Source organism: Leptonychotes weddellii, chromosome 9, assembly GCF_054177405.1.
Source record: "Leptonychotes weddellii isolate Sample4059 chromosome 9, ASM5417740v2, whole genome shotgun sequence".
NCBI classification, from domain to species: Eukaryota; Metazoa; Chordata; class Mammalia; order Carnivora; family Phocidae; genus Leptonychotes; species Leptonychotes weddellii.
Window position 1 is genome coordinate 82,242,907 of NC_138377.1, and position 71,472 is coordinate 82,314,378.

At 42.4% G+C, this 71,472-nt stretch overlaps 2 protein-coding genes and 1 long non-coding RNA gene across 7 annotated transcripts in view; 2 read left to right on the plus strand and 1 right to left on the minus strand.

Moving 5' to 3' along the window:
• Positions 1-1,583: 1,583 nt before the first annotated feature.
• On the minus strand, positions 1,584-4,910 carry LOC145723286 (uncharacterized). Its single transcript, XR_014148215.1, has 2 exons — positions 4,732-4,910; positions 1,584-2,213 (listed from the first exon to the last, which is right to left on the minus strand). It is a non-coding gene; the product is annotated as an uncharacterized LOC145723286 (long non-coding RNA).
• Positions 4,911-4,991: 81 nt separating this feature from the next.
• On the plus strand, positions 4,992-53,288 carry TMOD2 (tropomodulin 2). 4 transcript variants are annotated; one of them, XM_081831096.1, is made up of 10 exons: positions 4,992-5,130; positions 18,538-18,732; positions 20,220-20,376; positions 25,008-25,130; positions 28,588-28,674; positions 33,253-33,383; positions 35,453-35,560; positions 44,790-44,933; positions 50,301-50,441; positions 52,369-53,288. In XM_081831096.1, the coding sequence occupies exons 2-10, from the start codon at positions 18,607-18,609 to the stop codon at positions 52,405-52,407; spliced, it is 1,056 nt and encodes a 351-aa protein (XP_081687222.1). In that variant the 5' UTR covers positions 4,992-5,130; positions 18,538-18,606; the 3' UTR covers positions 52,408-53,288. The 4 variants fall into 4 exon arrangements, with proteins under 4 accessions (XP_081687222.1, XP_081687223.1, XP_081687224.1 ...); XM_081831097.1 differs by lacking the exon at positions 44,790-44,933; XM_081831098.1 differs by lacking the exons at positions 50,301-50,441; positions 52,369-53,288 and adding an exon at positions 46,012-48,551.
• Positions 53,289-68,872: 15,584 nt separating this feature from the next.
• The window catches only part of LOC102747567 (tropomodulin-3), a 65,780-nt gene continuing 63,180 nt past the window's right edge, over positions 68,873-71,472 (plus strand). Inside the window, exon 1 of one of the 2 annotated variants that reach the window (XM_081831083.1) lies at positions 68,873-69,063. The gene's annotated coding sequence lies outside the window, so the exon portion shown is untranslated. The remainder of the gene's footprint in view (positions 69,064-71,472) is intronic. The other variant, XM_081831084.1, reaches the window with a different exon arrangement.

A 71,472-nucleotide genomic window follows, 5' to 3' on the forward strand; every position in this document is an offset into this window, starting at 1 on the left:
ATTTTGAAAATGTTCTAAAGTTAGATTGAGTGAGAGTTATGTAACTCTGTGAATGTACTAAAAACCATTTAATTGTATACTTTAAAAAGAGTGAACTTATGAAATATTAAATATATCTCAATGAAGCTGTTTTGAAACATGTACAGAGAATGGTTTAATAATGGTCCAACACCCGGCTTCCACCATTATCAACTCGTGACCAATCTTCTTTCATCTATACCCCGATGCTGCCACTCTACTACCACTCTCACACTGGCTTATCTTTAAAAGCAAACCCCAGGGGCGCCTGGGTGGCTCAGTTGGTTAAGCGACTGCCTTTGGCTCAGGTCATGATCCCAGGGTCCTGGGATCGAGCCCCACATCAGGCTCTCTGCTCAGCAGGAAGCCTGCTTCTCCCCCTCCCACTCCCCCTGCTTGTGTTCCTGCTCTCGCTGTCTCTGTCTCTGTCAAATAAATAAATAAAATCTTTAAAAAAAAATAAAATAAAAATAAAAGCAAACCCCAAATATTATTTCTTCTTCAAATATTCAGTGCATTTTCAGTAATATTTAATAGTATCTTTCTAAAAGATAAGGACTCTTTTAAAAATATATGGTACCATTATCACATCTAAAAACTTTAAAATAATATCTTAATATAATCAAATATCCTATGCTCTCATGTTGCCCCTCAATTGTCTCATAAATATGATTTTTTTAACAGCTGTTTTGTTCAAATAAAGATGTGCTACATATTGCATTTCATTATTTGTCTCTTATGTTTCTGTGTGTCTGTAAGCTCTCCCCCTCTTTTAATTTTATTACAATTTATTGGAGAAATAGGTTGTTTTTTTTTTTTTTTAAAGATTTTATTTATTTATTTGAGACAGAGAGAATGAGAGAGAGAGAGAGCACATGAGAGGGGGGAGGGTCAGAGGGAGAAGCAGACTCCCTGCCGAGCAGGGAGCCCGATGCGGGACTCCATCCAGGGACTCCAGGATCATGACCTGAGCCGAAGGCAGTCGCTTAACCAACTGAGCCACCCAGGCGCCCGAGAAATAGGTTGTTGTATAGAGTTTCCCACATTCTGGATTTTGCTGATTGCATTACTATGATGTCATTTAACATGATCACTATTAGATAGTGATTCACTTTTAGATGCTTTTGCCAAGCACATTATAAATGTGACTTAATTCATAGTTCAGCAATGTAGTTGCCACGCCCTAGTGCTTACTAGGCATCAGATCCTTTGTAGCATACTTGACACAACTTATCCCATTTAATTTGTATAACCACCCCATGTGGTAAGTATTATTATCCCCTGCCTGGAGATAAAGAAAATGAGGCTTAGAGAGGTTCAAACAAATTGGTCACAGTTAACGCCTGAGGCAGTAAATATCTGGGTTCAAACCCAGGTCTGTCCGACGTTACAACCCATACTTCTATGCATTACATGATAATATCCCCAACTTTTGCCTGTGGCTGTGGTTGTTGTTTGTTTTTATAAACTGAGTAGTTCTTTAGTCCATCCAAAGAACTTACTTTTACATTTCATCTGTAACACTTAGGATGCTTTCAGCTTCAAGTAACAGAAAATGTCTCCAATTGACTCAGCAATAAGGATATTTATTATCTCATATAACACGAAATCCAGGGGCGCCTGGGTGGCTCATTGGGTTAAGCGTCTGCCTTCAGCTCAGGTCTTGATCCCAGGATCCTGGGATTGAGCCCCGCATTGGGCTCCCTGCTCAGAGGGGAGTCTGCTTCTCTCTCTCCCTCTGCCCCTCCCCCCTACATGTTCTCTCTCTCTCTAATAAATAAAATCTTAAAAAAAAAGAAAAGAAATCCAGAAGTGGGATGGCAGCAGGTCTGATTGATTTGCTGACTTAACAACATCACAGACTCAGGGTCATTCCATCTCTTTACTCTGCCATCATTGATGTGTTGGCTTTGTCCTAAGGGTCAAGTTTCAGGTAACACAGCCAGATGCAACAACATCCAGTGGAGATGGTGGAATGTTTCCCTGTATGTCTCTGTTTAAGAGCAAGAAAATTTTTCCCAGAAGGCTTTCAGCAGAACTCTCCTCAGGTTTCACTGACAGAACTGGGTCGCGTGCCCACCCCTAACTGCTCACTGGCCAGTCAAGAGGCTCTTATTCCCCTTGCCCATGATAGTTTTTGGAGTGTATCTCTGAGACGGTAATAGGGTCACCTCCCCTGGTGGGTGAACAGGATTCTGTAAAGAAGAAGGAAGAGTGGTGAATGGATGTTGAGTAAGCAAGCAACAGTATCTGCTCCATGTTCTTAATGAGCTATGCTACACATTCCATTGTGAATAATGCAAATACTTCCTTATAAGTGCCACACAAAATTTTTCACTTTCTATCAAGTGACATTTACTGTTGACCTATCAGCTTCCTTGCCTGCACAAAGACAGTAGATAAGATTATAGGTAAGGTCCCTTCCAGCTCGAGCTGTTTCAAATGTACATTTTCATTTTCGAAAAAGCAAGTTGATAAATTAAACCTACAAGATATGATCCAGGAATTATGATGGGTTTCAGCTGACAAGTCCTAGGCATGGCTGACATCCTTCTCGCCCTTAAAAAGTTTTAGACATGGGTATTAGATTTAAAGAACCAAACAAGCTGGAACTGATCATATCTTTCCATTAAGTTTTAACTATTAAAAATAGAAAGGTCAAATGTTCTACCTTCCTGCCTCTTTCATTAACATCTACTAGCTTCTAGCCCTCATGGTACAGACAGAGGTTGATTAGAAGTTCTTTTTCATAACTTCCTTTCGTTTGGTGTCAGCATCCTCCTGGGGCTCATACATGGCTCTGTGACTGTCACAGAGCTCTCGTAACTTTGCTTTCGCTGCCAACTATGACTTTAACTTAAGAAATCATTTCTATGCTTGCTACCTTTCACAGACTTCATCCGAAGTAATTCTCCATTCATTTCATCACACACAGGCATTTTCCTTGTGGGGAACCACAAGAAAACCAAAGAGAAAGATGGTACACCACTGAGTATTGTTGCTATATCAAACCTTTGCTACTCTTTCTTTCAATCTGAATAAAATTGTTTTATTACTTTAAGCTTAGGCCTACCATCAGCTTTCTCTGGGAAAACTGCTGGCTTGATTTGTAAGCAGTCCTGTTCTTATTTAACAGAGGCTATGATTGGTGATAAATTTATGCACAACACAAAAAAGTCAAAGATATCATGTCTCCCAGGACATTTGGAATAACAAATGACAAGAAAACTTGGGAGCGTGATTTAAGCAGGTTTGGTCACACCTCCATTTCATTTCACTATTTCCAGATCAGATGTGTCATCCTGGTGAAGAGGCCCAGGATACAATCCATTACCACCGTTGAAAGTGGAAAGCACCTCCTGTGTGCCATTGTTCATCCGGCTAGTTCCAAGAGCCTTAGAGAATTAACTGTTTTCTGATTCAACCTACCTTCTGGGGAAGGCATGGCCCTGTTTTGAAATGTACAAAGGAAAGAGTGCTGAGAGTGCCTCTTTGGGGAAGGCCAAGAATGCACAGGGTGGAAGGAGAGAAGATAGGCTTAATTATCAACTAGATGACCCTGAGTAAGTCATATCACCTCTCTGTGCCTCTTAGAAATTTGGGGAAAATCCTTACTCTGTATCTCACAGATTGTTGCCAAAATCAAATGAGAACATGGATAGGAAAGTATTTTCACAAATGCAAAATTGTGTTATTATTTTCAAATATGGAATTTCCTCTGTTTTGTTTTTTTTTTTTTTTTGCCACATGATACCTGCCTAGGTCATGCCAGACTATGATGCTGTTTCACCTCCATTCACCCTTTGACTACTTCAGGCAGATTACACCAGCAATGTTTTATCCGTCCCTTTGGTTTATTTTCCTTCCATCACATCCCTAAGATGCAAATCTCACCATAAGGTGAAATACTGCATGGTGGCTACTTACAAAAGTCAACATACTTAAACTGTCCAGATAAATGCTATACAAGAGTTGCACTAGAATAATGCAAAAGAGGTTCAAAAAGGAGTGAGAGCACATCTAATTAGAGAAAGCTTCTGGAAGATAATCCCATTATGCCACGTATTTTAGGAATTTCGGTCTTAGTCCAATGTCACCCCACCCCGCTTTCTTGCCTCAGAGACAAGAGCGTATTTTCTCTATCTTTGTAGCTCCCAAGAACCTGGCAGAACATTTCAGTACGTTCCGGGATGAAGTGAACTGGCTAAACGGCTGACAATAACAAGCGAGGTGGGTTTTAACATTTATCTACCCAGCCCAATGAAGCTCACCTGTTTTTAACTTAGTATTATAGGTAGGGCTTCCCAGGCAAGAAGTGTGCCCAGGAACACCCCGTAACTTCCAAGGAAGGAACTTTATTGCGGATGTGTTAAGTGCCCAACACAGGTGCTTTCATATATGCACCATTTAATATGGGTTTAGTCCTCACAATGTATCTTCAGGCTTTAAGTCTATTTTACAGATGAGGATGCTAAGACTCGAGAGAAGCTGCGTTGTCCAGTCTAACATCTAGTAAAAGCCACTGCGTGTGCACGAGCTCTTCAATACCCTAACCCCCAAACGTTAAATCAGCCTCGCTCAACCCCACCTGCTTACCTCCCTCCTTTCAGGTATCTACTCTAGCTACTACTCCTTCCCCCGTCCCCGCCCCAGGCCCCAGTAAAGCCAGTAAAAACTAGGTCTTAAGGCTTCCGCGTAAAGATGTTCACTCACCCAACTGCTCCTCACAGGCTTGAAAAGCCTTTGCCACCCATCCTATCCGTAGCCCCGAGCTTCTCAAAAGAGCCTGCACAGCCTTTTCCCAAGGCTGAGGTCCTCGTCGCCTGCAGAGCGGTGACGGGGTCGGGACGTAGAGTCCGGGAGAGGACACCTGTAGGGGAGGACACCGCAGGGGGTCCGCCTCCGTGCGGCCGCGGCGCGTCGCCGCGAACTACGCTTCCCAGGCTGCTCCGCTGCCGCCGCGCGCCTCGGCGCCGCGCCCGGCCAGGAGCCGCCTGTTGATCGCCGCGCTCGCCCCGACCACGGCGCCGCCCCTGCTCGGCGGTCCCCGCTACCTCCGGGCAGACGGACAGACTGCCCGCACCGCCGGCTCCGGGATGGGCGCACGGACGGGTGAGCGCGCGGGGGCGGGGGGGGGGCGGCCGGGGCGAGGCGCGGTGTGCAGACCTCCGCCCGCGAGGCGGGGGCGGCGGCTCCCTCCCAGCGGGCTGGAGGATGCTCCGCGCCGTCCGCGCTCGGCCGGGCGAGTGCCCAGAGCCAGGGCCGCCTGTAGCCTCCGCGGCCGGGCGGGCTGTGCGGGGCGGCGCGGGCAGGAGGCCCCTGCGAGGGTGTGGGTCCCACGCTCCGCACTGCGGCTCCGCAGCCTCGGCAGCCCGCCGGGCCGCTGCAGTGAGGGCGCGGTCTCCTGCCTTCCTCGCGCTGCGGGGCTGGGTTTTTCCACGCTGGGCTTTGTTCCCCACTTTCCCCTCTCCTGTGAACGTTAGACAAGCTCCTGGAGCCCGGTGCCTCTCACTGCATCGTTAAAGCGGGCGACGGGGAAGGATGCATTCCGGCTGGCGTCTTAAGATCCCTGGAGCTGTCACCCGCAGGGCGTTTCAGCCTCTGGAAAAGCGGCATTGAGGGAGCGGCCTGATGCAGGTCCTCGAGACCTTTATTTTTTTTCCTGGTTAAGGTCATGGTAGCATGTGCTCCCTGAGTCTTCCTAAATTTTCCCTGTTGATCCGCAGAAATGAAGATGGATTTTAAAAATAATAATATTAATAAAAGGCTCCTAATGGGAATTTTTACTTAAACCGTTCCAAGGTGGGAAGGTGATGCAGGCAAAATGCAAATTAGCAATGAAGGAGGTCGTGAATGCTACGGCTTTATCTTGACCATTAAACAGCCGAATCACAAGGCACTTGAGAAGGGAAGGAAAAGAACATCAGAGGAGGTATTTTTCAAATCAGGTTTCTGTCCTAGCTCTACCATTAAGGAGCTGAGGGACTCTGAGCAAGCCCTTTCACCTCTCTGTCTATCCGTGTAAAATGGGGCGTTTGGGCTACATGATTTCTAAACCTCTGTTCTTCCAAGATTCTCATATCAGGGGACTGAAGATATGAGGTTGCTTATGTTCAACACCACTACAAAAAGCCTGATTGTGACAGAACGAGTGGCTTTACCCTAGTGAGGAGGAAAGATTTTTCAGGGCTTAGGCAATCTGATTAAAAAAAAAAAAAAAAAAGCAACTGATTTTCTCTATCTACTTTCTTCAGTCTAACCCAATAAATATGTATTATAGCCATTTTAATTTTTACAGAACTGTAAATTGGTAGGCAACATGTGTTTGTTTTTGTTTTTAATTTGCTGAAGGTGAAGTCGTGAGATGGGCAGGTAGATGGAGAAGCAAATGGCTCCTGGGGTCTAGACTAAAGTGGTCAGATGTGGTCAGCAAGGACATGGGGGAAAGCCCCAGCAAGAAGTAACCAGAGAGCATATGCACTGAGGAAAGAGAGGATGGGTACTGATGGGTCATTGTTTGAATAATACACAATGAAAGGAATACAAGAACCAGAAAACCAGTGCTATGCAAACCCTAACATAACTGATTCAGGCAAGGACTCATCCATGGGTTCAAAACCTTTGAGTGAGAGGTTGTTGGAGAATAGGATTATCTCACCATGGATTACCTCGAGAAAATATGTCCTTACAATGGAAACAGGAGGAGGTCATCACCTCTGCCTAGTGATCAAGCTTACCAGCATCTAGTAGGAGTCTCCTGTTGGGATGCAATAAGATCATGACTTCGCCTATGCAGTGTTCCTGCCAAAAAGACTGGAAGGTCGAGTTTGGGAGTGTGGAGTTTTGTAGATTAAAATACTCAAGTGATGTAACAACCATTTCAGATGTATGAACTTTGGATCCTAGATCAGAAAAAAAAAAAAAAAAAGCTCTAAAAGGTGATTTGGAGACAATTGGAAAAATTTTAACATGGACTGCATATTACATAATATGATGGAATTACTTTTCATTTTCTTACGCACAGTAGTGGTACTGTGGTTATATAGGACACTGTGGTTCTTCGTGTGAGGTGCAGGTATTAGAGGAAATGTGTCGTGATATTTGCAACTTTCAGGTAGTTCAGGGGCAACAAGTCTAAGGGTGGGGGAGCAAGCTCAGGAATATGGCAAAATGACAGTGAATCTAAGACAATGGTACGCAGGTGGTTGTTGTACTGTTCTTTTATCTTTTCTGTAAGTGTGGACTTTTTAAATTAAAGTGGGAGAGAGCAATGAAATTAGAGAGTACATAAAGAGAACTAGGTGGTTAGTGACACACAGCTGCAGTGAATCTGTGGCTTTGAGTTTCCAGGATTTAAGTCCTATTGGAGGTGTAAGTGGGCTCAGGGCAAGTTCCCTTTCTTGGTTTGTTTTGGCTACTATCAATCATTTATTCTTTTTTTTTTTTTAAGATTTTATTTACTTATCCGACAGAGAGAAAGAGAGCATAAGCAGGGGAAGTGGCAGGCAGAGGGAGAGGGAGAAGCCGGCTCCCCACTGAGCAGGGAGCCCCACGTGGGGCTCGATCCCAGGACCCTGGGATCATGACCTGAGCCAAAGGCGATGCTCAACCGACTGAGCTACCCAGACACCCCACAATCATTTATTCTTAAGATACTGCATCCCCTGGGGTGCCTGGCTGGTTCAGTGGATAGAGCATGCATCTCTTGATCTCAGGGTTGTGAGTTCGAGCCCCATATTAGGTGTGGAACCTACTTTAAACAAAAGAAAGGGAGAAAAAAAGATACTGCATCCCCTAATTCCAACCTCAAAGCATTAATAATTCCCAGACCTTTGAAATGCCAGTTCTACTCAAGAATCATCCTGAAAACACTGTCCCTTTCCTCTCTACATTCAAGATTTATGTCCGTATAGAAGGAAGTTCCTGGTAGTAGATCTTTATATTTTGAGTTAGGGGAGTGTTGGGGGAAAGAACAGATCCAGCCTTTTGACAGAACAGAAGGTGTAGGGTTTCCTCTCATTCTCTTTATTTGTAAATCACATACAACCAAATGGTTTCTTATAGACTATAAGTGGTTCGAAGAGGTTCGTAGAAGGCATGTGCAGAGGAAAACAAAATCAACTCTTAAGATACAGCACAATTTTATACAGAGCCTTTTGCTGCAAAGAGACTTTTGCTATGGGGCGCCTGGGTGGCTCAGTTGTTAAGCGTCCGCCTTCGGCTGTGTTCCCTCTCTCGCTGTGTCTCTCTCTGTCAAATAAATAAATAAAATCCTTAAAAAAAAAAGAGAGACTTTTGCTATACCTGGAATATACATGCTTTTATGTTTTGCCTCCTGTTTCGGCATCAGTGCTATCCATCTCTTTAAGTATGTTGCCAGGTTTCCCCTACTGACCTCTGGATAGAGTGGTAACGAGAAGGTCAGTTCTAGGACCGTGGGTAATAGGAGCTCATGAAACAGGGCACAAGGCCAGCTGTGCCAAGCCTGGAGATGAGTAAGGAGCAAATCTGAGGTACCAGCCCTACAAGGCCTCTCATCAGAGCAGTTGGAGGGGTCTAGAGTCTAGTAAGCTGGGCTGCTGTTCAGCCAGTATGTGCAGGGACAGCCATCCCTGTTGTTTAGAGCTGACAGCCATTCTGACAGGGCAGTGCCCATTCCATACCATTCGCTAAGTCTTGTGCACATCATCTTGATAAGCAGTCGTGAGTCAAGGTGCGCATAGTACCGGTACAGTACAACAAAACGTTGGTCAAAACCTGGCTGGAGTACAGAGACCAGAGTAAGAGATAAGATAGGTGAGTCAAAGACTACATAAGCAGGCAGGAGCCAGGAAGGCACGGGAATCAAAAGACAGAAAGTAGAGAACACAGAGTGTGCTAGTCAGGAAGTGAGAAGCCATCAATTCCTGAAAGCAAGGTGAACTAACAGACACAGATACCCACGTGCAAGGCAAGGAGCTGGAAGTCGGGAAATAGGAACTCCTCGGAAAACAGAGAATAGGGCCAGACAAAGGGATAAGGCAGCAGCAGGAAGTAGGATCTGCCAAGAGAATTAGAAACCAGGTAGCAGTCTGGGCAGAGTCTAAGACTTCCATGCTAATGAGCTTCTGCCTCAGCCAGGAAGTGCTTGGCTGCTTCCTACCAGGTGGAAACCTATCTCCTCCTTTGGCCAGCCTCTACATGGTGGCTCGCTACACCTGGTAACGCTGACCCAGGGCTCTTAGAAGATGCTGCCTCTCTATATTCAACAGATCCTGACAAGGATAACAGAGGGAACAGATACCCCAAATAAAAGACTATTCCCAGACCAAGGACAAAAGAGAAATGGCTTTGACTGAGGGCGTGTATGTGTGTGTACTAGGCACAATGCCTAGTACACACATTATCACGTTAAGCATCCCCTCCACCTTCTGAGATAAATACTGTTCTTTGCCTGTTTTACAGAGGAGAGCACAGAGGCTTGGAGAGGTTTCACTTGCACACAGACCTGTAACGATCACACCCAGTGCTGGTTGACTCCAAGGCCCCTGCTTTAAGTCTTCTGAACCTGGAGTGGGGGTGGTTCACTGGTGGGCACATTGTTTTAAAAGGAGACTGTTTTCAAGCAAAATTTGAGCTATGGCAACTTTTGTGTGGCAAGTTTGGGAAGTTAAGACCACACAGTCTCAAGATACAAACTCTTCAGGGCACCTGGGTGGCGCAGTCGTTAAGTGTCTGCCTTCTGCTCAGGTCATGATCCCAGGGTCCTGGGATCGAGCCCTGCATCGGGCTCCCTGGTCTGTGGGAAGCCTGCTTCTCCCTCTCCCACTCCCCCTGCTTGTCTTCCCTCTCTCGCTATGTCTCTCTCTGTCAAATAAATAAATAAAATCTTAAAAAAAAAAAAAAAAGATACAAACTCTTCATTCTGGTAAGATCTGTTCCTCATTTCCCTTTCAGCTTGTTCCCTTCAATTGCCCTGTCATACTTTTTGCCTGAAATTCCTCCTTATCCCGCCCCATTCTCTGTCCTTCATCCCCTGCAAGTATTCCCTGAATATGACAGGAGCCATTTGGTTGTTAAAAAAAAGAGAGAGAGAGAGAAACAGACATGACTGGACCATCTTCAAATAGCTAGATTTTGGGGCATGTGGGTGGCTCAGTCAGTTAAGCGTCTGCCTTTAGCTCAGGTCATGATCCCAGAGTCTTGGGATGGAGCCCCATGTCTGGCTCCCCGCCAAGTGGGGAGTCTTCTCCCTCTGCCCCTTCCCCTGCTTGTGCTCCTGCACTCTCTCTCTCTCTCAAATAAAATCTTTTAAAAAAACCCCAAATAGCTAGATTTCAAAACACAGGCTATGTGTTTTGTACATGTTTTTGTATTTGCCTACAGCTAGAAAGGAATTAAATATATAGGAACAACTCATGTCTTGTTGGAGGATATGATGATAATGTTGATTTTGTTCTAATTTACTAATTTTAGAAAATGTAGATTTGACCCTTATGCAGTTTGGTTCACTGATTATTTAAGAACTATTATGAAATATTGAAGATTTATAATAGAGAATAATAACTTCTCATTTCCCTACCCCTACTTCGGAATAAATCATCACCACTGTAGTTGAAGCCCGAGCCCCCCTTCTCCAGGCAACCCCCTCCCCCGCCCAGTGTGATGTATGTCCTTTCCATGTGTAGTCCTATGTAACTTTCCTAGAAATGTATGTCCTCCGACATGACTTATGGTACTGTTTTGCCAGTTTAAAAAACTTTTCACTAGGTTTTTAAGGGTATTTTTTGTTTATTCTTTTGCAAAAATTAGTCTCTGGTTTGGACAGGGCTTAATAAATAGGACTGCTTGTTTGGCTTTGGTTCCAAGTCTTTGTGTGTAGGCAGGGCCAAAGGCTGTGCACTTGGTGTGGTATCTGATTTTCCTCTTTCATACTGCAGTTATATGAATAAGGAAGTGGAAAGAGAAGCAAAGAAAGCTATACCCCTTGTTTTCCTTCCTAGAGCCTGTGTCTTTGGGTAACAGAAGAGTTAATGGGCGGCCCAAGCATTCTTCCTTCAGCTCTAGTCCTAACTCCTGTTTTCCATCTTCCTAACTGACTTGGTGTACATTCCCACCTGGACTCCGGAAAGCCTTGCTGGGCACTTGCTTCATCCCAGCATGTATGTCAGTATCTTGTTGCATGTTGAGTGCTTGCCATGGGACAGACACTCTGCTGGAGGTGAGGCTGCTGCAGTGCTTTGTGCAGACTTTCCACTGTGGCATCTCTAACAGGAGGAGAGAACAGATGTGAACCTTTGTGGGGCCCAGGCGGGGGCTAAAACAGGCCAGCCAGCCATGAGCCAGAAATCTGCAATTTGACCTTAAAAACCCGGTGAATGCTGCATTCTTCTCCACAGTATATCTGTATTTTGTATTAAACAATTGTAACTGGCTCTCCCCCAAATCTTAAGTCAAAGTTGTGCTCCAGGAGGATGCACTATTTTTTTTCTTCTCTGACTTTGACACCCCCTCATTTATGCAACATATGCAATTTGTCTTAACAGGTACTGTTACATAGTATTAACATGTTATTGTAACTACTTGCCGTGCTAAACTGTAAGTTTGGTTGGGGCACAGGATACCATTTGTTTTGTTCACTGCTGTTGTCCCAGCAGTATCTGGAAACGATAGGCTTTCAGTAGATACTTGTTGAATGAATATACAAACCTGAGCTTGAGAAGCCTAAGACTATAAAGAATTACCATGTTGTCCCTGTCTTCTGGGAGTTTGTGGTATAGTTGAAGAGAAAACCATATATGTAACGAACATGAAAAGATAACAAGAAAGCAAGAGATGAACACCAAATTGGTGACAGACAGTGTGAATTTAGGAAGAGGAGCAATTTCTGTGGTCTTAGGTGGCCTCAGAAAGTTCTATGACACAGAGTAGAGGCACTGCATATAATGGAATGAACTCTGGACCAGTGGGTAACTTCACCTCTGTGCTCATTTTCTTCATTTGCATTTGTTGGATGCCTACTTTGGGTCAAGACTTATGTTGGGGCACCTGGGTGGCTCTGTTGGTTAAGTGTCTGCCTTCGGCCCAGGTCATGATCCCGGGGTCCTGGGATGGAGCCCTGGATTGGGCTCCCTGCTCAGTGCGGAGTTGCTTCTCCCTCTTACCTTTACATAAAATTAAAAAAAAAAAAAAGACTGTGTCCTTACAGAGATTAGTGAGGAAGACAGAGATAAAACAAGCAATGGTAATAAAGTCAAGAGCTGTGATCAAGGGTTATGCCATGGGGGAGGGAAGTGACCCAGACCTTGTCTCTGTGTCTGAACAAGGCCTCCCTGAGGAATTGAAGCTTACATGAGACCAGAAGATGAATTAAGACAGCATCCAACTGAGGAGGGTGGGGGTAACTAGTGCTCTGAGCAGAGTGAGCAGCATAAGGCACCATCCAGGAATTGGAAGTGGTCCAGGAGGCTGGAGCCAGGAGGAGATAGAGAGTGTGGTGCAGGATGAGGTTGATGAGGATGACAGGGGCCATACTGTGAATTTGATCCTTCTCCTCAAGGCAATTGGAAGCCGCTGGAGGACTTTAAGTTTGTTTAAAAAAGGGCAAACTTGTTTAAAAAAGATCACTTTGGGGGCGCCTGGGTGGCTCAGTCGTTAAGCGTCTGCCTTCGGCTCAGGTCATGGTCCCAGGGTCCTGGGATCGAGCCCCACGTCGGGCTCCCTGCTCGGCAGGAAGCCTGCTTCTCCCTTTCCCACTCCCTCTGCTTGTGTTCCCTCTCTCGCTGTGTCTCTCTCTGTCAAATAAATAAAATCTTAAAAAAAAAAAATCATTTTGACCATTTGTGTGGAGAATGGATGGAGAGTGGGTAAGGCTGGATGTGGCAATACAGACAAGTCCAGTAGGTGGATTCTAACACGTTTAGGTAAGGACAGGATTTGGTGATTGATGGGGAGGGGGCGGGGAAGACAAGGAAAAGAAGGTGTCAAGGATGGCTCCCTGGTTTCTTGGCACCAACTGGAAATTCTAGAGTAGAGGAAGCCGTTTGGTAGGACAAATGATGAGAGTCCTCAGAGGTGCTGGAGGCAGCCAAGTAAAGATGTTGGTTTGGCAGTTAGAAATATTTGGATCTAGCCCTCAGGAACAAAGTCTAGGACAAAGATAGGGATTTAGGGGTCTTTAACATATGGATTATAGTTAAAACTCTGGAGACAGTGAGTTCCCCAGGGAGAATGATAGTGTGAGAAGAGAAATGCTAAAACAGGACTATTGAGGATGCCAGCATTTAAAGTGGAGGAAGAGGAATTGCCAAGGTAGAGTGAGCAGGGAAGTGAGAGAAAAACCATCTGTGCTGCTGGACTGCATGATCTCTAAGGCCTCAGTCAGCTCTGACATTCTGTGGTCCTGAAGAGCTGGGATTTGAGCCAGGTCTCAAAAGCAGAGCCCGTGGATAGGCCATGAGAATAGAGAAGGGCATTCCAAGGAATATTACCATCTCAGCCAAAGTCCCAACAAGAAACAGAGGACACACTCAAACTGGATCATTTGAAACAGTTTTAATAAAGAGGCTATTTACAAAGAGGTAGGGTGGGTTTAGGGAATCCAGTAAGGCAGAAATCTGGCGCTAGCCACAACAGAGACCCTTCACCACCCCCAGGCCTGAAGTCCGCTGAAGGGGAGAGCAGCTGAATATAAAGAGCTGCCTGAGAGGAGACGTGGCCTTCTGGACCAACCTCCGTCTCTCCCTGCCCTCCAGCTTCTTGCCAGGGCCTGCTGCTGGCCAAACGTAAGCCCAAGAACAAGAGAGCCCATGGATGCAGTATAAATACATTATATTCCTGGGGCACAGAGCAAGGTGGAGAGTGGATGTAGAAGGGCAAACAGAAGATATCCATAACAATTATCTCGAAAAATGGAAATATATGGGTAAGAGGGTGTATTCATTTCCTATTGCTGCTGTCACAAATTCAGTGGCTTAAGACAACAAGGATTTATTATGTTACAGTTTTGGAGGTTAAAAATCCAAGACTGGTTTCACTGGGCTAACGTCATGGTGTCAGCAGGTCTGCACTCCTTTCTGAAAGCTCTAGAAGAGAATCCATTTCCCTTTCTTTCCCAGCTTCTGGAGGCCGGCCACATTTCTTGGCTCTCAGCCCCTTCATCCGTCTTCAAAGCCAGCAATCACATCACTCCGACCCTCTGCTTCTGTCATCACATCTCCTCTGGCTCTCCTGCCTTCCTCTTCCTGCTTTTAAGAGCCCTTGTGATTCTGTTGGACCCACCCAGATAATCCAGGATAATCTCCCTATTTTAAGATCCTTGATTTAACCCACCTGGTCCCTTTTGCCATGTAAAGTAACACATTCCCAGGTCCTAGAGGATTCGCATTTGGACATCTGTAGGGCGGTCATTATTCTACCTATCACGGAGAGCCAGTAAGCCTTTTTGGCTGGAGTAGAGTAACTCCCTGGGAAAGTAATGAAGACAGAAAGCAGAAAGTGCAAACTGACGCCAAATTATGGGAGTTTTGGATGCTAGACTGTCTGAATTTCATTCTGTAGACAAGAGGGAGCTATCGGAAGTCCTTACCCAGAGAAGTGGCTTTTTAGCAGTGTAAAGAGAGATGACCCGATTGTGGTGTTCTAGTGGCTTACGGGGAAGAACAGAAACCTTTCAAGATGCCATTATGGTAGTTTGGGCCCAAAGGACAAAGATGCAAAACAAGAGAGACAGGAAGAAGGGGTGGTGTGAAAAGTTCTGTGCAGGGCGCCTGGGTGGCTCAGTCAGTTCAGCTGCTGCCTTCAGCTCAGGTCATGATCCCAGCGTCCTGGGATCGAGTCCCGCATTGGGCTCCCTGCTCAGCGGGGAGTCTGCTTCTTTCTCTCTCTGTGTCAAATAAATAAATAAAATCTTGAAAAAATGAAAACAAAAACAAACAAAAAGTTCTGTGCAGTCAGAATCTACAGGAGATGCTAACCAAGTGGCCATGGAAAGAAGGGGGAGAATTGAAGGGTGGTCCAAGTTTTTAAAGTGTATGACTGGTAGGTTAATGGTATGATCTAGAAAATCAGGAGAGCAAGTCAGTTTCATAGAAAGATGTGAAATTAGGAGTATAGTTGTAGAATCCTGGACTAGAAATACAAATAGAATCTTACCAGGTCTAAGATATCACCAATTTAAAACACATCAACGTTTTATGTACCACTAAGGAAAAAAATGCTACCAGCTAAAATATGATGCTTGCTTCCTTAAAAATATAATTTTCACTTTATTGAAAGAACAGTTTTAGACTTACATGTAGACTTTTTTGAAATCTTTTAACATACATACAAAAATTGCATATATTTAAAGTGTACAGTTTGCTAAATTTTAACATAAGCATGCACCTGTGAAACCACCACATCAAGGTAGTGAATAAACATATATATAACTCAGAATTTTCCTTATGTCCCTTCATGATCCCTTCCTCTGCCCCTCCCTACCTCTCTCTCTTCCATCCCCAAGCAACTACAAATTTGCTTTCTGTCATATAAATTACAGTCTCTAGCATTTGAGATAAATGGAGTCATACCCTATGCATTCTTTTGGGTCTGGCTTCTTTCATTCGATATAATTATTTTGATGTGCATCCATGTTGTGCGTTTCAATAGTTCATTCCTTTTTACTTCTGAATAGATTTCATAGTGTGGATATGCCATGATTTGTTTTTCCATTCACCCACCAATGATCATTCAGTTTATTTACAGTTTTTGGCTTTTTGAAATAAAGCTGCTATGAATAGATTTTTTAAATTATAGATCACCCTGGGCATGCAATTGAATTGATTAATATTCTTAAAAGTTCTTCACATTTCGAGTGTAACTTTTTGAATCACTTTGTTTATTAACATATAATGTACTATTTGTTTCAGGGGTTCAGGTCTGTGATTCTACAGTCTTACACAATTCACAGCGCTCACCATAGCACATACCCTCCGCAACGTCTATCACCCAGCCACCCCATCACTCCCACCCCCCTCCACTCCAGCAACCCTCAGTTTGTTTCCTGAGATTAAGAGTCTCATGGTTTGTCTCCCTCTCTGGTTTCGTCTTGTTTCATTTTTCCCTCGCTTCCCCTATGATCATCTGCCTTGTTTCTCAAATTCCTCATATCAGCGAGATCATATGATACTTGTCTTTCTCTGATTGACTTATTTCTCTTAGCATAATACCCTCTAGTTCCATCCATGTCATTGCAAATGGCAAGATTTCATTTTGTGATGGCTGCATAATATTCCATTGTATATATACCTTTGATTCACAATCATGAATGTCTGTTTTTTTCCACCCAGTATCTCCTCTGTGCCATCAAGAGTGGTAATTTTTTTAAAAACCTGTAAAAGAACTATAAGCCATTACTGCTGGGCACTTAAGCCCACTCTGTAATTATGTGGAACTAACTTAACCTGCATCTTCCTTTGAGAGTGTCGCTAAACATGCCTGAGTTGCCACCTGTCTCACTCCCCATTAGGTTTTAAAAGTCCACTATTTTTACAAGTCCCTGGGATTTTTTTTTCTCCCAAATCCCTGACACCCATTCTTCTAGTTTTGAAGCTGGTGCTTTTGATTTTATGCATTCATAGGCAATGTCGAGTACATCTTGACTGCCGCTGGGCCCATAGTAATCGTAGGATCATCAATTGTAAAACACATCTGCATTTCAAAATGTTAAATGTGGGAAACTGTGTAACTTCAAGTCCATTAAGAAGGATGGTTCAACCAGTTCATTTGATGGTTAAGGGCTTGGCAGATTTAGTTCTGTGCCCAGTGTCACATAATTAGTGGTAGCTGGGGCCAAAACAAAATTTCTATGATCTAATTGGTCTCTGACTTTAGTGGGATGGTTTTTGGGGGAGGGTTCTGTTTATTTATTAATTTTACTGTACTATAGCAATGGGAGCTTAAAAGAAGGCTGGCCAATGGAAAAAACAGTCACGTTTTACATAGAAAAGACACCCAAACAGAAAACCACAAATTTGAATGTGGTGAACTAGTAAGAGAGAGAAAAAACATTCCAGTAACCCTTCAGTGGCTCACCTTCAACTGGTTTCTTCCTATGCCAACCCATTCTTCATTCTTACCTTTTGAATTACTTTATGGAAAAAAATGGGCTTCTCAGATGATTCCTCTGGTTTTAAACATTTGTGGCAGCTCCCCATGTCCAACAGAATGGAGCCCAGGGTCCTTGGCAGGGCTTATAGGGAAGGCCCTTCACACATGTCCCTTTCTGGTCTTTAGCTCTTTCCTCTCTCTGTAGCACACCAACCGTTCAGTAAATTCAATAAAATCCCATCGTCCACCTTCTTACCTTTGTGCCTTTGTTTATGCTGTTCCTTTTCTCTGGAATAACCCTTCCCCACCCTCGTCCGCCTATGGTCTCTTCCTTCAAGGCTCAAAGGCAACCTCTTTTTCACAGTTTCCCTTCAATCCCCCCACCTTTACCCAATGATTACTTCCTCATGTGTTTTTAAACCTATTTTATACTTTACTTCTGTTCTAACACTTATCAAGTATTTGTGTGTCTCACTGAGCTGTGATCTTCTTGAAGAAGGGGTCAATCTTGTTTATCTTTAGATTCCTGCTTTCTAGATGTGTGCCTGGCAAATAGTAGGTATACAGCAAATATTAATTGCCTTGAAAGATCTGATTGAGTTTAATACCGCCTAGGGAGAAACACAATCAGCTAAGTACCTTGCTATTTCCTAAATGCAATATTATCTTTCTAGAAGAGAGATGGAAAATCCTCTGCAAGAAAGATGGGATTGAGTAAGAATGACATTCTGGGTGGAAGTTTAGCAGTGAGGGGGTATAAAAGAAGGGGTTGAAAGGAGAATGGACTAGAGGTTTAACGAACTAGGGAGCGTGACTAAGGACACAAAAGAAATGGGAATAGAAAGAGCAGGAGATGAGGGAAGAAAAAAAGAGAGAATAGAAGCGTGGAGAGAGTATGTAGTCAGGATTTTAGAATCTTACTGAGATTAATTGCAGGGAGTCACTGCACAATGCTTTCTCACATGGACGTTCCAAACTCTCTTTCCTGAATGAACCCCATTTTGTATTCTTCACATCACTCTCTCCCTGAAAAGACACAAGTGTGCTTCTTACGACTGCCTTACAATTTGTTCATTGTTTTCCACTGTTTTCTATGGAAAGCTGGAGGAGGCAGAGTAGTGTGGGGGAAAGGCACCCACCACGCTGGGAATCAGGAGGCCTGGCACGTCCCAGCTCTGGAGCCTCGAGCAAGCAACTTAGCCACCTTCACCTCAGAGTCTTTATCTGTCAAGTGGGATATTAGTATCTGTCCAGGCTTCCTTTCTGGGTTGTTTGTAAAGATCTAAATTAGTGAAAGAAGCTGTGAGGTTGCTCTGCAAATGGAAGTGATATTACTGATTCGTGGAATTATTCGTCCAATAAAGACTCCATGGGCAGATGGCACAGCCCTTGTCTCCTGTGAATAAGTCCTGTTTGCAGAATAAGATAACAGTGTTTCTTTCTTATTGGTAGTATTCTGAAGTCTCAGGAAGCTGCCCTGTTTAAATGTTCGTGACCCATGAGAAGGGCATATAAGAAGCCATGGCACTCCCCTTTCAAAAAGAGCTGGAGAAATACAAGAACATTGATGAGGATGAGCTTCTTGGCAAACTCTCAGAAGAGGAACTGAAACAGTTGGAAAATGTTCTTGATGACCTAGATCCCAAGGTTGGTGACCTGGGACTGAAACATGGTGGTCAATGGTAGTAGGGGATAAATGGTGTGGCTTGGTCCTTAAACAATAGTGTAGAAATCCCTTGCCTCCAAATACAAATTCTGCGTTCTTCCCCTGATTGGTTCCGGTCTGACAGATTCATAAAGAACCTCAGTAGCCACATGTACAATATGATAGGACAAATGTATTTCTCAAAAACCAATTTAATGTAAATGGTAAAAAATATTTTCCATTGCTTGAGAAAGGGCTAGTCGGACTTAAGGAAGAAGAAAGGAAAGAGGAAAAGGGAACAAATCTTAACCAAATTTCTTCTGTGAGGCCATACACTCTACTGGGCATGGAAGCCCTTGGGGTAGATTATATTGCACTCATTTCATAATTAAGGGGGACAGACGAAGAGAAGTAATTTACAGAAGATCCCATACTAGTAAACATCAGAGATGATATTTACACCAGGCCTTTAACCCCACAAACAGATCTTTTTTACACCTCATTTTTTTAAAAAAGCATGAATGACTTGAAGTTTTTGGTGATCTCACAACAATGGATGGATTTGAATTATAACAATAATATTATGTAAATTTAAGTGGAGATTCTACTATTTTTATGAGCTCTTGAAAAGCAAAGTAGTTTGTTACAGTGTTTGTTTAGCAAGCACTTTCTTTAGTGCTGATGGTGTTTTTTTAAAATTAGAATCAGAGGCATCCAAAATAGTGATTTTACTATAAAGAAAAATGTCACTAAAAATTATTTATATGATATTCTGATATGCCAGACACTTTGGATATTGTATTTATTTTTAAAAATATTTTTATCTTTGACGGACATTGGGGAGGGTATGTGTTGTAATGAACACTGGGTATTATATAAGACTGCCAAATCACAGACCTCCACCCCTGAAACAAATAATTAAATTAAAAATAAATAAAATAACCCAAAACACAGCCTTAAAAAAATGTTTTTATTTTTGAACCTTAAGGAAGGAATCACTCAGCTTAGTCAAGCAGGTATCAGCATCTCCCCTAATATTTACTTATGTGCTGGGATGTTTTCCCAGGAAAGAGGCTAGAAATAAGAGTATAGCCATGTTGGCTCCTTGTTAGTCTCTGTATGCCTGCCTGGAAGCACCTCAGGTACAGACCTGGCCAAACCCAAGTGTGATCTATGAGGAAGGAGGCCGTGAAGGGTGCCTGGCCTTTTGCTACCACATTCTAGAATGCAGCTGCAGAAGACTCAGAGGCGGCTCTAGCCAGCTGTGTGGGCCTGTGCGCATTAGCAGAAACATCTCAGCACAGAATGGGCCAGGGTAGGGCCTCAGAGATGCGCCAGAGTCCCCAGCCCTCAGTGTACACCTGCATCTCTGCACAGGTATCCTTCTCCCTGCTTCCCCCATAGACAGCTGGGCTGGGACGGGGGGCCAAGTGACAGAGTATCAGTAGGGCAAACACCTTCCTTCCTGCTCACACCTCTGTCTCATCAGAGTGCACTGCTACCAGCTGGATTCCGACAGAAAGACCAGACCCAGAAAGCAGCCACTGGCCCGTTCGATCGCGAGCACCTCCTCATGTACCTGGAGAAGGAAGCTTTGGAACAGAAGGACAGGGAAGACTTTGTGCCCTTCACTGGAGAAAAGAAAGGTAAGGGCCCCAGGTGCCACATCCTGGGACAAAGGTACTCCTCATATCTTGTCATGGGGGGTCCAGCAAGGGAACTGACCTGGAAGTGGGAAAGAAGCCCAAGAACTGGATTCATAATTAAAAAGAATCGTGGCTGGTAGAGACATGCCAGTATACTTTTGTCCAAACCTATAGAATGCGCACCACCAAGAGTGGATCCTAATATAAACTATGGACTTTGGATAATAATGATAGCAGTGTAGGCTCATCAGTTGTAACAAACGTCCCACTCAGCTGCACAGTGTCATTGGGGGAGAGCTTGTAAGCGTGGGACAAGGAGTATATGGGAACTCTCTGTACTGTCCTCTACGAACCTAAAACTGCTCCAAAAAAATACAGTTTACTAGTTACAAAAAAAATTATGGCAGAATATGTAAGCTAATTAAATTAATACTTAGAGTGTAAAGGTACTCAGATTAGTTCTGTGAAAAATATCTTAAGCCCCAAAGAAAAAGCTTTGGCAGCATGAGGTAGTATTGTGCCCGAAAGAAGGTCCTATAGGCGTTGGTGCGTTTCTCTTAGCCCAGGGCTTTACTGACCACAGACATCCCCTCAAGGCCTTTCTGTTCCATGTCTAGGATAGCTGTGGCACCAGACCCCTAACCTAAGATGCTACCGTTAGAGAATGGTGCAGTCAACCATTCCCTCACCCAGCATTTACCAAGCACCCCCTTTGTGCACAGCTATGTGCCAGGTGTTGGCACCACAGTGAATAGGACCCTACCTTGCCCTCAAGGAGCTTGTGGTCTAGTGAGAGAAGCACTGTGATAGTCCTGGTGAGGCTCTGAGGAACAAAGGGATGTTCCTCCATGCCAGGACTGAGCTCAGAACCAAGACCAGGAAAACCCTCCTCCTTAGCTTCCAACCCTAGGCTCCCCTTTGGAGGAAAAGTGGGTACCAACAGCCTGTGTGGTTTCCTCAACTACAGACAGGGACTTGGGCCCACAGACACTAATGGAATCATCCATAAGCTCATGGCAACTACAGTCTTTTTAAAATGCAGATCAGATCATGTCACTTCCCTGCTGAAAGTCTCAAATCCTCACTGTGGTCCTCAGGGCCCTGGGAGAGCTCACCCTGCCCACCTCTCTGATCACCTCTCCCCTTTCCTTGCCGAGCCTCGGCCCCACCCTCTGCATTCAGTTCCCCAAACCTGCCGAGTTCTTCTCCCATCCCAGGGTCTTCTCATGATCTCTCCCCTCCAACCCACATCCCCATTTTTCACATTCTAAAAGTCCCAGCTGAAACGTCAGGGCCTTGGGCTTTCCCTGACCCTTCTGTCTAAAATAGACCCCTTCTCTCTGCCATGACACTCATGTATTGCCTTCATAGCACTGTGTTCATCATTTTGTTTATTTACTTTGGGTTTTGTGTGTTTTGTGTGTTTCCCACCTGTGCGCGCTGGCACAGGGGAGCACTTTGATAAATACAGGTTCGGATGAATGCTGTCTGGGAGCTTCTGTACAGGGTCCTGGGGCAGCAGGAGCACCCCTCCTCAGGTGGCGTCAGTCAGAGCACTGCTGTCTTCTGTTACGTGACATCTGGCTGTCCTCTGAATCGTGCTCATTTGATGGATCGTGCTCATTTGATGGATCGTGCACCACTGATTGTGTCAATTTATTAAGAAAGTGAAGTTGGACAGTGACAAATTGGGCAAATAACTAAGGATTGCCATAGAAATACGGAGCTGTTTCTATGGCAGCCTGGCTGCTATTAGACTAAGTTCATTGTGCAAGAAAAATTATAATGTCAAATCTTCAATAAAATCCCAGTTAACATCCAATATTAGGGTAGTGCCAGAATAACAAGCAAAAAGCTGTTGTTTCTTCTTCTCAAAGTAGAGGTCTGAGGAGTAGCAGTGGTAAATTATCTCTCGATCCAGATTCATCTGCAGATGATTCACAGGGGAGTTAGGAATGCAGGGGCAGCCTGGGTCATAAATGGGGAGACAAAAGGGGCGCACCGTTGCCTGGTGTAGCTTAGGAGAAGGTTGGAAGGCAACACAGTTGGGCAAAATGAGCAGAGAGCAAGTTTTCCAAACAGAGCAGAGGGAACAGAGTAGAGTCTGCAGGGCCCCTGGAAGCACCAGCGGGTGATCTGGAAGCACCAGCGGATGATCTGGAAGCACCAGCAGATGATCTGGAAGCACCAGCGGATGATCTGGAAGCACCAGCGGATGATCTGGAAGCACCAGCGGATGATCTGGAAGCACCAGTAGATGATCTGGAAGCACCAGCGGATGATCTGGAAGCACCAGTGGATGATCTGGAAGCCTTGGAGGCTGCCGTAAAGGCCTCAGGCGAGAGGCTGTACAACTTCAGCTCTGAATGCCCTGGGCCCTGGGCCCTCGGGTTCCTGGGCCATGTTTCACTCTCTGCAGTAGTTTCATCCACTTAGAACTTGTTGTTTGGTTACCCACCCCACCACCACCAGGAATGGATGTGCAGCAGCAGTTGTCCTAAAGTTCGGCAGCTATGGGCCACCTGTGCACGTGGTATTGAGGGTAATCCTAGGCATTAGCAGGAAGGAGGAAAGGGGAGGCCTCTTTGACTCTGGAACCAAGATCATCTGAGCCACAAAGAAAAGGCTTCAGGCTGCAGAGACTATGAAAAATAAGTCTGGGATGAACCCTCATGTCTGAGATGTTATTGATTGGTTATTTTCTTTTTTCATTTTCTATCTTCTGGCCATTCTCCTTGTATTTTTCATTATGCTCCAGTGTATTTTGCTTCTTTCTGGGAAAGGTGGCAGTTTATGTGATGCAGAGGCAGGAAGCAGGGTGATGGTGAGTGATGGAGACCTTGTGGCCAGGATACCCCAGACTGACTACAAGCAGTGGTGTCTCCCTAGGGTGCCCAGCACTGCCTGGTCCCTGATTTCATGTCCAACCATTTGAAGATCTGGTAAACTATCAGAAGCTATCCCACAGCCCCTGCAACCAGGGACAGCCCTTGGAGAGGATTTATAAAGGAGAGTTACTGACTTTGGGTTTGACCCTTACCTTTCCAGTGGGAGTGGGGAAGGGCTAGCTAGCCAGAGAGACCTGGAAACAGTGTTGGTCTCCATTGGCTGAAGTGGGAGCCAGCTCTCTGTTCTACCCAAGATGACAAAGAGAAGGCGGTGGAAGGGTGAGTCTTTAGGGAACTCCAAAGATCAAATTGGAGGAGACCAATTTCAAAGATCATGCCAAGAAGTAAGAGCAGCTCCAGAAAAGAAACCAAGAGTCAAAAGCTGGAAGGAATTGAAAAAGAGTGTAAGTAGGTCTGGAGTATTGCTGTGGGAGCTCTGGAATGTCCTAGGTTTCCCCTTATGAGTCATTGCATGAGTGGGATGTGGGTGCGTTGAGCTGGCTGAAAGTTAGGAGCAGGTAATATGCCATCCTCCCAGCGATGTAATCTTCAGTCCAGAGGTTGGGGCTGAGAAGGGTAGGGCATAGATATCAGCATATTGAGAAGTGAGTCAGGGGCAAAACAAATGGAATCTGACTGTGAGGATGAAGCGGGAGTTGATCGCAGAGTATACACATGTGGGAAGCATAAAATACCTTGTTGCTCACAGACCTCCACAGTTTCTAAATACATGAATCCTGATTTCTCCTTTTACATCTGACGTCCTTTGGTATGTCTAGAGAGGTAGCTGTGTCCCCAGGCCACTACACTACTCCAAGTGACCCCAGATAGAGCATCCTAGTGGTCTACAATCTCAATCTAGGGGGAAAAGCTCTGGGAGAGCTGTAGTTTGTCCCTCCAGAACCCCTGGGACTGCGTGGGTGACTCTGCTTCCAATATTTGCAGGATCCAAGGGAAGAACACACACAGAAGCCTATGTGCCATTTTTTGTAAATATTTAAAAGCTAATAGCTGTTAAAATGTGTTCTATCCTGTTACAAATACACCTAGAAACCCAGGATTCTTGGGCTTCCAAAAGTTCCATGCAAGCATATGGGGCTGTCCTATACTGCTAGGGCCTCACACATATTTGACACAAATAACCTCCCCGTGGCCTGGGGGTGCTCACTCCAGCAATGTGACATGCCTCCAGGAGGATGGACATGGGGAAGGGAGGTACGCAGGCCCTGGAAGCAAGTTCAGGGGTCTTTGAGCAGGGAATTCCAGGATCCCAGATGCCTGGAGCGGGGCCTAGCAGGTGGCCTGGATTCTGGGTGGGAATGTCCCTTTGGCCCCATGACTTCTCCCTTAATGTGGGGAGGAGGGAGACTGCAGGAGAGGAGGACCAGAGTGAGCCCTGTAAAACGTGGGGGCCCATGGCAGGGCCTTTCTTGCTCAGGTCTAAGGGCAATGCTGACGATCGATGGTAGAGAGGTAGAAACCACCGTTTCCTTCTACGTTTAAGAACCGTAGTCTCCTCAGATCTCTGTGTTGCAGAACGCAGGATTCCTCCTCTGACGTTCCCTCCCTCTAATAGTGGATTAATGATACCGCCATCGTCCCAGCAAGGAAGGAATCCCAGTTGGGTGTGCAATGGCTTAATGACTTGGCTCTCAGTGGTCAGAGCTGCATTGTCTGGTCAGTCCTCTTACCCTACCCTGGTGAGCAGCACACAATAGTTTTTGTTTTCCTTCTGATTTAAAGGGAGAGTCTTCATCCCCAAAGAAAAGCCCATAGAAACTCGTAAAGAAGAAAAAGTGACCCTTGACCCAGAACTGGAAGAAGCTTTGGCCAGCGCCTCCGACACCGAGCTCTATGATCTTGCAGGTTAGTCCTCAGCTCTGGGAAACTTTCCTGTGCGGCTCTGGCCCCCCAGGCACACACTGGCATGCCCAGCAGCAGCCTCTGAGCTTCAGTAACTACTGATCAGCATTGCAATACCAGGGTGACTTCAGCTATTATGTAGCCATAAGACTTGATGCAAGTGACTTCACCTCTCTGAGCAAATCTTACTTTGCTGTATCTCAGCTGTAAAATGTAAATTCCTATCTCGGCTATAAAATGCCCCAATAATACCCTTCCTACAAAATTCAAGAGTTTGAGAAGCCAAAGAGAAGGAATCTAAAGGAGTGTTGAGAACTTAAACAATGAAATAATAGCCCTTACTCTAAGGAGCTTTCACATTGGCATTTTATAACATTTTATCATCATAAAGTATCTGTGAAGTTCTTGCTCTTCCCCACAGTCGCTATTCCGTTTTGATTGCCACGAAGAGGTCTGTTAGCCTAACCACAGAGCAGGAGTTATTAACCATTACACCCACACAGTAATTAAAGCCATATTCAGCCCCATCTGCTCATCTTTTTCTAGTTTTCTAAACAGTAGCAACAAAATAATAATTGGTGTTATGATTTGAATTGGTTATACATGCAGATAGACAAAACACACATAGTATAAAAGAATGGGTAGTCAAGATGGCGGTAGGTTAGGGGTCAGCAAACTGCGACTTGCCTCCTGTGTTTGTAAATAAACTTTTATTGGAACATAGCAACACCAACAAAAGAATATGTCATGAAAGTAATTAATCTCACCCTAATTAAGTCCTCTCCCATTTCTACTATATCCTTCAAGAAAGATTCCATGCATCTACCAGCATATTTGTGCATTCTTTTTTTTTTTTTAAAGATTTATTTATTTGACAGAGAGAGACACAGCGAGAGAGGGAACACAAGCAGGGGGGTAGTGGGAGAGGGAGAAGCAGGCTTCCCGCTGAGCAGGGAGCCCGATGTGGGGCTCGATCCCAGGACCCTGGGATCATGACCTGAGCTGAAGGCAGACACTTAACTGAGCCACCCAGGTGCGCCGCATATCTGTGCATTAATGGGATGTGTTTTTTTCCAAGTGGGATGTAAATTTAGATTATTAGGGTTATTAGGTCACTACAGGATAAAGGTGCTTTAAAAAACAGCCCATATTTGGGTGCCTGGGTGGCGCAGTTGGTCAAGCGTCCGACTCCAGATTTCATCTCAGGCCCTGATCTCAAGGTCATGGGATCGAGCCCTGAGTCGGGCACTGTCCTCAGTGTGGAGTCTGCTTAAGATTCTCTCTCCATTTCCCTCTACCCTTCCCACTTGTGCTCTCTTTCTCTCAAAAAAATAAAAAACAGTCCACGAGCCTTAGCAAGAATCCTCACATCTTTATTCCACTGAAAAACATTTGTAATAATAATCCATCCTCCCTCCCAGGAGAACCAGCTATGCCTTATTCTAATAGCATGCCTACCGTCTCAGCTACATCTTTGTTCCTCCTGTGATGAGATCAGTGGTCAATACTAAGTTCACATATTTGAACCTCTCTCAGAAATCACTGCAGGAATTGAGGCACCTGCATCACACAGTTAAGAAGGTGCCTTGCAGTGACCTTTCTTCTTAGCCCTGCGGTTGCTGTGGAGGGATCCTGGTATGGTTACTGCTCCTCTCAAGGGTTGTCTCATGGTTTCTACTAGAATTGCCCAAAGGGAGAATGCAGGGCTGGGCTTGAATTCCCAGGAAATGCTTAAGAAAGGAGAAAGAGGAAAACACCAATCATCTGGAAGAATCTAGATTCTGAAATTCATACAATAAAACCAGGGGAATAATCCAGATAGAAAACTGTCTTGTTCATCTCTGCTTAACCTCATTCGCTCATCAGATGCTCTGTCAGAACTCAGGAGGAAGCCGGCCTGGGGGTGGGTGACAGCATCTTCTCTGGGGTGGTTCTTTCTGGAAGATCAGGAGCAGCCCCATGAGCGGATGGGCTGACAGCCAGTGAGGTTTAGATAGGAAAGATTGTCAATGCCCTGTGCATGTTATTCTGGCTGGTAGGCAGCAGAAAGACAGTCGTCAAGAGAACAGCTGCTGACCTCCAAGACAGCACTTCCTGGAGCAGCTAGATCTCAGCATGGTCACCAGTTCTGATGGTCTAGAAATTCAATTTTGTCAGTGTGCATAGGAGACGTCTGTTTGGGCTAATCCACTAGCCAGATTCACAGGAAACAGATAAAACAAAGATTAAAACTTGGCAATGGGAGCCAAATTATAATTAGAAGTTGCTTAGTGAGTATGGGGCCAAAGCAAGATATGTTTGGATGATCCGTGGCCTGTGTTTATCAAATAGGGCGTCTTCTCCCTAGACAATGCCAGAAACATAGTGACAAATTCTTATTTAACAGGAATCTGTAAAGTGCTTGGAACAGTGTCTGATGCATGAGAAGTCATTTAAGCTTTGTAACACTTGAAGTATAATTATTATCCCTACCTTACCGATGATGAAACATGCTCAGAGGCATTTAGTAACTTCCCAAGTCACAGAGGTAGTATGGGACAGAACCAGGATTCCAACTCTGGCCGACTGCTCCTGAGTGCCACTCTTAACCCTAGCCTTGTCGGCTGTAAGCATTTGCCCTTTATTGGGCTGCTGGCAGCCTCCCTGCTCCTGACGTGTAGATTACAGTACGACTGATGAGGAGCTCTGAGATACTCCACTGCCTCCTGCTGACAGATTACCTGCTCTGGGATCCTTCTCCAGGGGGCCAGTCTCATCCGTATAATTTCATTAGCAAAAGGGGCACTTGCCTTTCAGCCTGCCCAGAGCTCATGCTGACCCAGTGCCGTTTCTTGCATCCTTTGCTGCCTCCTGGTGTAAGCTCCCCATAATACAGGAGTCGCAAAATCTCAGTGTGCTTATCCCACCTTTTATTGCTGACATCTCTTTTATTTCCCATTCTAGGATGCTCTAAACTGGAGAGGACAACTGCTGTTGGTACTGAGAGATTGGGGCGGCTTTCACTGAAAGAGGCCCATGATCTTTCTTCCATTTGCTGTAATCTGTATAATTTAGATCTTAAAGTATCCTTAGACTCAGTCCCATGCTCACATTTTACAGATGAGAAAACAGAAGAGTTGAGTCTATTTAACTAGGAGGTCTAAGCACGTTTTCAGTAATTTGGAGGTATAACATAACTCGACCATTGTCCTGCGGATCCTAAATGATTCTACCTGTATAGCCACAGAAAGACCTGTGAAGATCGCTGGTGGCAATGGAAAAGGATTGGAAAGGGATTTTTTAAAAATATGTAAGCTTATTTAATACTACATGTGTCCCATACACTATGCAAGGCAAGGGGGTTCTGGAGACTTACTTTATGATATGAAGAATTGATCTTCAAGGGGAAAATTAACATTGCGGACATCTTAACATGCCTTCCCAAACTTTTTATATATTTACTGATTATCTTTGTTTCTAGCTGTTCTTGGAGTACACAATTTACTCAACAATCCAAAGTTTGATGAAGAAATGGCCAGTACTAAAGGTGGCAAAGTGCCTGTGAGAAGTAAGTTGATGTGGAGTCTGTGGTTTGTGAAACTTGGGAGCTCCAGGTTGTTGTTGTTAAGAGGGAGGCCTGTTGACTGGGCTGCCAGTTGAATCCAGATTTCCATCTTGCAGACTTTGCAGGTGGATTCTGTCAGTTCACCAAGATCAGTCACTGGGCTCTGAGCAGTCAAACCAGAATAGGGAAGCCAATTATCAAAGTTCTGTTTTGCAGCGTATTGTACCAATTAGGTGTGTTTTGCCCAGAACATACTCTTTGGTAGGTCTGTTTAGTCAAAATATAAAATTGCTGATAAAAAGGTGACATAGTCCGCACAGATTGCAAACAGAGTTTCATGTTCCTAATGATGTTTTTTAATCAACTATAGTATTTTTGGTAAGTTTCCTTCTCTATTTGGGTGTCTTTTTGTCTCAATAATGGATGCAGGTCATTAGAATTTGAATACCCACTTCCCCCACGAGAGCATGAAAGACACATTGGCATAGACTTACCGGCACAGAAAGTTCGAGACCACAGTTCTCTGTATTAGCATTTCCTGGAGAAGTGTACAGTTTATTAGACTCTCTCACTGACTCATTCATTAGTCATCTACTAAATACCTACTATGCATCAGGAAGGTTCTAGGCTTAGGTACAAAGATAAAAAATGGTCTCTGCCTAAAGGAACTTACCTATCCAGGGTTAGGATGGACCAATAATCAGGTAATTTTGCTACAGTGTGATCCAGGTGCTGTAAAAACTTACAGAAGATCACAGCTTTTCTTAGATTAATTTTATTTTATTCTCTTTGAAGGAGTTTGAGCAGGTGCTTTCTAGTCTGAGCAGCATATTTACAAACCATCATTTATACTGGGCTATTTATCCAGACAATAAGCAATGTTACTTTTATTTTTTTTTCTTTTCGGCTTTTAATACGTGCAGATGAGAAGTGTTTATCTTGGGGCACCTGGGTGGCTCAGTCGTTAAGCGTCTGCCTTCGGCTCAGGTCGTGATCCCGGGGTCCTGGGATCAAGCCCCACATCGGGCTCTCTGCTCGGCAGGAAGCCTGCTTCTCCCTCTCCCACTCCCCCTGCTTGTGTTCCCTCTCTCGCTGTCTCTCTCTCTCTCTCTGTCGAATAAATAAATAAAATCTTTAAAAAAAAAAAGAGAAGTGTTTATCCTTTTTAACTTCAGTATCAAAGGGTAACATTCTGACAGCATGTTTGCTATTAAAAGTCTGGTGCATCATCTTCTGGGCTTTTGTGCATATACATATCATTAACTTTTTTAAGACTATTTTTTAAGGGAAATTTTAGGTACACAGCAAAATTAAAGATTTCCCATATACTCCCTGACCCCAATTCATGCACAGCCTCCCCCAGTACCAACATCCCCCAGCAGAGTGGTACATATGTTACCCTTGTTGAACCTACCGCGACACATCATTATCATTCAAAGTCCATTGTTTACATTCAGGTTCACTCTTGGGGTTGTACATTCTATAATTTGGACAAATATATATTGACATGTATCCACCATTATAGTATCATGCAGAGTAGTTTCACTGTCCTAAAAATCCTCTCTGCTCACCTATTTATCTTTCTCTCCCCCTAGCTCCTGATGACCACTGATCTTTCTATTCTATAGTTTTGCCTTTTCCAGACTGTCATATAGTTGGAATCATACAGTGTGTAGCCCTTTCAGATTGGCTTCTTTCACTTAGTAATATACATTTAAGTTTCCTCCATGCTTTTTCAGGCTTGATAGCTCATTTCTTTTTAGCATGGCATAATATCCTATTGTAAGGATGTATTTATCCATTCACTTACTGAAGGACATCATGGTTGCTTCCAAGTCTTGGCAATTATGAATAAAGCTTCTGTAAACATCCATGTGTGGATGTTTTTGTGTGGATATAAGCTTTCAACTCCTTTGGGTAAACATCAAGGAGCATGATTGCTAGATGGAATGATAACAGTATGTTTAGTTTTGTCAGAAACCACCAAACTGTCTTCCAAGGTGATTGTAACATTTTGCATTCTCACTGGCAAAGAATGAGAGTTTCTGTTGCTCCACTCTTAGCTAGCATTCAGTTTTATCAGTGTTCCAGATTGAGGTTATTCTAATAAGTGTGTAGTAGTATCTCATGATTTCAATTTGCATTTCCCCAATGACATATTATGTGGAGCATCTTTTCATATGCTTGCTTGCCATCTGCATATCTTCTTTTGTCAGGGGTCTGTTAAGGTCTTTGGCCCAATTTTTAATCAGGGTGTTGTCCTATTGTTGAGTTTTAAGAGTTCTTTGTATATTTTGGATAACAATCCTTTATTAGATCTGTATTTTGCAAATATCTCTTTTTCAGAATAGAAAATACTAATTTTAGTGAAGTCCAGCTTATCAATTCTTTCTTTCACGGACCAAGCCTTTGGTGTTATATCTGAAAAGTCATTGCTAAACCCTAGTTTATCTAGATTTTCTCTTGCATTATCTTCCAGGAGTTCTATAGTTTTGCATTTTACATTTAGGTGATACATTTTGAGTTAATTTTGCCGGAGCGTTGGTGGTATAGTGGTTAGCATAGCTGCCTTCCATTTTGAGTTAATTTTTGTGAAGAGTATAAGGTCTGTGTCTAGATTCCTTTTTTTTTTTTTTTGCATGTGGTTGTCTAGTTGTACTAGCACCATTTGTTATAAAGACTATCTCTTTTCCATTGTGTTGCCTTTGCTCCTTTATCAAAAATGAGTTGACTGTATTAATGTGGCTCTATTTCTTGGCTCTCTATTCTGTTCCATTGATCTATTTGTCTAGTCTTTCACCCCTGCCACACTGTCTTGATTACTGTAGCTTTATAGTAAGTCTCAAAGTCTGGTAGTGTCACTCCTCTAACTTTGTTTTTCATTTTCAGTGTTGTGTTGGTTGTTTTGGGTCTTTTGCCTCTCCATATAAACTTTAAAATTAGTGTGTTGATATTTACAAAATAACTTGCTGGGATTTTGACTGCAATTGCATTGAATCTATAGCTCAACTTGAGAAGAATTGACATCTTACCAATATTGAGTCTCTCCCAGTATCTCTCCATTTAGTTCTCTTTTATTTTTTTCAATAAAGTTTTGTAGTTTTCCTCATCTAGATCTTGTACATATTTTGTTATATTTATATATATTTCCTTTTCCGTTAACTTTTTTTCAAATTGTGGTTCTTTTATCAGTACATGTAGGTTTGCCTCATTCTTTTAATGAATAGGTAGCACCTTATTATGTGATTATGCTATAAGTTATTTAGCCATTTTCACATTGATGGGCATTTTGTTTATCATGTTTTGTTGCTACAAGTAATACGTCAGTGAACATCCCTGAATATATGTCTTTATGCATCCATGCTATTTTTTTCTGTAGATTAGACTTCTAGATACATAATTACTGGGTCATAGTGTACCCATATTTTATATTTTGGTAGGTGAGGCCAAATGACTCTCCCAAAAAGTTTGCATCAGTTTACATTCTCACCAACAACATAAGACAATGCGTTTTACTCCACATTGTTGCCAATTGTACATGTTATCTCTTCTTACATTTTTCTTTTTTTTGCTGGTCAAAAGGTATTTCATTTTTTAGTTTCACAGTTTAATGACTTTTTACATTTTTGGTTGAGTGGCAGAGACTCTTCTGATCTTATTATTTGCTCATTTTTAATTGGGTTGTCTACTGATTTGTAGGAGCTCTGTGTAAATTGAGATATTAATACTGTATATGTTAAATATATGCTGCAAACATTTTCTTTTAACTGCTTTTGAGAATTGTTTCATTTTGCCTTTCTATCCGTTTCTCTTCCCATATCTTTGTCAAAATTAAATCTCCAAAATGGATATCAGAGAAGGGTCGGGCATGGTCAAGAGGCCAGAGGGGCACCTGGCTGGCTCAGTTGGTAGAGTATGCGACTCTTGATCTCAGGGTCGTGAGTTTGAACCCCATGTTGAGCATGGAGCCTACTTAAAAAGAATAAGTAAGTAAGTAAATAAATAAATAAATAAATATTTTTTAAAAAGATTTTATTTATTTATTTGACAGAGACAGAGATAGCAAGAGCAGGAACACAAGCAGCGGGAGTGGGAGAGGGAGAAGCAGGCTTCCCGCGGAGCAGGGAGCCCGATGTGGGACTCGATCCCAGGACTCTGGGATCATAACCTGAGCCGAAGGCAGAGATTAACGACTGAGCCACCCAGGCGCCCTAAATAAATATTTTTAAAAAATATCCCAGAGGAATAGTATGGTTTTGGAAATGAAAAGACTCTATTTCTTTTTTGCATCTCAGATCCTGTGGCTTGATTATTATAGTCTGCAATTGGTCCATGTACAGCAGCAATAACTGCCCCTTTGAAACTGTAACTCAGAACCATATCATTCCCATGCTTGCTTCGTTGAGAATAACCTGTACTATCATTGATATTAGAGTATTATTGGAATCAGAGCACGGAAGGAAAGATCATTTTTGGGGAAGTCATCTCTGATTTTGGCAGGAGAAACCTTACATTTTCTTTTTAAAATTAAAATTTGTAAAAAAAAAATAAGCAAAAATAAAATTAAAATTTGTGTGTTAGATGTGGTCAAAGGTGAGAAGGTCAAGCCAATATTTGAGGAACCACCCAATCCTACCAATGTGGAAGTAAGTCTGCAGCAGATGAAAGCCAATGATCCCAGCCTGCAAGAAGTCAACCTCAACAACATTAAGGTATTTCATTATGATTATTGTCAGTCACTTGATTTATCATGAGGTTAGAAAATTTAATGGCGATGACCGATTGCCTGCTTTCACACCTGTGTCCAATCCCTTGTAGTCACCAGTTTTGAGACAAGATATCCTATTCAAAAGAAGAAATTTTTAAAAAGTGGTTTCTGGAATTCTTTGGAAAGAATCATTGTATTTATGTTAAACATAGAATATTGGTTATCTACTGCTGGGTAATAAATTAATCCAAAACTTAGAGGCTTAAAACAATAAACATTTGTTATTTCACACAGTTTTTGAGTATCAAGAATCAGGACCGAGCTAGGTAGTTGTGGCTCAGGATCTCAAGTGAGGCTGTAGTAAAGCTGTTATCAAGGTCTGCAATCATCTGAAGGATTGATTGGGGCAGAAGGATCCACTTTCAAGATGGCACACTAATATGGCTGTTGGCAGGAGGCCTTAATTTCTCACCACATGGCTCTCTCCATAGGGCTGCCTCAGTGTCCTTGAGTCATGACGGTGTGCTTCCCTCAGTGCAAGTGGTCAAAGAGAAAAAGAAAGAGCAAGCAGGAAGCCACAGCGCCTTTTATGGCCTATTCTCTGAAGTCACAATTGTCACTTCTGCTTTATTCTGTTTGGTAATTAGTCATGTTACTCTCAAAGGGAGGGGAAGGAAGGGTATGTGTGAGACAGAGATAGAAAGAGAGAAAGAGAGGGAGAACATTGCCTGATACCTATTTTGTTACTTCTTTTTGGGCCAACATCTGCCATTTAATAATAACAACTGACTTGTATTGAGTACTCACTGTGTGCCATACCCTTTGTTAAATACTTGAAATTCATTACAGTAGTCCCCTGTTATCTGTGATTTTGCTGTTCATGGTTTCAGTTAGCCTCAGTCAACCACAGTACAGAAGTAGGTGATCCTCCTGACATACTGTCAGAAGATCAATAGTAGCCTAACCTTATATTATAATGCTTATGTCATTCACCTCACCTCACCTCACCACATGGGCGTTTTATCATCTCACATCATCACAGGAAGAAGAAGGGTGAATATAGCTATATTTTGAGAGAGAGAGCAAGATCACATTCATATAGTTTTATTATAATATATTTTTACAATTATTCTATTTTATTATTGGTTACTGTTGTCAATCTCTTACTGTGCCTAACTTATAAATTAAACTTTATCAAAGGTATGTATGTTTAGGAAAAAACAATATATATTGTGTTTAGTGCTATCTGTGGTTGCAGGCACGCATGGGGGTCTTGGAACATATGCCCCATGGATAAAGGAAGACTGCTGTAGCTCATTTAATCCTTAGTGGCACTTAAAGAGGTTAAGTTGCTCATGGCCAAAGAGCTAGTCTGTAGTGCACCCAGGACTCATGTCAACCTCTAGTGCACCCCATATTGCCTCCCTCCCAGTGGTCAGGATTGTGCTGAGTGCTGTGGAAGAGAGGATAAGATTCATTTGGTCTTTATTCTGAAAAACTTATATTAGGAGAAAGACACTAAATAAATAACTACAACATGATGTGGTAAACCCCCAAATGTTATGGAATTGCAGGTAAGGAAATTTTCATCTGGCTTAGGAGAGTCAATAAACAAAGGAGGTGATATTTCAGCTAGGTCTTGGAAGATGAATAGGAATTAATCAGAGAAAAGGACAATAGAATCTCCAGGCAAAGGGAAAAGCATACCTAAGAGTGTGGAGGAGAGAAAGACCATGGTATGTTTAAAGAATGGCAAGTAGGTCAGTCTGGCTAGAATATAGAGAATGAAAGAGAAAAGGAGGGAAGTTTGGTATGTGCATAATTTCTTGGCTAAAGTAACAGGAAGGTGATGCCCGAATGTTATATTGTGTTAGATTCCCTTATTAGACACTAAGTGGTGCTATTGGCCCAGGATGGCTTGGTTGCTGGACAATGGCTAATGAATCTTTTAGAAAGAATTTCATGCATTTAGCCATCTAAACCCATAAGGAATTTAAAGGCTGTGGGTCCTTGACTTGGGGTAGGGGGGGCTACAGAATGATTTATCAACTGTCTATGTCTTCCCCATTTTAGAACATTCCAATTCCAACCCTGAAGGAATTTGCAAAAGCTCTGGAAACCAACACTCACGTAAAGAAGTTCAGCCTGGCTGCAACCCGTAGCAATGACCCTGTGGCGATTGTGAGTAAAATTTTAGAAAATAAATTTTTTTTAGAAATACAACATGAGGGGCGCCTGGGTGGCTCAGTAGGTTAAGCTGCTGCCTTCGGCTCAAGTCATGATCCCAGGGTCCTGGGATTGAGCCCCACATTGGGCTCCCTGCTCAGCAGAGAGCGTGCTTCTCCCTTTCCCTCTGCCTGCCACTCTGCCTACTTGTGCTCTCTATCTTTCTGTCAAATAAATAAATAAATAATATCTTTAAAAAAAAAAAAGAAATATAACATGAGGGCACCTGGGTGGCTCAGTTGGTTAAGCGACTGCCTTCGGCTCAAGTCATGATCCCAGGGTCCTGGGATTGAGCCCCACATTGGGCTCCCTGCTCAGCAGAGAGCCTGCTTCTCCCTTTCCCTCTGCCTGCCACTCTGCCTACTTGTGCTCTCTATCTTTCTGTCAAATAAATAAATAAAAAATATCTTTAAAAAAAAAAAAAGAAATATAACATGAGGGCACCTGGGTGGCTCAGTTGGTTAAGCGACTGCCTTCGGCTTAGGTCATGATCCTGAAGTCCCTGGATCGAGTCCCGCATTGGGCTCCCTGCTCGGCAGGGAGTCTCTTCTCCCTCTGATCCTCCCCCCTCTCATGCTCTCTCTCTCTCTCTCTCATTCTCTCTCTCAAATAAATAAAATCTTTAAAAAAAAAAAAAAAAAACAGAAGCCAAATGTCAGGCACTTCGAATTGACTAAAATTTTGTGAGCACTACGCTTTTAGGAGAAAGAAATAAGATTGGATTAGTCATTTAGCTAAATAAACATTTAGATTTTGCTCTGTGCTTAGTACAAGTTTTCTGAAACTTCTGTATCTACATTAACATTCTGTCACGTCAATGGATATTAAAAGATCCCCAACTCCTATAGGAACTCAGCACATATAAAAGTATATTTCATTTTAATCTTTGAAATGGATTAGTATGTTTCAAAAATATTTAAACAACCAGATTTTAAAACCTTTTTTTGACACTGTTAACAAGAATGTGAAAAAAATAACCAACCGAAAGCCCTGTTCCTTCCATGCATTTCAGGTAATTCAGCTAAATAAGGAAGCCCCTGGACCTAAGTAAATACTACAACTATTACCACCATCAGTGTTATTACTATTAATAGCTAACATTTCTTGGGCAATTAGTAAATGCCAGCAGTAATCTCTGTGCTTTACACATGTCAGCTCACTTAATCCTCACTGTAATACTATGAGGTATGTATTATTATTAACGCCTACTTTAACAAATGAGTGGTTTGAGGCTCAGAGAGGTTAAATATCTTTTCCAGGGTAACACAGCCAGAAGTGGCACCACCAGGTTTTTCTGGTTCTACAAGCAGGATGGTTTAGCCATCAAGCTATGCTATATCTGTACACAATGCCTCCCTGTCATACATTTGCTAAAATATGTCAGTTTGGGGGTTGGGATGTTGTTCTACAGCATCTCATGCTCAGCCCTTGAATCAAGCTAGAAAAACAAGTTTTCTTGACTTGATGATATGATTAAAATTAACATGTCTGTTGGAAGACCTAAAATAGCATTAAAAACAGGTAACATGGGGGCTACCTGGGTGGCTCAGTCGGTTAAGCATCTGAATCTTTGGATTTCGGCTCAGGTCATGATCTCAGGGTCATGAGATCCAGCCTCGAGTCAGGCTGTGCCCTGGGCATGGAACCTACTTAAAATTCTCTCTCTTTCCCTCTGCTCCACCCCTAAAAAATAAAATAAAATAAATAAAATAAAATAAATAAAATAAAATAAATAAATAAAATAAAATAAATTAAATAAATTAAAAAAATAAGAAAGTAATGGCTATACCTATCCCAGTGCTGGCACAGAGTAGATGTTCGAACAGCGCTTGTTAAATGAATGAATGAACATGCCCTCTGACCTCTCAGCAATCAAGAATATTTCCATGCTGACCACAGCATATATAAAATAAGTACTCATGGAAGAGGGATTAAGCTACAGAATTGATGTTTTCACCAGCAGTTATTACATATGTAAATGTGTAAGTTGAAAGCAGTTTTGAATTTGAAAGCTATCATTAAAATAGAAAAAGAGCAGAACCAGATCATTGGTAAAAGTGAAATTAACAATTTAAGGATTTTTATCAGTATACGATTTTTATGATCTCTGTCATTTAGTTGATTTGTTTTCAATAAAGCAAAATATTCACAGTACATTTTGTATGTAAGTAACTAAAGGGATGAATAAAGAAATGATTGTTGGGCGCCTAGGTGGCTCACTCATTAAGTATCTGCCTTCAGCTCAGGTCATGATCCCGGGGTCCTGGGATCGAGCCCCGCATCGGGCTCCCTGCTCTGCAGGAAGCCTGCTTCTCCCTCTCCCACTCCCCCTGCTTGTGTTCCCTCTCTCTCTGTCTCTGTCTCTCTCTCTCTCTTTGTCAAATAAATAAATAAAATCTTAAAAAAAAAAAAACAGAAAGAAATGGTTGTCACTTCAATATAATACAGTACAGTAAAATTGCAGGGATGGAAATATGTTATAGGCCATTGTCGACAGCACTAGCATATAGTCTAACTCTTCTACCCAGTCAAATAGATAACTTGCTAAATGGACTAAATAAATTCTAAATCTAATAAACTCTTCAATACTGTTTTTTTTTTGTTTTATTTTTTTAAAGATTTTATTTATTTATTAGAGAGAGAGCACATGAGAGGGGGGAGGGTCAGAGGGAGAAGCAGACTCCCCGCCGAGCAGGGAGCCCGATGCGGGACTCTATCCAGGGACTCCAGGATCATGACCTGAGCCGAAGGCAGTCGCTTAACCAACTGAGCCACCCAGGAGCCCCTTCAATACTGTTTTTAATGCAGCAACTATGTGTTGATTGCATACCATGTGACAAGCACACCACACAATTGTAAGGAATAGTTGCAGTCCTTAAGGGTGTGAAGAGACAAGCCTCTCTGGCCTGATTCCTAGATGGCTTCCTATGGTCCAGCCCTCACCTGGCAGCCCTCAGATGGTTCTCCTTTCAGCCATGCCAGAACCTTTCTGTAGGTTGAAAATTGGTTGATTACCCCAGAGGCAATAGAGATCTTCAAACGGTGATTATGACTGAACAACTCACTACAAAGAATTAAAGATGGGGGCGCCTCCCTGGCTGGCTGGCTCAGTTGATACAGCATGCAGCTCTTGATCTCGGGGTTGTGAGTTTGAGCCCCACTTTGGGTGTAGAGATTACTTTAAAAAAGAGAGAAGAAGATAATTAAAGATCGGTGTTAAAGAGTTTCAAGAAATTTTTCTTTTTAAAATTCAGAAACAGAGGGGCGCCTGGGTGGCTCAGTTGGTTAAGCCTTCAGCTCAGATCATGATTCCGGGGTCCTGGGATCAAGTCCTGCATCAGGCTCCCTGCTCCAGGGAAGCCTGCTTCTCCCTCTCCTTCTGCCCCTCCCTTACTCATTCTCTCTCTCTCTCTCTCCCCCTCTCCCTCTCTCTCTCCCCTTCTCTTTGTGTCAAATAAATAAATAAAACTTTTTTAAAAACTGCAGAAAATGAAGTTCAGAAACGGATTCAGTGAGGCACTTGTGGGGTTATTGTGAACGTAGGCAAATTATGTGTATGTGAGATGGCATTATCCCCATTCTATAGATGAGGCAACTGAGGCTCATAGAGCTTGAGTAACTTCACTGAGATTACACAGCATGTAGACTAGCCAGGAAGTGCATTTAAGGGACCTATAATTAAGTTCAGTTCACCATGCCCCAAGCACTTCTGTCTATCCACATCTCTAGCAGGGAGCAGAAAAAGTCCAAATACATTTAAAAACGCTTTTACAGGGCACCTGGGTGGCTCAGTCATTAAGTGTCTGCCTTCAGCTCAGGTCATGGTCCCAGGGTCCTGGGATCGAGTCCCACATCGGGCTCCCTGCCTGTCAGGAAGCCTGCTTCTCCCACTCCCCCTGCTTGTGTTCCCTCTCTTGCTATGTCTCTATCTGTCAAATAAATAAATAAAATCTTTAAAATAAATAAATAAATAAAAAACGCTTTTACTATTAATAATAATGCCACATAAAAGTCAAGAGTTTAGGAGAACACTGTCTATAACAAATAAAATGAGAGCCCCTCTCCCACTTCCCCTGCTTGTGTTCCCTCTCTTGCTATGTTTCTGTCAAATAAATAAATAAATAAAATCTTTAAAAAAAATAAAAAACACTTTTACAATTAATAATAATGCCACATAAAAGTCAAGAGTTTAGGGGCGCCTGGGTGGCTCAGTTGGTTAAGCGACTGCCTTCGGCTCAGGTCATGATCCTGGAGTCCCGGGATCGAGTCCCGCATTGGGCTCCCTGCTTGGCAGGGAGTCTGCTTCTCCCTCTGACCCTCCTCCCTCTCATGCTCTCTGTCTCTCATTCTCTCTCTCTCAAATAAATAAATAAAATCTTTAAAAAAAAAAAAAGAGTTTAGGAGAGCACTGTCTATAACAAATAAAATGTAAGCCACGTGTATGATTTAAAATTTTTCTGGTAGCCACATTAAAAAAAAAATAGATGGAATTCATTTTAATAATATATTTTATTTAAACCAATATATCCCAAATATTATCATTTCAAAATATAATTTGAAAATGTAATAGGGTATTTTAATTACTTTTTTCATACCACATCTTTGAAATCCAGTGCAAGTTTTCCATTTACAGCACATCTTAATTCAGACCATCCATTTTCCAAGGGCTTAAGAGCTTCATGTGTCTTGAGGCTACCCTTTGGATGGTGCAGGTTTGGACAATGCAGGACACTGGATTTCCATATAATCCTGTAAAGTACAGAAAGCAAAACCTTCTCTTTAAAAATGTATTTCTACTGTAACTATTTATATAACATTTAAGAAATCGAGTCTTTGTTTTACTGATGTTATCCCCAGCACATGTAATAGATGCTTAAATATTTGCTGAACTGAAATTAATTTGGGCCTGCAGCCCAGGGTTATGTTTGGCTGGGTCTCCCCTGTTTTATTCGGTATGAGAAAAGTGTTTTCTCAAGTTTAAAAGAAAGTGGCAAGATCCTGGCTACTTGCCAGGAAGTCCTGCAACCTTTTTTTTATAAAGGCCTAATTGCTCCAACATTTTGTTATTCTAATAATGAACATAAATCCTGAAGCCTGGAGTGTCCATAAGGAAAAGCCTGATGCATTTCCTTCTGATGCTCTAATTAAAATGTGTACATTTACTTCTAATTAAGGACCTAGCAGTGAATAAATGCACTTTAATTTACATGGTGTACAATAATGTCAGTCCAAATCTTCGAGCTTTCTTTGCACTTAAAGCAACTGCTTGACTAATACACAGTATTATTCTTCTAGTCTGGTGCTTCTCAACTCAGAGTAATTTTGCCCTGCAGGGGACATTTGGCAGTGTCTGAAGCTATTTTTTGGTTGTCATGACTGGGAAGGGTGCTATTGGCATTTAATGGGTCTCAGAAGCTGCTAAACATCCTGCAGGACACAGGACAGTGTCCCACAACAAAGAATCCTCTGGCCTCAAACGTCATTGGTGCCAAGGTTGAGAAATCCTATTCTGGTCCCAAGTTAGATTCCTTCTCTTCCTTCTTCCTGTGTTTTCCACATAAAAATAATTAAAATAATTAAGAAGTTCCTTGTTCCATTTCCCAGAGCAATCAGTATTAGCAATTTGTTTTTCATTCTTTTAGTTGTTGTCTTTATGACTTTAATCAACGTGGTTGTCAATCCTAAAATAAAATCTTTTTTAAAAAGGAGGGCACCTGGGTGGCTCAGTTGGTTAAGCATTTGCCTTCGGCTCAGGTCATGATCTCAGGGTCCTGGGATGGAGTCCCACATCACGCTCTCTGCTCTGCAGGGAGTCGGCTTCTCCCCCTCTCTCTGTCCCCCCCCCCCCCCGCGCACTCTCTCTCTTTCTGGCAAATAAATAAATCTTAAAAAAAAAAAAAAAAGTGGTTGTCAATCCTGGTGAACATTAATCACCCAGAGAGCTTTTTATTTTATTTATTTATTTATTATTATTATTTTTTAAAGCTTTTATTTGAGAGAGAGAATGAGAGAGAGAGAGCATGAGGGGGGGAGGGTCAGAGGGAGGAGCAGACTCCCCGCTGAGCAGGGAGCCCGATGCGGGACTCGATCCCGGGACTCCAGGATCATGACCTGAGCCGAAGGCAATTGCTTAACCAAATGAGTCACCCAGGTGCCCCCCAGAGAGCTTTTTAAAAATACAGAAGTCCAGGGACACCTGGGTAGCTCAGTCAGTTGGGTGTCCTGACTCTTGGTTTTGGCTCAGGTTATGGTCTCGGGGTGGTGGAATTGAGCCCTCTGTCAGGCCCTGTGCTCAGCATGGATTCTGCTTTTCCCTGTCCCCCCAGCCCTGGCTTCTACTCTCTCTCTTTCTCTCTAAAATAAATAAATAAATAAATAAATAAATAAATAAAATCTTAAAAAAATATATAGCAATCCAGGCTATAGCCTGAGATTCTGATTTAATTCATTTGGGGTGGGGCCCAATACTTTATATATCTTAACATTCATTCTAACATGCAGGCAGAGTAGAAAACCCCTGATATACATACTTTTTTGTTTTTGATTTATCATGTTAAATAATTTTTGTTTCTCCATTAGAAAAGCTGAGAGTATTTCTATAATCTGCCTTCATCCCTCCTCCTTTTTCTACCTCCAAATTATAATTATTCCATTATTTTCACGCATTTCAGTTTTATATGTTTTATGCCCTTATAGTCTATGTTTTATATATAGATTGATTGTAAAAATTTAAAACTTTTCACCAGTATTTACAACTACCTGGCTATATAAATATATAAATCTCTGTTTTCATGGGCCTTGCTGTCTGCTGACTAATGCTGGTCTGAGTCTTGTTCCTTTGTAAGTAACTTATTTTTTCTTACTAGAAACTTTTAGGACTCTCTCTTTTCCCTTGGAGTTCTGAAATTTCACTTGTATGTGTCCACTTGTGAGTCTTCTTTACTCATTTTGCTGAGCATTCTATGGGTTCTTTCAGATGAAGACTCATAACTCTCTTCAACTCTAGGAAATTTTTTTCTTATTATTTTATAATTTCTTCCCTTGTGTTGTCTTTTTTCTTTTGTCCTTCTGAAACTCCTACTAGATGAATGTTGAACTTCTGTATCTTTCCCCATATCTTTTAACATTTGTCTCATATTTTCTAGCTTTGTCTTTTTACTCTACCTTCTTGGGAATAGCCCTCGATTTATGTTCTCACTCACCAACGTGCTCTTCAGACATGCTCATTCATTTTGTAATTCTGGATGTCCATTACCTTTCTTTATTTCAATGTAGTATTTAAACTTTTCAGAACATTTTCTTGTTCAAATTCCTCTTTTTTTCTCCCCACAATAGCCAGTATTTATTTTATGGATACAATGTGTTTTCTTTCTTTTTCTTTTTTTGGTGGGTGAGAAGAGGGAGAATAACAATTAGAATTTTTACATTTGTTTCTGTTCCCTCTATGGCATGTTGTCCTATTTGGTCAACTTGGCTTTTCTCTTCCATGAGGTTGGTTTTCCTACTTTGTCCGGTAGTCACTGGTTGCCAGACTTGCGAATAGAGAACGAGGTGGTTTTGTGTAAACCAGGATCGTTTCCTCTGCAGTTGTGTCAATGTGTTTCACCAACAGACCTCTCCCTCAAAAGGGAGGCCCTTTCTGTTTCCCATTTGTCACCATCCAACAGGCTATGTAATTTATTTATTTATCAACTGCCCTCTTAGGACAGAGATTTTTCTTTTCTCTGCTGCTGGCATACTGCACACTGTAGAAGCCCGATAGTCTTTTCTGATTGATTGATTGAATGAATGAATGAATGCATGCATGCTTTTGTAAGCAGGCAGGTGAACTGACTGGCAGCCCTCTCTGAAGGGTGTGCATGGGGAGCTGTCAGGTAGCTGGGAGTCCCCCACAAGTCTATGGCTAGGAAGGCTTCACTCTGGGAGGGGTTCCTTCCTGGACATAGCTGCCTCTCCTCTCCGTTTCTCCCACACTGTGTCTGGTGAGGGGTCTGAAGGTGCCTCTGTTTCTGCATGGCTTCTGTCTCAGCTCCTGGCCTCACTGGAGCTTCTTCCTAGGAAAGTTTTCATTGACAGGGGGCTGGCAGTTGCTTCTTTCCTGGGAAACTGCAGGGAGGGGCGACGTGCTCTCCGTCTGCTCTACCTGTTCCAGTCTGTTCTGAAGGCAGTTCTTTCAGGAGATGCCCCTTACCTTACCTCTGGTGTCTCAGGCAACAGCTTTTTTTGTGGTCATTTCTCCACCAGGCTGTCTTTTTTCTGTATTTTGGCAATTCTTCAAGGTAATGGCCCTCTGTTTTGTTTTGTTTTTCTTGCACTGTGAGAGTTCCAGTCATTTAAAAATGGTATCTTTTCTTCATGCCAGGGGCCAACTTTGGGTGCAAGGGGAACAGGCAGGTGCATGTGTGTATCTCTTGTTTTGATCTGGGGGTCTCCAGTGGGTTTGCTACTCTGAATGGTGATTATATTCCAAAAGTTATCTTTGAAGAATTCTAATTTATAGATGACCTGAAATAATATGACTACATCAGTAGTGCCTACATGCTAGTCGACAGTAAAGTGTTTTTATCCGTTCATAGGAAAAGGGACAAAATAAAATAATTCTGAGATCGGGCGCCTGGGTGGCTCAGTTGGTTAAGCGACTGCCTTCGGCTCAGGTCATGATCCTGGAGTCCCGGGATCGAGTCCCGCATCGGGCTTCCTGCTCGGCAGGGAGTCTGCTTCATCCTCTGACCCTATCCCCTCTCAGGTGTTCTCTCTCTCTCATTCTCTCTCTCTCAAATAAATAAATAAAATCTTTAAAAATAATAATAATAATTCTGAGATCATGTCCTTTCTACATTTCTCCTAATGTTAAAATGTCTTTTTCTCAAAAACACAAAAAAACAAAACCCACACGCACACACGCACAAAAAAACTGCTAATGATAACATATGGTGGTGGGATTTTACTCAACGTTCTTACATAACAACGTTGGTAATCCTGGGTCAGGATTTTTTGTTTTAGTTTTTCTTTTACAGGTATGCAAAATTCGTAAGTCTGGGCTGCTGGACTGAATTATTCTTAGTTTGATTTGACTAAGTTTTTCTTTTAGTATATAAAAAACATCTGTGTTTAATTTGGGGCTGGGAGTTCAGTAAATAAATCTTTACAAGCATTAATGGTTACTTCTTTTTTGCATAATAAGGCTTTTGCAGATATGCTGAAAGTAAATAAGACCTTGAAAAGCCTCAACATCGAATCCAATTTTATCACTGGGTCCGGGATCCTGGCCCTGGTGGAGGCACTGAGAGAGAATGACACCCTGACGGAGATCAAGATCGACAACCAGGTGTGACTCACAGGGTGCATGTGAAGAGGGGGCCACAAGGCAGTGAGTTTAAAGCCAAGTTCTATGACTCGATTCGATGTTCCGGCTTTCCTGTAAGTTACAACAGCTGCTGGCCTGTGGAGGGGATATGGGAGTGCATGTCGGTAACCAGACGCGATGCACAGTGAGGCAGCCCAAGACGGAAAGGGCCAGCTCCCCACCAGCCCTCAGCTAGTCAGGTACTGGGGCAGAGAGGAGGGGTGCCGAAGGTGTTGAGGGCTACTTTGTGCAGCCATCGTCATCCTTGCCTCCTAGCAGGAACCACAGCCAGTCCTGTCCCAGCCTTGCTGTTGCCTCTCACTGGGACTAGGGCTTCGAGGAGAAAGCGGGCTGGCCATGCCCAGAGACAGACTCCTTGCTCTTGGTTGGAGGTTGCCAGAGCTGAAAAAAAATTGAGCAAAACTAGACTCCCGCAGTCTGCGCCTGGCCACAGAGCCTGTTTAGAGGAATCCAGGTTCTAGAAGATGGTCTGGCTTAGAGAAGCAGGCCACACCCATAGTGCGATCACGGTCTCAGCTCTGTTGCGGTGTTTCTTAGCTTCCCATCAACAGCCAAAGCAAGCGGCTTGTCTCTAGGGCCACATCTTCCTGTACCCTGAAGGTCTTTTCCCAGCATCCGCCTGCCGTGTTTCCAGTGGCTCTGCTGGCTTCAGCTGGCTCCTGCTGTTGGACAGCAAGCCTCAGTTCTCAGCATAGTGCTGTGCCCTGCCCCTTTCAGTACAGGGAACTGTCTGCCATGGGACTCAGTGAGTCTCAGAGGCCTAGACACTGTCTAGTGGGAAGAAAGGGCCCTGCAAGGGCCCAGAAAGAGGAGACAACACAGAGCCTTGTGCTGTGAGCATTCTCCTATTAGGGGTGGGGGTGGCAGGGACAGTGGGGAGAGTGCCCGCTGAGAGTGCCCCCTGCATGTCTGGAAATTCCCTAGTCTAAACCCTCCAAGAGCTGATAGAGCCCCGGGATTCTACCCAGGACTTTTGCTTAAGTATGGAAACCCCCAACAGGTCCCATGAACAGCTCTACTATCCTTTTTTGCTACTTAGGACACGTGAGCTCCTTCAGGGCAGGTCCTCTGCCCCTCGACTCCTCCAGAGGCTTGCTGCCAGGGGAACAGGGGAAGCTACAGAAGACAGGTGCTCCTTTATTCTCACCCTCCCCAGAAAGGATGCATCACCAAAGCAGCTTTCCCAAATGAAGATATGTGAAGGGGATATACACACCCAGCCGTACACTCTCAGGAAGCTGGATGCCGTGTATCCTGGTGTGTGTCCAGCTGCTAGTAAATTTAAAAAGAGGCATCAGGGAGTGGGAGAGTAGGAAAATGAGCTAGAGAGAAATATGAACTGAAAGAAAAGAAGTGATAGCTCAGGAATATTTATCAGTTGAACTAGTATTAGGCAGTAGTTAAGTGAGCTCTTAGCATATTATTTCCAGGACATCTACGACAGAAGTGGATACCTTATTCCAAAGTGTATTTAACTTCTCATGTTGGTTTAGGCCATTATGAAACCCCGTATCTGAAGTAATGTTCCAGAAACTATGTTCCTGGTTCCTTGTAAGATACCACCTGGTTAGGATTGCCAGATAAAATACAGTTAAATTTGAATTTCAGATAAACAACAAATAACTTTTAGTATAAGTATGTACCATGAAATATTTGGGACATACTATACTAAAATATATTTTTTTCTTTTTATTTATTGATATTATTTATTTTTATTAATCAAAATTCAAATTTAACTAGGTGTCCTGTATTTTTATTTGCTAAATCTGGCAACCCTACATCAAATGAGTGAGATGGAAACCTGAACGTTGAGACGAGAGCAGCTTTTCCTAATGCATGTGAAGAAGACCCTGAAATACAAATCCTGAATTTGCTCTCTTAAATCCCCTTACATCAACCTTATCACCCCTTTTCAGTCATCTAGAATGGAATGGTGTAGTTTTCCCACTTTATTCCCCAATATGCCTCTGAAATAGCTTCTTTACACTTCTGACAAGAGGATTGAGACTTTCTAGAGCAACCGGAAAAATTCCTTGCTTTATTCCAAGAAAGAGGAAATTCAGAGTCAGAACTTGATTTCCATCCAAATTCTGCTTATCGACTCATAGCCTATTAGAAGTAGACCTCAGTTTCCTCGTCTGTGTAATGAAGGGTTTGAAATAAAATAATCTGCAAGACCGTTTCCTCAGGCAGGGCCAGCAGCTGAGACCAATTTAGCACCCTTGGGGCAGGCAGCCGCGCCAAAGTGAAGGCCTGCTGAGAGCCCATCACTGGGGCAGGCTGCTGTGGCTAGGCTCTGGGTAAATAGGTAATGATTTAATCAGATGCCCCGTGTGAGAAGGACAATCGGTGATGCATATTAATGAAACAGATGGGTAACTGCTAAATAAATTTGAGTAAACAAAAAAGGTCATTAAAAAAACAGAAGAAATGTATGCTTAAACTTTGATTTTTCTTTTTCATTTGTATTTAGTGACTTATAAAAGGGAAACAGACAAATTATAAGAAATTTTGGCCTACATTTGTTGCCCTGGGTTTATATGACACAGAAGACCTCAAATAAAAAGACTCAGGCTGAGAAAGAAAGGTGCCCTGTGTTACATTACTTTCTCCCTTTCTTTTCTATGCTCCTTCCCAATATAATTTTCTGCAGCTCCTACATCCCTTATATAGCCATCAGCATGCCCATCCTGCATGTTACCCAGGCGCAGGACTCCAAAGGCGTGAGATTTGTGAGGGGAAGTAAAGGGACTTTTATGTCATCCCTCCCCATCAGCCACAACCTCATGAGCTCCTTCTGCCCTTGGATAGCACCAGGGGCATAAGGCATAGCTATGGCAGCCCCAGCCTTAGCTCAATCTCAATCTTTAGTACAGCCCACTGTTCTAAAGCATGTCGTGAGCTAAAGTTGTTCATGGAACTGTGAGGTCAGGATCTCTTTTCTCTGCCTCTCCCTCCCATTAGCTTAGAACACTGATTTCTACACTGGATACCCAGAGTTGTTATTGTCTAACTGGAAATACCACATTTTGTTAATTTCTTGGGGAGAGACTGGTTTGACAGGTTGCTGAGTGAAAAGAAAGAAAAGGAGCAAAGAATTAGACCTTAGGCCTTGCATAGAACATAAAAGTTTCTCTCTTAAATTTTCTCCTCCACCTGCTCAATACTTACATTTTCCAAATTTAAAAGGTGTATTTTTAAAATATAATAAAGCAATCAGAATTGCATGATGCTGGCATAGAAATAGACTTGGCAGAACAGTGGATTCCAGAAACAGATCCAAGTACACCTGAGAAATTTGTAGCAAAGTACCTCCTTGAGGAAAGGATAAAGTAAAAGATAGTGGGACAATTTCACTAGCATTTTGGAACAAGATTAAGTTGGGGCTCTATCTTGATTCTTATACTAAAATTCACTCCAGATGAAATGAAGATTTAAATATGAAAATATATGAAATCATAAAATGGAAGAAATCAGAAGGATTTCTGATAGAAGAAATCAGAAGAGCCTTCCTAAACATGATATAAAATCTAGATTGATATAAATTTAGCCACATGAAAATGAAAAGAGAATCAGAAAGTCAAAAGACAAACTGAACAAAGTATTTTCAACACATTTGACAAAAGGCTAATTTCCTAATATATAAGAAACTTACAAATTAAAAAAAAAAAGGAACCATGGGCTGTTTAAAAAAAATATACAAATGACAGAGATTGGTAGTTTCCAAAAAGAGAAATACAGACGCATAAGAAAATTAATTGTTCTTATTCATAATTTGAGAAATGCAAATTAAAGCAATTAAATAAATAGAAGTGAAATATAAATCTTCACCAATTAGAATGACAAACGGGGAAAAGATTGATAATATCCTATGTTGGCCAGGGTAGGGAAAATAGTAAATCTCAAACACTGTTAGTAGGAGTAAAAAACTCATACTTTTGAGGGTAAGTGAGTAATGTATCAAAATTTGAAACATGCTTACTCTTGGGCCCAGCCCTAATTTGCCCTACCGGCACACTTGCAGAAATGTCCTAGGATATACTGTGTGTGCGAGGGAAATTCACCGCAGCAGCGTTGTTTGGAATAGTAGAAATGGAAAAGGTGTTCTTAATGTTAAATGAGAAATAAAAATGTTTCAGAACAATATGCTGGTATAATCCATTTATGTGAAAAAGCATACATGTACATATGATTAGGTATACATATGAATGCATAGAAAATGTTTTAAAAGACTACATATCATATGCCAAACTGGCTTTCTCTATGGGGAATGGAAATACTGGGGGAAGGGAGCTTTTGTATTTTATACACTTTTTATGTGCTTTTTCTAAATAAGCCTATACTTTTTTTAAAGATTTTTTTTTTTAATTTATTTGACAGAGAGAGAGACAGCAAGAGAGGGAACACAAGCAGGGGGAGTAGGAGAGGGAGAAGCAGGCTTCCCACTGAGCAGAGAGCCCAATGTGGGGCTCGATCCCAGGACCCTGGGATCATGACCTGAGCCAAAGGCAGACGCTTAACGACTGAGCCACCCAGGCGCCCCAAGCCTATACTTTTTAAGTTAAAAATTTTTAATAAATATATTATGGAAAAATTGAATTTTAATTTTTGTTAACTGTTAAATTTTGATTAATTTTAAATTCCTATATTTACATGCCCCTGTTTTTTTTTTATTCTGCTTTTAGTTTTTTTATTCTATGTCTCAGCTTAAAAAACAAACAAAAAAACCAAGAAACCTCTTTTCACCCACTTAAAAAACTTGGGGATTTTTCTACAGCCCAATAACACCCTTCAGGGTTTGATAATTATCCTGGCCATGGTTCAAACCACAATGAAGTTTCTTTGGGATCTCCTACTGAGAATCTGCTGAGAAAGAATGGCCAGCTGGTTGATGACCTTTAATTATTTTGGAAATGGATCCCAGAATAGAAAATTCAGTAATTGGATTGATTGCTATAAGACAGTTTCACTACTTAAAAACACCCTTTGTTTAAACCATAGAAACTGGGGTAAATTGGAAGCACCGGATATTAGTTTTGCTTTAATTTTACATGTGGAATCATCTTTTCCTTCATAAATAATTGGCTTAGTCTTTTCAGTTTAGCATGCCAACAGACTTGGCTGTCTGTTGGATTTTGCTTCTAGACAAGGAGCAGGTCTCAAGTGACTATATGGGAGAAAATATCTCAAGTGACTTTATTCCTTTCAATGTGAGACTTTTACCCCTTTACGTTTTTGTCCAGCAAGTAGCTATGCATCTCTCCCATGCAAGTAACTGTTTCCTCTTTCTTCTTGGTCGTCCTGTTATGTGTCCGCACCTGTAACCAGAGACAGCAGCTGGGAACTGCTGTGGAGATGGAAATTGCCCAGATGCTCGAGGAGAATTCAAGGATCCTCAAGTTTGGATATCAGTTTACCAAGCAAGGGCCTCGAACAAGGGTGGCAGCCGCCATCACAAAGAATAATGACCTAGGTAACGCAGCCCTAATGTGTGCTGTTAGCAATTAGAAGAGTACGGTGACTATTTCTCCACCTCAGATGCAATATCTCACAGACATCATTCCACTGGCCTTTGGTGTCAGCACTTGATCAAATGCACATTATTACGTTATCCTGGGAATTCTCATCAGCTTTGCGGTGTTTCAATTTTATTGTAGCATTCTCTCAAGAAGAACTATTTGTTCTTCTTTTCCAGACAGGCTTTGATTTTTGCTTGGTTTCCTTTCTGTATTTGGTTCTCCTTTACTTCTTACATGTAGCCACCCTGTGTTGTTATCTGCACCAGAAGATGGATACAGTGACATGGAAATTCCCAGTTCACTTATGTTTGACCCCTGGCTGTGCTTTTGCACTTGGGTATAAATGCAGTTATGTCTGATACTTTGGTGATTTCCACGTGAAGTAAACTAATGGAGCTATGTTATAAAGATTAAACTTAGAAGTAGCTTTTTCAGTTAGCCCCTCTTTAGTTTTTCCTGCTGCCTACTCTTTGCTGAGGATCCATAATATTTCTTCTGTTAGGATGAGAGGGGGCATATCCTGGTCAACCACAGCACAGAAGAATGGGACAGATATGGAAGGCTTGGTCTGGGCACAGCTCAGTCACCTGAAGCAGCATGGCAACAGGACATCCAAGAGTCGACAGTCACTTGGCAAGCAGCCAGCCAATAGCAGCACTCGGTCCCCAGTTTGAGGTTTGGGGACAGAAAGCCAGACCTTGGCTGGGAGAACTGGGCACAGTGTTCTGCCAAGTAGAGTGCTGGCCATGGGGAGGATTCAGATCATAGACAAGACAGAAACCAAGAGTTGGAACCGGAAGGGGCAGGCAAAGATTAGTGTCCCTCTCCCTGCCCAGGCGTGCTCAGCCAAGCTGCTGAGGCCCGGGCCAGGTAGGTTGTGTGACCTCCAGAGGCTGGCCAGGCATATGGCAGTGCTTGCCATTGGGATGTAGAGGATGAGGCTAAGGGGGCAGCCCTGCACACAGGGCTTTGGGGAAGGGTGGAGGCAGCAGTCAGCACCGAGAACTGCAGGGAGTCCACAGCTGAACAACATGGAGACCAAAGAGAAACAGGCAAAAGAAAAGGCTTGAAGTAAATGGAAAAACGATCATGAGCCCAGAAGTGGCAGCTGTGGGCAATAGCTTTTGTCTCATTTTCTGCAGGCTGGGCTATTTAAAGTGGAGAGTTAGGGCAGGACCACAGCCTGGGCACCTTTTTGCCAAATCCAGGAAGGTTAGAGTAACCCTCTTCCTACCCACCAGACAGGCCTGCGGTGGGGAGGTGAAAGGGGGAAATGGGTTGCAGAAACTGAGAATGGGCCATCAGAGCAACTTTTTGATACTAAGTACCCACTTAAGGGAACCTTAATCTCTGAGTTTGCCTGCCATCTGAATCACGCCTTCTTTGGAAGCTGATACTTGCCGGGGGCGGGGAGGTGGTTTGTATAAAACAGGTTTCGAAACTTTGAACATTTGTTTGCGGCTCCTCCTGGTGTTCAGGCCGTAAGCTGAATTCATAGATTGTACATGTGTCGTCCTGGGGAGTTAAAGCCAGGTGGGGATCAGGTTGCACAGAGGCTGTGGGTATGTGACCATGGAAATACTCAGGACTTCACTGTTTCACGGGTCTATTCTGGACCTGCCACTCCATAGAAATTTCTAACATTCAAGTTCTCAAATATCAGACGTGACTTTATTTAAAATGTAAATTCCGCAAAACACTAGGTTATGATATCATTTCCATTTATAGCATGTACTGGGTAATTGAGTATTGAAATTTAAGATAACTATATCCTTAAACGTGTGAGATTGCTGTTCAGTGTGATTAATGTTGTTGCTCTGGAATTTAAGCACCATTCCTTCAATTTACCTTTTTTCTTTCCTGTCTTTATTTCTCACCTAGTTCGTAAAAAGCGAGTTGAAGGAGACCGAAGGTAAACTTTCGCAAGACGAGGCTGAGTTGCACCCTGGTGGCCATTTAGAAATAAGCAAGCAAAAACCCTTCTCCTTCCCCATCAGGACCATTTTATTCAAGGTTGTGCATTTCCGTTAACCACCTGGCTAATAATTTAATCGTTGTTCTTTTTTAGCACTACTTATTTATCTTGGATTTTTTAAGATATACAATTGTCTCATTTGCTCACGGGCACCTCTGGCAACTCGCACCAATGGACCTCAGCAGAGCTTTAGTAGGTAACAGCGATCGAAAATTACTTAACCACTTTCAGATTGGGTTGCCTGGCTTTCTTACATGAACTTTTCTTTTTTTTTTAAATCACTGAAAGGAATTTAGTATATACATGTATTTGTAACTGTGATCACGATAGAGGCCTATCTCTGTTTACATGCATAGCTTTGAGTTAGGCTAAATACATCAGAAGTACTCTTCTGACCACATAAGAAGTTAGTATTGCCAATCTTTCACTGGGTGAGAAAATGTGACCAACTTGGCGCAAATTCTCCCCCAGTTCCAGAAGAATCACTAAATGCACATGTCCCACTGTTGGAAGATCAGTGGTATCATTTTCCTGAAAGCAAGGCAGCATCATGATACTTTAACACAGCATCAGCAAATAAGTCTGAAATAGTAACCCATGAATAGTCTTCAAGGTAGACTTACAGGCAGCAAAATTAATTAGCACACTTACCTTTATTGATTATTCAACATAAATCGATCTTTAACATGACTCTAATAAATAAAACTTTTTACAAAGCTGTTTTAAACTTTTCCAGACATGATGGGAAATTTTTAAATTTTAGAAAGAGGGCGGCTTTTAAGACAGTACATTCCTCAATAAAACAATAATAATTACACCTTAGTCAGAGTTGTCTGATACATATGATTGCATCATTTTGGCAAATTTTATTTTTATTTATTTATTTTTTAAAGATTTTATTTATTTATTTGACAGAGAGAGAGAGAGACAGCAAGAGAGGGAACACAAGCAGGGGGAGTGGGAGAGGGAGAAGCAGGCTTCCCGCAGAGCAGGGAGCCCAATGCGGGGCTCGATCCCAGGACCCCGGGATCATGAACTGAGCTGATGGCAGTCGCTTAACAACTGAGTCACCCAGGCACCCCTTTCTGGCAAATTTTAGAGGCATTTATTGCTTTATCTTTAGTGTGACAAGATCACAGAATGAAATGTGAATGTTCAAGTTATTTATACAAACATTTGTCCATATGGCATGATCTATCCAGAGCTTTGCAGACATCAGGAAAGAAGTGTGAATTATCGCTTCTCCAGATGTGTGTCATCTCAAGGACAAAGCCTGTGAATGTACAACTGAGGTGATTGCGTGGTTGTGTGCAATAACTTTTCATCTAGCAGAGCAACAGTGTGATGCTAAGCTAAGGAAACACAGGACTACAGTCTTTGGCTCAAGCTCACATGCCTTTGATGACAGTCAGTGCCTGAGGCTATCATTGGCACCCTGACCCTGCCTCAGGCACCTCTCCCTCTCTCCCTTTCTTCTCTCTTCTCCCCTCCTTCCCTTCCAGCTCTTTCTCTTTTTTCTTCTTTTGTCTGAAATTCTGAGCCTTGGAAAGGCGACATCCCTTGTGCTGGTGACACCTGGAGCTAAAGAGATTGCTGACTCAGCAGAAGATGGGCCCAAGTCCGAATTTGTTTAGTTACTGAGTGTTCCTGAGTTGCTCGATAGTAGTAAAACAAGCTAATGGGAAAACAATGAGTGCATTATTCTAGTTAGCTTGTAAAACACATAGAATCTGGTTAGGAGAGATAACCTTCATAAAATTGGACATTTACCTGTATTATAAGAACTCACATCTGTATCACTAAACTCCTTTGAAACTTCTCATTTTCTTGACAATATTTTACATTATTTGAGGGAATAATGAGCAGAATATGTTGATATATTTGGAATTCTAAAAATCCTTTAATTAGCTTTTGACTATATCTCTCTCTATAAAAACATAGTAAATATCATTTGATGGTTTTCAGTTTGATTTTTCCTTCCCTCTTACTCATTTAGGTGTGGTATGTTGGAGCCAACTCATACAGGCTTACCAATTATTAAATTTTCAAGAATTTTGCAAATTCGTTGTTAAACACAGCCATTATTAAAAATTAAATGGCATGCACTTACAATTAGATTATTTTAAAAAACAAAAATAATACTCAAAACTACCTTTTAATTTTCTTTGCTCTTGAGATTATTCAGATCTATTTTGTCTGTATGACAGAAATACTGTATAATGATGTGCTGTTGTGCATCTCTTCCCAACTCAGAAGTTTAGGACTTCTTGTTGGTAGTTTGAACTTGGCCGCGGTGAGAGTACTTATACTATGGAAATTAGCAAATGTTACAAATCAGGACATGTTCCCCCCTACTTTGCTGGTTGATAAACATTCATCAGCACACCCTATACACAGTTCTTTTTTTTTGTATACATGTTTTGGTTACCATGTTGCCAAAAGGAAGAACCTTTCTCTTAAGTGTCTTTCTCCTATTCCTTTAGATTTGTTGCAGATATATTGTAAGTGCTGAGTCCCTGACTTGCCCTCCAAGTAAGACTTTTTCCTTTCTTTCCTCATTCACTCTCTTTCTTGCCTTCACCTCTAAGAAATCTTGTATCCTGCAGAGTGTTCCCTGTAGCCCCAAGGACTGGGGGCTAAAGCAGTTCCTGATAAACTCTGGCAGAAAGCAAGAAAGAAAAGAATTTGATGGTGACTGTGCTGTGGTTGTTGATAGTATTAAAGCAAAATAGTGGGCTATTAACAAAATTTAGCCCTGTTTTTAGCTTGTGAAATAGTTGGGTCACATGTAATAGAGTTTATAAAATCAAATATTTATTACTAATCACTTTATCTTATCATTACTTGTTTTTTTGAAGTAGCTTGAAAGGTGACATTTCCATGAGTATTCACATATTAAAGATAACTATTAGAAGATAAACTTACATTTTGGGGACCCTATAAATCATTGAGTTAGCCCAGGACTTCATTTCCCCATTTGCCCAAAGTGTGTAAGTAAAGCTTTTTCGTACTCCTGCACATGATTAATCCCTTACCATCCATCATGGTGGGGCATAATGTATATAAAATATTTTTATATGTATGCATTTTGCCAAGTACTACATTTTGAGGTATTTGGCAACATCTGGACAACTGATTGAAGGGAGATAATCTCTCCTCAGACCACTTCCTTCCCCCTTTTAGACTTGCACAGGCCCAGGCTAGTGTCAGATCACACATCAGGACGTGCAGGCTCTTATCACCAACACCCATCCCAGCATATGTGGAAGACGACTTTTTAAGAGAGAATTTTGGAAGTCTAGAGATTATATAATTAGTCCAGCACTACATCTCCCCATCTGCCTGAAGCGTGTAATGGAAGCTATTTTATCCTCATTAACACAATTAAATCCTTTCCTTTCATCTTGATAGGGCATAATGTAAATAAATGTGTGTGTGTGTGTGTGTGTGCGCACACGTGCGCACGCCGTGCACGTGTGTGGCCAAATATCTAATTATCTAATGAGGTATGTGGCTACATCTGGACCACTGATTGAAGGGAGATGCACTCTCCCCAGCTCCATTTCCCTTGTCCTTTTTTAGCATTGCTGCAGGCCCAGGTTCAGTGCAAATCACTTCCTGGAGTTGGCAGCTTAGGTTACCAACCACCAAATTTCACAGCATGTATAGAAGATAACTCTTAGGGAATAATTATTAGAAGCCTGCAAATCATTTTATTGTTCCAGCACTAAACTCTTCATGTGCCTGAAGTGTGTAAGTGCAAGCACGTTCATCTTCATCAACACGATTACGCCCCTTCCTTCCATCTTAGTAGGGTATGTTGTATATAAATATTTTGTACATAAAGATCACCAAATACTATAAGTGGTATTTGGCTAAAGCTGGATGACGGATTGAAGGGAGATGCTGTCTCCTGGTCCCTCTTCCCTTACCCCTCTTGGAGCTGCTGCGGACCTAGGTTGGACAATCACCAGCCTGGAGGGGCACGTGCAGCTCACCCATCTTAGACCACCAGTTCATCTTACAATAAAAGCCCATCTCCATTTAAAAACTCAGAAATCATCCCAATGCCTATACTACTCAGAACAATTTCCCTAAGGGAAGCTTGGTACACTAAACCAAAAGAAGAGCTACTTCTCTTCCAGGCAGAAATGTGGCCCTGGCAGGGCACCAACATTAGGGAAACCAGCGTGCTCTGAAAAACTACCATGAGAACATTTCGGACACTCAAACTTGAAACCGGCGTGAAGCATCAGCATGCTTTAAATGTGGGATAGCCATTTAAATTTACAAAACAGTTTGCAGATACTTCCTTTTTTCAGGGATATGATGTACTTTGCCCTCTCCCAGGCAGTGTAAAGGAGACAGAGAAAGTGTAAGAATTCTGGATTAATACAATTTGATATGTGTTTCTGGGTTTGGGGGGTAGAGTGCCTTTTTGCAAAGTGGATACCATCTTTTTAGTTCAAGTTTTGATAGCATCAGCGGAAGTGGGCAGGGGGCAGTAAGTTATGAATACTGCGTTCTATGGTATGTTACCTTTACTGAGTTGGAATTGTTTCTGGTGTCAGCTTTTAAGTCATGATCCTGAAGCTTCCTTCCACTCTTCCACTAATGATGCAATAATAGCTATTTTCATTTTAATGAGCAGAGAACAAAAAAGAAATGTTTTAGCTCTGCCTTCCTATAGCAGGTTCCCCTTATTGCTCCTCACTTCAAATATCTCTGCCACTTAACGGACCATCCTCAAAGCTAAAGGATTGGGGCACATGCAAAGGCAAGGTGTGAGAACGCTTGGCAGCATCAGGCTGAGCCCTCTGGATGAAAATCACATGATCGGGCCTCCTGGGAACAAGCTTGAGAGAGAAGAGTACCCAGAACCTCAAGATGGATTTATTGTTTTCTTGCTCCCAACTCTAGATTAGATCGAATTTTGTTTTGTTGTTCAGAAGTTATTAAGTGGAGGGGCTGAGTGAGGCGGGGAAGAAGATGGAAATTAAAGGTCTCCATTTGCTTAAGGGGAGAAGTAAACTCTGCTCAGCTCACCACCGCCTTCCCATCTGCCCATAACAGTAGTGATTAAACATCCAGGAGATGGATGGAGGAGGTGTTAAAAAGTTTAAATTTGTAACCTGGATCTGGGTACTGTTCTAGGAAGGCCATACACTTAGCAGAAGTTGTCCCAGTTTTGTAATGCATCATTGACTTGGGAGAGGGTGAAGGAGGCTGGACTTTTCTCTGACATCTTCCATGGTAGTCATTTTGAGCACACCGGCTCTGCTAGTTGGTATGGTGGAAGGGCACCATGCTAACTGACTCGTAGGCTGACTCCTAATCCCATCACCAACACTTAGCAGGTATATGATCATGGGCAATTCATTCAATTGCCTGACAATTATAGACTACATAGGGGGAAGAGCACTGGATTTGGAGTCAAGACATCTGGACACTTGGCTCCACACTATCTTAGCTGGGTGACTTTGGGGCAAGCCACTTAGTCTCTCAAGCCTAAGATTCTTCAGCTATATTATAATGGGAATAATAGCTTCACTAACTACCTCACAGATTTGTGGTGAGAAAATAATCAGATAATGGGATGAAAACTCTACAGTGGAAAGGGCTATACAAAAGTGGGACATCATTTTCATCATCTATTCACTAATGTTTTCCACTGCCTCTTCAATCTGTTTTATTTTCTTCTGACCACTGAGTATGAGCAATCACAGCATGGGTATGATGTAGGGGACTGGAATTATTTCATTTCTAACACAGAGACGGGAGAGGTAGTTGATGGGTGGGTGGGTGTTATATACCAGTGATGTGTGTGTGGTAGAGCATTTTCCTGGGTCATCTTGACAGTACCCCAGGACGTGGTCAGGACCCTTGCAGTGAGTCTAAGGCTGGACACAAGTGGGGGGAGCAAAACAGTGATTAAGAATTGAGAGGAGAGTCTGGGGCAGTGCAGCCCTCCTGCCAGGCTCTGTCACCACAGGGGTAGGCTGTGACTTGAGGTATGACAGGAGGCCTAGGAGAGAAGATTATCCTTAAGGCTCTAGCAGCGGCTTAACAGGCTCAAGTCCTTACAGTGAAAGGGAGAAAGTGTCACCTGTGAGATCAGCTCTCCCGAGCAGCAACTGCCTTGTTAACACCAGCAGCAACCTTAGCCCTAGCCAGTATTTTTGTGCTTAGAAAGATATTGAAATGTGGTGTCACGGGACTTTCATAAGCACATGGATGCAGGGACCATCTCATCAAGCTTTGTGTCTTCAGTAGCATCTAGTAAGGTGCTTTGTATATATCAGGTGCTTCATAAATGTTGCTTGAGTTCAATTGTCCTCCTGCCCCGCAAGAATGATGCTCCATTGGTCATCATGTGCTATTTGGATGCTAGCTGTGTGTGACTTTGGGCAAGACTTTCCATCTCTGTCTACATTTCATCTGTAAAATGAAGTAGAGTGGGTTAGATGCTCTCTAAGGTCCCTCCCAGCTCCCAAGCTTTACAATAATCCTGTTATTCTGAAGTTTCCATTGCCTCTGAGCATGCGTGAGTAATGCCTCCATTACAGCTCCATCTCTCTTCAGAAGGCTTTATCCAGAGGAAGAGGTCTGAACATTCCACAGACAGTTACCTGTTCCTCTTCAGCGGTTTTTACTGTCTTCAGAATAGTTCTGGAGGAGCAGCTTTCTCTGAAAGGAGATTTTAAAATACATAATATTTTCTCCTCAAAATTGGTGGAGAAGAAGAGGAGGAAATGCAAAGAAGGAATCTGAGCACAGTAAACACAGCATGTTTTTCATAGGCTTTTACTTAAAGTGTGTGTGTGTGTGTATGTGCGCACGTGTGTGCACGCACGTGTGTGTTTTTGAGCACATATTGATAACAGAGAGAAGCCAATCAGAAATACGCTGTGCAATTGAGACAAGCTGGCCCAGGTTTTAAAATTTCCCATGGATGATCTAAATGCAAGTAGATAGGAATTGGCCATATGGTGAAATGAGATGAATAGAAAATGTGCTTTTTAAGGAAATTTTATTTTAGTACCAAACATTGCCAGTGACAATCTTTAGTTAAGAAAGAAATTATTCTGACCTAAAATTCTTATCTCTGCCATTTTGGTTTAAAAAAAACCCACTATATTTGTGGAATAATATTGGTATTTTAATTAAACCTTTATCTTAATTCTGTTTCATCTACTCAAGGAAAGAAAACAAGCAGCATTTTTCATTGCATTTAAAAATGTAAAATACTTGCATGCCACCAATCGTAATATCTTACCAGTTTTGATGCCTGTGATGTGTGACCTTATGTGTGTACCTGTATTGTTTGAAGAGAACAAAGGAAATAATACTTTGTAAACTGTTTAAACTTATATTGGCAACATTTATTTGGCTAAGCAGTTACTGAAAAATTCACATAGTTTCACTTTTCATTTTGAAACTTTTCAGTTAAAGGTAGACATTTATTCAATAGGGAATGAAAGACTAATTTGCTTTTTAAATGTGAAAGTGGACATTGTGGGAAATAAGTGTGTGATAAAGCAAGATGTATGAAGCGTGAAATCCTCTTACCCTGATAATTAATAAGAATCCCAATGGGCACAAATAGGTGCAATGTTTGACCCTTTGGAATTAGCGAGCCAGACCTAATGCTAAGGTAAATGTATACTGTTTTAATTCATCAAGATCTTTCTGCTTTCGAAGATATGATGTATTCATTTATGTCTGGAATGAAGTTTCCAAGTGAAAATGTACAGAACATTAGGAATTAATAAACTTTCCTTTTAAAATGAAAGTAAAGTCTCATTTAATCTGGCTAATTTTTAGACACGTTGTCTTTTTAAAATGAATGGTTGGCACCATGTTCTCATATTAGATGAGTACATTTGCAGAAAGGACTATAAAGTGTACTTACTATGAAGAAGATAAGAAGTAGATAGATGAGAAGTAGCCAGAGGGAGAAAGAACTCATTAAAACAAATATGCACACATTTGGCTAAACAGTTAAAAATTGTTAGAATAAATGGGAGCAGGAATATAGATAATCCCAAAGGGTTCATTGTTTTACCTTGATTTTTTAATGTCAACTTCAGATTAAGGTTTTTTTTTTTAAGCTATGCTGGGATTGATAACACAGAACATTAAAAGTAACAAAGTTACATTTTAAAGATTTGCCCTGGTAAAGCAAGAAAACCTATTTTTCCTGCCCTCCTGCTGAACTCTGCCCTCTTTGTCACTTAGACTGATGGAAAGGTCCAAGAAGAAGCACAGAGGGCCTAGGTCTAATTTCTGCAAAGAAGGAATCTGAGCACAGTAAACACAGCATGTTTTTCATAGGCTTTTACTTAAAGTGTGTGTGTGTGTGTGCGTGTGCACAGAAGCTGTTCCACACCTTGTGCACAAGGAAGTATAGTAATTATTTTGTTTAAAGGATTCCTTCAGGTTGTGGGGCTGTAATAAATAGGAGTTACAAATATGCACTTTGAAGTCCGACTTGCCTAGTTAAAACCTTACTTGTATAAATTTCTGTGGATTTCCTAGCCTCCGTTTCTTCACCTGTGTAATAGGAATCATGATCATACTTGACAGTAGTGACAGTTGTGCTCTTATGAGGATTAATGTGTAAAACACTTTAGGACAGTGCCTGACATGTAGCAGGCACTTAGGTATTACTATCCTAAACGGTAACTTGAATATCCATGGATGTTAATGCCAATAAAGTTGTCCATTTTGTGTCAGCAATGTCAGGAATTTAAGCAGGACTGTATCTTACTTATTTTTGTGTTTCTACTGTCCATTCCTTCTGGCAAATAAGCCCTCCCTCATCACTCCAATAATTGAATATAAACAAGATAGAGCTGACTCAGGAGTTACTCCTGACATGCCCTCTCATTTAGCTCTGCTTCTTGTGACTTCCTTGATGTTTTAACTTGTTTGTACCTGTTCTGCTTTCTGGGTACCCTCCCTTGCATTTGGCAATCTGGCTCCAGGAGCAACTCCTTGACTTTTGGGTCTGTCTTGTGCTGGGCTTTCCTCTGTTATGGACCTCCGTCTCTCGGTTTGATTATTCAGCCTTCCTCTTGTGGCTATGAGAAGCGGCACCCCACGCCTCCTCTGCCCCAGTACTTACCCATGTCCTAGTCCCACAGCCAGGGAACATGATCAGATGCCCACAGCCTCTAGCAAGTGTCCCACATGTCACAGGACCTCAGTAGGAGGAATTAGATGTATGTGTGCTTGAATGAGATTGGGCTGTGTGTGGGGCCCAACCAACCTAAGGAGATGAAATAGGGAAATCTGGTAGCTTCATGACTCAAAAGGTATGTGTGTGTTGGGGGAGGGGTCCTCCAAATTGTAGACCACTCAACTTAACCAATCCCGAGCAAAATTTTAGAAAATGTACTATCTGCTTTAGTGGTTTTTCGGCACTTAGAGGCAAGGCAGTGGTCTCTAAGATGCAGCACAGATTCATTTAGAGAAAATAGAAAATCATGGGAGTCCAGGGAAAAGAACACACTGTTTTTTTCAGCAAGACATTTGACAGAGTCTCACAACATCCTTGAGAAATGTGGTTTGCATAACGGTGAAACTAAATAGTTAAATGACTGGTTTAAATAGTCTTTTTTGACTCTTGATCATAAGTAAATGCTGATGAATGGAAGAATTTCAACCAGAAGGGCTTAGTAGCCACCACACAGCTCTTTCCTTGACATGTTTGGATCAGCAGTTTATCAATAATTTGGAGGTATACTGATAGAATACCAACTGAGTCTTCAACTGATGGGCACTGGGAGGGACGAGGAATTCTTTGAGAGGTTCAAAAATATCTGGACAGGCCAAAATCTAAGCCTGTATCTAATCAGGTAAAATTTTATACAAGTAACAGTATAGTTGCCAATTTTTAATCCAAAAAAGTAAACTACAAAAGACAGAATGGGAAAAATATGACTTAACTACCATCTGTGTGGATAGAGACTTTGGGCTTGGCTAAAAGCTTACCTGTGATTAAGAAGTAAATGTCCTACCTAAAAGCTAACTCTATCTTAAGTCACATTAGACAAAGAATCTTGATATTTGGCCAGAAATCTCCTATTTGGGCGCTTGGGTGGCTCAGTTGGTTAAGTGTCTGCCTTTGGCTCAGGTCATGATCTCAGGGTCCTGGGATTGAGTCCTGCATCGGGCTCCCGGCTGACTCAGCAGGGAGTCTGCTTCTCCCTCTCCCTCTGCCCCTCCTCCTGCTCATGCTCTCTCTCTCTCTTTCTCTCTGTCTCTCTCAAATAAATAAATAAAAAATCTTTAAAAAAAAAAATCTCCTATTTGTCCTGGGCTTTGGGCCTCAGCTTTGGGAATGTGTACTTCAATATTATTTCCATTATCCTTGAACTTTGACATGGTAGTATGTGTTTATAAAGGTTATTCTTTTTTTAAAAGATTTTATTTATTTATTAGAGAGCACGCACAAGTAGGGGGAGGGGCAGAGGGAGAAGCAGACTCCCTCCTGAGTAGGGAGCCCAATGCGGGACTGGATCCCCGGACTCTGGGATCATGACCCAAGCTGAAGGCAGATGCTTAACCGACTGAGCCACCCGGGTGCCCCATAAAGGTTATTCTTACAGCTAATCAGTCAACAGTATCACTGATAAGAACAAAGTATGTAATTTGGGTTTGCTTTTATCATATGAATATTCATTTTCAGATACAGGCAGGTGTTCTAGATATAATCTGAGTGAAAAATCTCTATGTTTGTTAAAATTCTATGTAAGTGTAAATGTGTACTAATTACTGGTAAGTAAAATGCTGTAATAATTGCTGATTGTGAAAGGCTTATTTTGTGTTCAAAACTAATTTAAAAATTCAAAATTATTAAAAATCATTAAGAACTTTCAAGTAGATAAATAATTGTGACAGTAACTACAAATACAGAGAATGCATCAGCTAGATAGGAAGAAGAGTAAACTTTTTTTAGTCAACAAATGTTTATAAAAATTTAAACAATATAAGGAAGCATAAATTACATCATATTATAACTCTGTTCTTTGTAGAAGTGTTTGGAATAACCAGCATTTATAATTTAAAACCAGAATTTAATTCTTACTTAATTCCATTTAGGACGTGGATCTTGCTCATCCCCTTACATTAGCTGAATTTGACTCTATAGCGTCTGCAGAAGAGTCTTAACAGCTGATGGTGCTGGGAAATTATTGTTCCTATACTACAGTGTTAAACTTTACAATTTTAGCACTAATATTTTACATAATAAAGTTAAAGTAATTAACTTTTGGTATAACATTTGAGGTTTATTTGTGTATTCTAGGAGTTTATTCTTTGGTAGTGTTATTTGTCAGCCAACTTGGCTTCAACTGAAATTTAGTTCTCAGTTCTTTGGCATTTGGCTGACGTGTATATTCAGTGCACCTTTGGTGTAGGCATAATAGGATATGAAAATAGGAGGAACAGCAAAATTAATTCCAGCTGATGGCATTAGGGAAGTTTGAGTGAGAAAAGAGGCATTTGAGATGGACAATGAAACATGAGAAGGCTTCTAACAGACAGAGTTGGGTGATAGGTAAGGACATTTCAAGCTAAAGAGTTTGCTTGAAAAAATAAAAAAATAAGGAGTCTGCTTGAATCCTTTCTATAAAATTGTATGTCCCAACCACGGTGTTTGTCTTCTCTGATTCCTACCTCCCACTGTAACCAACTCCAAGCTCCCAGAATGAAATCCTTACCTTTTAGTTTCAAGTTTATGTCTTTAGCTTAAGTTTTCTTAGCTCTCTTATAAAATACACCGACTGAGTGGCTCAGTCGGTGAAGTGTCTGCCTTCAGCTCTGGTCATGGTCTTGGGGTCCTGAGATTGAGCCCTGCATCAGGCTCCCTGCTCAGAGGGGAGCCTGCTTCTCCTTCTTCCCTGACCACCCCCCCACCGCGCTCCTGCTCTCTCTCTCTCTCTCCCTCAAATAAATAAATAAATTCTTTAAAAAATATATATGTTTATACATAAATATATCAGGGACAGTATTTGCTAAAGGAACCCCCAACACTGCTGGTGTTGATTTCCATATGCTGATTCAGTGCAAAATGCTTTATGAGTTACTCCGGCTGGAAGTTTAAAGATAACAGTGTTTAGGGCTTACAGTACATTAAGTAGACTTACAGTATCATTTTATCAATCACATTCACTCTAACCAAACCCTGAAAACTAATAGGAACCATACTCTGTCCCTCATTCAAATATTTTACTTAACAGTCTCAGATTTGTTCTCGGCAGTATGCTGAACTTACTGTTTTCCATTATTGAAGGTGGGATTCACTGCTTGTGGAGGGGGGGAGGGTGCCATACCACTTCTATTTCTATTGCCTTTCACCGAATAGGCACTGCAGCAGTCAGCTCTTGCTAAGTCAGTCTCTAGCAACAAACACACTAGATCTCAGTTTACTTCTTGTGCACATTATATGTCAGCACCTGTGTCTGGCTTAGGTGCTGCCCCATGTGACTTCTCATTCTACAACCCAGGCAGATGGACCAACCTTCATTTGCGACGTGTCATACTCCTCCTGGAGAGAAAGAGGAAGCATACTAGTGGGAAACACCAATGACTTTTTTTTTTTAAGATTTTATTTATTTATTTATTTGAGAGAGAGAGCTCACACAGAGGGAGAGGGAGAAGCAGACTCCCTGCTGAGAAGGGAGCATGATGCAGGCTCCTGAACTGAAGGCAGATGCTTAACCGACTGAGCCACCCAGGTGCCCCAGAAACACCAACGGCTCCTGTTGTCCTTTTGTCCTTTTGTCCCTTCCACTCATATCTCATTGACCCAAACGAAGTCCATGTTTTATAGACTTTTGAGATTACAGTATGACAACACCTTTCAACACCTAAGTGAAGAAAGAAGGAAAAAAACATTACCAGATCATAGCCGAGCCTCAAAGTGTCTCTAGGAGGGCACTGCAAGGCACATAGCAGTGGGTAGGGCTGTCCTGTCCTGTAGAGGGGAGCAAATATTTGAGAAAAATATCTCAATCTACCACAGGCCTTCAGTGGATTTATCTTTTCACTTATGTATATCAATCTAATTTTTAGGTTTTTCCTTTTTTTTTTTCTCTTTACGAATGCGTTTTGCTAACTGTAAGCTAATAATGGCAACCCATAAGGCATAGTCTTTTTAAGAAAGAGCTCTGTCTGCATTTCAGGATGAGCTTCACTGTGTCTTGTCCTGTGGAGCCAACCCTCTCACAGCTGGGGTTCATATCTGCATTTGGTCACTGGCATTTACAGGCAAACCCTCTTGTTCTGTGTCCTAAATTGAGATGAGGAGGAGGAGGGAAGGATTCAATATTCATATATTTACAAACCTTTATTGAATCTCCAGCCTGTATCAGGCACTGTTGCAGATGCTAAGGATAGAGCGTTGCACAAAGTCCTCTGTGAGCTTATGCTGAGTGTACGAGCAAGATGATATTAGGTAGTGACAAGTCCTATGAAGACAGTAAGGAAAGGGGAGAAAGGCAAGGTAAGGTGACCAGAGGAGGTGACACTTGAGCGGAACCTTCATTAAAATGACGGCATGAGTCATGAGTATTTGGGAGGAAAGCATTCTCCTGTGTAGTGCTAAGATCTTGAGGTGGGAATAAACTTGGCAGTATGGAGAAACCTCAAGGAAACCAGGGTACTGGAGCAGAGTGAGAGAGTGTGGTAGGAAAATAAAGTCACATAAGAACTTGTAGGGGTGGTAACTTGGAGTTTTATTCGAAATGTGTTGAGAGGCCATGAGTAGTTTTGAGCAGGAAGGTGACATGATCTTTGTTTTTAAATCAGAAACTGCTAGTATAGAGAATAGATCATAGCAGAAGTGGAAGCAGTTAGGAAGGTTCTATTTTTTTACGGTTTTATTCAATACTAGGATATGATTGTTAACACCTCTGGTCCCGTGTGTAGTATTTTTTACTTATTTTTTAAAGATTTATTTATTTTAGAGAGAGAGAGAGCATGAGGCGGGGAGGGGGAGAGGGAGAGAGACAAATTTTAGCAGACTCTGTGCTCAACATGGAGCACCACTTGGGGCTCAATCTCTGAGAGATCAAGACCTGAGCCAAAACCAAGGGTTTGACCATTTAACTGACTGTGCCACCCATGTGTCCCCCCCATGTGTAATATTTAAATCACATGGGTTTAGGAGATTCATGTCTGTAAGCCTTGTGGTTATAATACATTAATATTTGTCGGAGGAAATGGGGGGGAAAACCCAGCACCAAATCACATTATTTTAGAAAAAGTAACAAAAAGATTTAGACATTTGTTAGGAAAAATTTAAAATGAATAGCTTAGCTAGAAGAGAAAATACAAGGGCACCTGGGTGGCTCAGTTGGTTGTGTCCAACTCTTGATTTTCGCTCAGGTCACTATCTCAGGGTTATGAGTTTGAGCCCCATGTGGGGCTCTGTGTTCTGCTCAGCTCAGCGTGGAGCCCGCTTGACATTCTCTCTCTCTCTCTCCCTCTGCACACCCCCCACCCCGTGCACATGTGGGCTCTCTCTCTTAAAAAAAAAAAGAGAGAGAGAAAATACATTGAAGGTATTCTTAACACCCATATTGGAAGATCAGGGAGGAAGCATGTCATAGATTATCAGACACTGAAATAAAAGCCCTTTATGCCTAAAAAAACAAACCATATCTAGATGGCTGTAGTCTCTGCTTTGCTTATTCAGGAACTCCATTTTGTCAGTTTTCCCAGGAGTGATGCCCCAGAGGTGTCACAGGAATTTGTAAGACACTTGCTGGTAAGCCAAAATACCTGTATATTAATTTATAATGAAATATAGAACTATCAAATGAATCCAGATCAAATGAATCTCTCATCGAGTCAGAGTACAATGTCCCTGGACTGTGTGAGACAATTCTTTTCATGTACAGTGGACGTGGTCACAGATTATCTTACTTTCAAGAATTTGATGAGATTTAGGAGACACATCCGTCTGATCATCAGTGGAAAGCATGCTAGAATTTGAATCAGGATACCCATGCTTTATTTCTGGCTCTCCAATTATGGTTGTGTGACCTTGTGCAAATTACTTAACTTTTCTGGGTCTTAGTTTTCTCATCTGTAGAAATGGAAGATACAAACATATTCTCTGTAGGGTTATTTTGAGGATTGGATGAAATATTATAAATGAAGTGCTGCTACAGTGTGTGGTGTGGATTAAGTACTCAATATTAGTTGAACCTGAATTCTATAGGAAGTTGCTCTCAGAAAGCTGCTATATCCAAGACTATTGGAGAAATTGATAAACACTAAAATGCTATAGAAAATAAGATGCAGTGGCTACAAGATTTAATGCTGACAGTCTTCTAAGAGTACTTGCAACCCAGGAGGGTTTTTTCCTTAAAAACTCCAAATCATCAGTGATTTTCATTTCAGGGATTAATGGTACTAGTTGCATGAAATTCCAGGGTATTTACTTTACCTAGGGTGCTTCCTGCTCTGAAGGGAAGACTGTAAATGACAGGACAGGTTTAACCATTAGTCGGTTTCCACACCAGGAGTATCTGGAATGTACCACAAGCAGGCACTTTGTTCTCTTCCTGGCTGCATTCTTCAAAGAAGGTGTATCAAAGCTGAGCATGACTCCTGGGAATGGTTTAGTCATGAAGAGCAGGCCAGAAAAATTACCAGTGAGTGACTAAAGGAATGAATGGAAGACCATTGCTGTTCCCTCTCCCCAGAGCCCCGCACAAAAGGCAGCCATTTCATAGGCCACTGTGGAACTGCCTTCTGAGGTATTCCCACTCTCCTCGTCTTCCCCTCCAGGCTACCCATCTGTCCCAGGCCCCTCCTTTGAGCAGCACTTCTGTTTTTTTCTCCCACTCATATTAACCCAGCTTCACCCCTTGGGGTAGAGCTTGAGGCTGGAATGGGAAGATGGGTTGGGGCCAAAACTGTCTGGGAATATAGGGGCTATCGCTGCGACATCATCCCTGGTTGCATGCCCAAGGAAATCACTAGGGTCACTACGCCCTTGAGATGACATCTGCCTGAATTATACCCCTTTTGTGCCTTCGCCTTTTTTACTTTTCTATCAGTTTTTCATGACGAGTTTAAAGCCTCGATGTCATGTCCTTGCATTAGCAAACAAGGGTACAGTACAAGCCCTGCCTTGTGTGCCTCTTTAGTAAAAGTCAAAGTAAAGAGGAAATCTATACCAAAGAGCCTCGAGTTGCTGTTTATAGCTCCCAAAGGGTCGAGGGTAGATATTTCCACTAGTAAAGATTGTTGTCCCCGGCTGGAGTAAGACTTACTATCCTCAGCAGCTTCCAACATCCTGCAGATTGCAAAGACCAGGGTCAGCGCTGAGTGTCGCCCTCCTCGCTGGAACTACAACTCCCAGGATGCCCCGCGACCTGGGAGTGCGCACGCGCGTCCGTGGCGGAGGGGGAACCAGCCGCACCGACAGAGCCGTCGGGTTTGGGCAGCCGCGGGCGAGTGGATCGGGCAACTCCCAAGGAGGCAGACGCAGGCGGACGGGCGGGTGCTGGGAACCGAGGGACAGGCCGTTCCCTCCGGTCTGTGAAGAAGGTCGGCGGCCCCAGCGGGTGCCAGTCAGGTAAGCCCAGCCCGGTGCTTTCCAGGAAGTCCGTCTGCGGGCGCAGGCTGGGAGGCGCACCGGCCATGGTGGCTGAGGAGGGAGAGGTTGCTGCCTTCAGCCGCCGGCCCCGGTCTCCTAACTTACCGGTGTCTCTCGGGGAGCGGGGAGACGTTGGGAACTGCTTGGGGGAGGGGGCGAACGGGCCCGGGTGGGGGTCGTGGGGCGCGCTGGGCGTTGCCCGCGGTGGAGGCGCGCGAACCCTCGGTTGCTGATGAATCACTCGGGGGCCCGGCCTCCCCGGGTTCGGGACCGGCCCCTTCCCTTCCCGCCGGAGCCCACGCCTGCCGAAGCTGTACGAGCTCGCCTGCCTATCCGCCCCTTCCACTCCACCGAGGCGCAGCTGGGAGACGATCCCCTTAAGAAGGTTCTCTCCCCAAGACTCCTTCAAAGGCTTCTGCTAGTTGGAAGTTAGAAAGAGAGGAAAAGGGGGGCGGTGGGGGGGAACCTTAGGTCACACCCTTTTGCGGGCGGGGAGAGGGGGATTAAAATCTGGCTTGTCTTGGATTTGCCGTTTTTGATCTATATCCTCTGCCTTAAAATAAATTCCGGGCTCCTGTGCAGCACAGCTGGATTCAGCTGTGAAGTTTGTGTGTTGATTTGCTTTGAGGACGTGACTGGGTCGTTGTATTTTTGCTTATGAAGTTGGTGTGTTTCCTCTGCAAGCCTGCAATCTAATTACAAACAAATGGGAAACAGCACCTTTTTTTTCTCTCTTTTTTTTTAATGTTTAGTTAAGAATCGCATTTCCAACTTGCCCTTGGCTTCTCTTAAAACCAAAAGTCATCTGGTAATGAACACTGCAGTAAAACTTATCCCAGGAGGTCATACTTGAACAGGAAATAAGCCTGTGGAGATATAATTTAGTTATGTGCGGTCTCCCTTGGTTTGTAACATTTTCATGCAGCTCATTTTTCTTTTTCTGAGAATCCTTCAGATTAATTTTTTGGCAGATTAGGTTGATTAATTGGCCTGTCAAAACAGTATATTAGGCTTAGAAAAATAGTTTAGTCCAGCCTCAGTTTTGCTAGTCTCTTCCTTCTAGTCCTTGGCATCTTTTACCCTACTGCTTCTTTAAGAGTTCCGAAGTCATTATATTTAAAATCCCCTTTCTAACTCATTTCTAGGAAGAAACAAAAAGAGAATTAAAATGTAAGACCCAGTATATTCTAACTCTGTAAGCTTGCTTACTTTCCATCTGGTGAGGATTTCTAGTTTGCTCATCTCTATTTTTTTTAAGTAATCTCTGCACCTCACCTGGGGCTCGAATTCACAACCCAGAGATCAAGAATCTCATGCTCTACCCAGCCAGCCAGGTGCCCAGAGTTTGTTATTAGTGACACCTGGGTGGCTCAGTCAGTTAAGTGTCTGCCTTCGGCTAAGGTCATGGTCCCTGGGTCCTGGGATGAGCCCCCATTCGGGCTCCCTGCTCAGCAGGGAGTCTGCGTCTCCCTCTGCCCCTCCCTCTGCTTATGCTTTCCCTTTCTTAAATCTTTTTTAAACAATTTAAAACAAATAAAATGAGGTTATTAGACCAGATGACCCCAAGATTATTCTAGCCCTAAATATCTCTGATTTTTAAAATTCACTATGTTATTCATTCAGGAAACATTGGCCACATTTGTCATTCTGAGACCTGTGGTAGGCCTGAAGGAACAAAAGTGATTTCCTGAGGATATTACTGTCCCAGTGCTTAATTTCTTTTAATCATATATATATTTTTTAAAGATTTTATTTATTTTTACAGAGAGAGAGAGGCACAGCGAGAGAGGGCACACAAGCAGGGGGAGTGGAAGAGGGAGAAGCAGGCTTCCCGCTGAGCAGGGAGCCTGATGCGGGGCTCGATCCCAGGACCCTGGGACCGCGACCTGAGCCGAAGGCAGACGCTTAACGACTGAGCCACCCAGGCGCCCCTCTTTTAATCATATTTTTGTGACTAATTCTAAAGTTTTGTGGTCTGTCCTCCAGGCCAAATTATTCTGCAGTTAATAACTTCACCTAAAGGTAAATACATATATAAAGTTAAATACGTGCAGGTCACATCCCATTACAATGATCAGTTTCATTCTAATCAGATTTTTCAAGTCTCAGCTACTGGCCTATTTAAATAAAACACAGGGTCAGTACAGTAGAAAGGACTTGAAGGGTGTAGGGTGGTGCTTCTCAGACTTCAACGTGCATAAATGTTGAAGAAGGTCCTTAGAATCTGCATGTCACATAAGGAATGCTGTAGTCTTTCACATTTTAAATATCAAGGAATGAGAGATGTTTGAAGGTGTTTATAATAACCGGTGCTGATTGCTGTGATATTAGATACATAGCAATGGCTTTTCCCAACTCTTAATTTTTAAAAACAGTCCTCTTCATTCC

What these genes read in the sequence shown, in the direction of transcription:
- TMOD2 (XM_081831096.1), top strand. Translation starts at nt 18,607, where the DNA reads ATGGCACTCCCCTTTCAAAAAGAGCTGGAGAAATACAAGAACATTGAT. An exon ending in CTTCACTGGAGAAAAGAAAG is followed by an intron (nt 20,377 to 25,007) that starts GTAAGGGCCCCA and finishes TCTGATTTAAAG; the next exon opens with GGAGAGTCTTCATCCCCAAA. An exon ending in AGATCAAGATCGACAACCAG is followed by an intron (nt 44,934 to 50,300) that starts GTGTGACTCACA and finishes ACCTGTAACCAG; the next exon opens with AGACAGCAGCTGGGAACTGC.